This window comes from Polypterus senegalus, chromosome 3 (assembly GCF_016835505.1).
Source record: "Polypterus senegalus isolate Bchr_013 chromosome 3, ASM1683550v1, whole genome shotgun sequence".
Classification (NCBI taxonomy): domain Eukaryota; kingdom Metazoa; phylum Chordata; class Cladistia; order Polypteriformes; family Polypteridae; genus Polypterus; species Polypterus senegalus.
Genome location: NC_053156.1, coordinates 16764695 through 16836783, shown reverse-complemented (window position 1 = coordinate 16836783; position 72089 = coordinate 16764695). Strand labels below are relative to the sequence as shown.

The 72089-nt window shown below is 40.6% G+C and overlaps 1 protein-coding gene across 2 annotated transcripts; it reads left to right on the top strand.

The window, feature by feature from the left end:
- The first annotated feature begins 13949 nt into the window (after positions 1-13949).
- LOC120524882 (homeobox protein Hox-D3-like) lies at positions 13950-20684 on the top strand. Of its 2 annotated transcripts, none has more exons than XM_039746704.1 (2): positions 13950-14483; positions 19557-20684. In XM_039746704.1, exons 1-2 carry the CDS (start codon positions 14051-14053, stop codon positions 20291-20293), a joined length of 1170 nt encoding a protein of 389 aa, XP_039602638.1. In that variant the 5' UTR covers positions 13950-14050; the 3' UTR covers positions 20294-20684. The 2 variants fall into 2 exon arrangements, with proteins under 2 accessions (XP_039602638.1, XP_039602637.1); XM_039746703.1 differs by having other exon boundaries at positions 13952-14483; positions 19560-20684.
- Positions 20685-72089: the final 51405 nt, after the last annotated feature.

Sequence of the window (72089 nt, the reverse complement as noted above, 5' to 3'; positions counted from 1 at the left end):
TTGTGTTCTAACCTCAGTTGTAAAGGAATGTTTTAAGGATCCCATGGGATACCCCTCGCAAACCGCTTTACACGCTGCATATGGCGAGTCACCTCCGCGAGAAACATGCCTCTATGAACAGTCAACGTGGGTCAGAGCTGCATGTTGCCTTTACGACAGACAAATATAAATGAGGCCATTTTTTCTGTGTCGTCGCGTCTGAGTTGGTGGGCGTGGCTCTGCGAGTCGTTGTCGTATCCAATGGTCTTGGAGTTGGTGGGCGTGGCTCCTTCCTGCGTGCGCCATAGGTGTCTCACTTGTCGGCGGCTAAGTGAATCCACGCCCCTTCCGACGTGCTTTCCATGGTCGTCTTGCCTTAGTGAATTATTATTATTATTATTATTATTATTATTATTATTATTATTATTATTATTATTATGCCATTAGCCATTATGAATGTAGTTAGAAGTCAAGCAAAGTAACACCTTTTATTGGCTACATCTTGCCTGAAGAAGGGGTCCTGAGTTGCCTTGAAATTAGGGTTAGGGTTAGGTTAGGGTTTAGTGAGCCAACTGAAGGGGTAATTCCTTGACTTCTCACTACAATCATTTTTGGAACATTTTCGCATCTTCGTATGGGTTAGTAAGTGTCGATTGATGGGACAAAAAAATGGAAAGTGTGTCCATTTCAAATGAAATCTACGACACAATAAAGTGTACAGAAAGTGAAAAAGGTGCAAAGGACTTTGTTAATTCACTGCGATATAACATTCTTAACAAAGTTAGGGTCCCGAGTTTATTTAGGAAGTCAGGGACGTGGAGGGCCCTGAGTTTATTCAGGCAGAATTAGGTGTAAGGCCGCAGCAATCCTGGACTCGACCCAAGACCATCAAGCATAGTGTCGATATTTCTTTATATTATTATCTCATCGTTGTTTTATTTGATGCGCACTCCTGAGGTCTTGCGGTTCTAAGATTTTATTTTATCTTTGGTCTTCCCGCCTGAGTAAGCACATTTCCCTTAATTGAGTACAGGCAGTCCCTGGGTTACGTAAGAGATAGGGACTCGGAACAGGTACATTATTTTAATAAATGCTATTGTTGACCAACTGTAACCAAGTGCTCTGCCAATGAATGATGGAGTTTCACCTCTCTCTGACCTTTTTATTATTTCTACTTTATTTTCAATGGTGGTGGTTTTTCTCTTCTTTACTGTATCACCAGCACTTGCATCAGATTTGTGTTTCAGAGACATTCTTGAAGGGTGAAGACAAAAGGTTAAGATGAGCTCTTCTGCACAGCACTGTCCACGGTATCACAGCGGGAAGGCACCCGTCGTCAACACGTCTGGTGTATTGACAAGAGACAACTTCCTGCGATGTGTGTAACGGTACAAGCAGGCTTGCTATTGAGAATGACTGGGGCTGGCGAGGGGGTTCATCACTCATCCACCACACGGTCACCTCCACTACAGTATGCTGCCTGCAATGCCCGCCCACTGAGAACAAACACAGTGCGGCTAAAGGCAGCTAGTGAGTCTCCCACCATCGCCCTCATTCAACAGGAAGCCATCCTAGGAACACTATAATGCTAAATCCGATCCGTTCAGCCACACCCGGGTCACCGCTTGCAGCATTACCAGCCGCCCACCGAGAATGAACGGGGCAGCCGTGTGTGATGGGCACGCAGTGAAACGCCCCACTCCACCCCATTAGGGCCTCCGTCCTGCACACGAGCGATAGCTGTGGCCCCGGTGACTCTGGACCACGGGTCACCGCTTGCCACCGGAAGCCACCTGAGGGACACTACGCCGCACGAGGAGTGAAATCGCCCCCCCTCCAGCCTCCGCTTGCAGCGTCCCCAGGCCGAGCGTCAGTTATTGAGGCGCATGCGGCGCAGCTGCGGCCCCGGTCGTAACTCGTTGGTCGGATGTCCGTAACCTGGGTACAACCTGTACGTCTATTCTAACATACTATCTACGTATCTGTGAAAGTCACTCAAATGTCTCTTAGTCCTCATTCTTTAAGGGATGGAATTCCTTAGGTTTCATGGAGTGTTGCAGATTTTGGAAGGAAGGACTGATCAGCCACATCCGTATGGGCCTGAAGAGTCAGTCTGGAACCTTCATCCATCCACAGCACGTGCAGGGTGGGGGAATGATGAGTGGCATAGTCTGAAACAAGAAAGTGAGTTTCCATTTCATGCCAAATTATTTTGCATTATGTTACATTTTTTTTTTTATTGGACATTTTTCACTCAGAGCCACTTGGAAATACACGAGGGAACCATAAGCACTAAATCATGGACACCGTGTTAAAATCTGTGCCGGTAATGCTGAGCTCAAATTGCAGTCAGCTCTGGGTTGGTTGTTCTCCCGTCTACCACAACGAGGCACAGACCCACACACGCAGCCCCGATTTCGATCTGGAAATCCGTGTAATTCGATGTCTAAAGCGAGGATCAGAAACCCGCTTTCGACACACAAGTCGTTCAAGGCTGGAGAACATGCGGTCGGTCGGGTTGTTCTGCGCCACAGTGCCAACCGAGTGTTTGCCGTGCTTTTGTAAGTGTGAGGAAGATACATCGATGCCCGTCTGCCTATAATTTTACTACATGCTTTAAAACTAAAATGGTGTTTCAATGGCACTTTACTGTCCTCGTTGAATCTTTGCTTAACAATGAGCCGTTTTGTTCTGGCTATTTTTTAATTACATTTTTTTTTTTTTTTTGCATATGAAGTGACTTTAGATGAAGACTGGACTCCTTCAGTTCTGTACCGCTGGTTTGACTTTGTTTTGCTCATGGAGTCCCGAATGAGGCACATGACCTACATTGTGAGGAAGCGTCAGTTACGGCACTACGGCCATGTGCCGCCATTACCCGAGGGTGGTCTGGCTTGTAAGATCCTCATTGTTGGGGACCTAAGTGGCTGGACCAGGCCAAGGGGTCGCCCACGTAACACCTGGCTGTGGCAGATAGAGGATCATTTCTGGAGGGTGGGACTGGACCCTGTGTCTGCCTAGGGGGTTGCCAACTGGGATCCCAAGTTGTTTCGTCTTGTAGTGGGTGTGACAATACGCTGTACCAGTGCATGCTCCACAACTTGACTTGACTTGATTTGATATGAAGTTGGTACTTTAACATTTGTGGTCCACCAGGGGCCATACCGCTCCCTAGACCCTGACACAAACAGACTGAGACACAAGTTCAACACAACAAATTTTCATTCTTCACCATCCTGTCTTCTTCTTTCGCTCTTTTCTTTGCCTCCACTCCTCCTCACAACCTTTTGTCCTCCACCACCCGACTCTGGCTCCCTGAATGGTGGTGAGACGGCTCCTTTAAAAGCACACCCGGAAGTGCTCCAGGTTTTTCTTCTGGCTGCACTTCCAGGTGTGGCAGAAGAGGTTCTTCCAAGAACCCAGCAGCACCTGCCGCTCCACCTGGCGCAGTGGTTCCCAACCTTTTTTTCGCCATGTCCCACCTAGGCCTCACTAAAATCATGATGCCCCCCACTGTAATATATACCTTATTCTTCACCCATCCATCCATTATCCAACCCGATATATCCTAACTGCAGGGTCACGGGGATCTGCTGCACCCAATCCCAGCCAACACAGGGCGCAAGGCAGGAAACAAACCACGGGCAGGGTGACAGCCCACCACAGGGCACACACACACACCAAGGACAATTTAGAATCGCCAATGCACCTAACCTGCATGTCTTTGGACTGTGGGAGGAAACCCACGCAGACACGGGGAGAACATGCAAACTCCACGCAGGGAGGACCCGGGAAGCAAACCCGAGTCTCCTAACTGCAAGGCAACAGCGCTACCCACAGAGCCAAACCAAACCACGGGCATGGTACCACCCCACCGCAGGGCACACACACACACACACCAAGCACACACTAGGGACAATTTAGAATCACCAATGCACCTAAACCTCACTCTAAAACCGATTGTTTTGGGGCAACAAAAAAAAATTAACGCAACACTCTGCATCAAGTTTTTTGAGTTACTACAACTTCTGGTTAGAATTACGTAGAACCAAACCACAACATTGAGTAACTGGAAAAGGTTTTTCCTTCAGATCGGATACACACAACTTTTTAAATTCACTGCACATAAAAATGAAGTTGTCCCAATTAATTTATGGTACATTTTCAAAGACACTTTTAAGTTCTAAATACTTAATTATTAATATATTTTAAAGTTGCGATGATGTAAAAAATTAAGTTGGTGTAATTTGTGTGTTTTGCCTATAGTTGTAAGCTTTATCAAGTTTAATCACTTATTAAATTATTAAAACTACAGCCACTTAAAGAATGAAAATGTTGCAAAAATTTAACATTTTTCAACATCTTTCAAAAACTTTGTCTAACACATAGCCGGCAAAACTATAGGCCTCAATGTAATATTCAATTGCCAAATATGTCAAACCTGACTTCTATTGCAAGATGCAAAAACATTTGACATTACAGCTTCAGAGTATACTGTACAACTGGAAAATAAGTAAAGTCAAAGAAAGATTATTACAATTAATGAATTATCTTCTCAATATGCCATCAGGCATACATTCAGTAAAGCAATATTGCATCTAAAATCCTTAACAAACTTACGTGAGAAATCATTAGCGGCTGGAACAAAAAAGTAATCTGGAGAAAATATGGTAAGATGGACGGCACTAAATTTCACTAGAGTTATTCAACCTGTTATGCAAAATAAGTAAATGATATTTACTATATTAGAGCAATGTAAATAATTGTTAGCTTGATATTGCTCCTCTGTCACTAAAATATCCGTCCAATCACTCACCGTAGTTGCTTTTTTCACTTGCAGTATTGCGTTCTGATGTCGTCACAGCACGTTAAATGGGAGGAGTTTCACACTCATGAAGCAGTATAGCGGTAGATTAGGTTAGACGAACTTAAATTGTCTTTCAATAAATGAAAAAAAAAGGAATTTGAGTTTAGATTACTTGCAAGTCTAAGCTAAAGTATGTAGTAATATAATTCTTTCACGTCAACACATTAAATAATGTTTTCAAATTAAAATATTTAATAAAATCATCGAACTTGAATTTTTAACCTAATAGCCTGCATTTGATTAAGTGATGGTTAGAGGTCCCTTGAATTGCCTTTTACAGTGCTGCATGTCTTTGGACTGTGGGAGGAAACCCACGCAGACACGGGGAGGACATGCAAACTCCATGATAAAGTTATGGCCAGTTAAATCGAAGTAGCAGGAAAGGGACAAGAATGAGGAGTTTAAAGGGTTAACGTGTACAGTGAGTTACTTAGCATAACACAAACAGATGAGGAAAACGTGCACTTATAGCCTGAGATCTTAGAGTAGCAAGAGTCCTCCTAAAATCATTTATCATCAGTTTTGGGGTATTTATGGAACTTGTTATCAGTCTAAATAAATACGGGGTCTTTCTGTATGCATGCAGACAGTTCTTTTGGGAACCCAAATGGTCTCCCTATATGACATCACCCTGAATGACCACTTTAGCACCTTTATTTTCCAAGAGCAGACATTGCGTGACATTACTGCACTGTGTTCTCACAAGGTATAACTCTCGTGAGGCAGATCGCGGGAGTGTTTTAAGGATTATTCTAGGAAGTCATTCCGATAACATGCACGTTTTCTTGCGCTTAAGATTCACGTTTACAAGCGGTTTTAAGATCGGTTAATTTCATTAACAGTTGTGCATTTTTGAAAACAGTCAATCAAACTTTCAACCGAACGATTTTCGCTCGGGGTTATACGTCATGACATTTAACGTTACAATGTGTACCATTTGCCGGACAGTAGTTGGTTTCTGTGACAAAACCGATAGCTTCGAGTTAAACTACCCGATCACTAACCTGACGTCGTGACCACGTGAACACACGATTAAAGTGCCATGCCATTTTGTTTGGCCATCTGGAAGAGAAGCAACACGTCACAATGGACCACTTATTCTTTAACTTATTTTATTTTGTTGCCCTGTCGCCGCTTCCGACCTCATCGATCACTTGCGTCAACCTCACACCGAAACCCAACTCTCAGAGCTAAGACGCCACTTCACTTTCCAACTGCTGAACAGGCTGCTTCTGGAGAGGACACGACGGTTCTACCGGACAGAGGTAAGGTGTCCATTGGACTGTGTGCCAAAGGTCAGGAGGAGATGGGGTCTGTTGGAAAGTAGCAATCACCTCTGCTTCACCGGGACGAGAACAGTATGTGCGCCTGCATGGGCGCGTTGAGCTGCTTGAATACACCGGAATATTGTCTGATCTCTTTAATTTAAACATGGAGGTGTCCCTCCGTATAAGCATTAATAAAGTAGCAGTGAAGTCCTTAATAGCAAGAGACCACAAAATAACATCTAAGAGACGACATACTAGGGTCTGCCTTGAGTTAGCGTGTCACGTCGGTCTAACACACTAACTTGTGATGTTTCTAGTATTAGGGCAGTGCCCCGCATCAGCACAGGAAAGGCCCAAATGTGGCTGAGCTCAGAATCGAAACCCGAGCAGAACATTTGTTTTTGGTCCTGGATTCGTAGACAACGTGCGCATGATGTGTTAACTAAAAATTTAAAAACTTTCTTTTTTGATTGAATTCATTTATTCATTAAATTATTGAGGTTTATGTCCACTCATTACTTCCCCCTATTCCGAAATCAGCTGGTTGTACTTAATCTGCACTACAAGGTCCGAGTTACAGATTTCGACAAAAGCAGAGCTGCAGGCACTTCCGGTTTACAGTTCATTTTATATGAGCAAATACAACATTTGGAACAGAAACGGCGTGTGTGCCGGCGGAGGGCTGCTGAATTAGCCTGTCTGATGGGTCTTATTACGGATTATAACCGTCACGTGTGCGGAGTAGTGGGTGACTTCGGAGGGAAAGATGAAGAACGTGCGGAGTAGTGGGTGACTTCGGAGGGAAAGATGAAGAACGTGCCACTCCATCTCTTAGGGTTAAGCAGAGCCGAGAAGGTTTACTCTGTAAATATTATTCGACTTTGAGTGTGTATTTAAACAGGGGTTGCCTATTCTATACTATTTAATAATTATCTAGGCATAACCCAGAAATAAAAAGCACCACTCTGTTCTTTCTTTTTATGTTAATAGCTTCTGACATTGGAGAGTCGTCATAACATTACTGCTATACTTCTACTCAATAAGTAAAAATAATTAAAAATATAAAAATAAAAAATATTAAAAAAGTGAAATGTTGAATGGATGCTAGGCATCATTCTCTTTATTTATTTACTATTTTTCTATCCCTTATGCCTTCCCTATCTATCTATCTATCTATCTATCTATCTATCTATCTATCTATCTATCTATCTAACTATCTATCTATTTCTATTATGTAGTGCCTTTCTATCTATCTATCTATCTATCTATCTATTATATAGTGCCTTTCAAATCTATCTATCTATCTATCTATCTATCTATCTATCTATCTATCTATCTATCTATCTATCTATCATACAGTGCCTTTCAAATCTATCTATCTATCTATCTATCTATCTATCTATCTATCTATCTATCTATCTATCTATCTATCTATCTATCCAGTAACTGTAGTAATCTGTACCCATTAAATGTATAAATGCAATGATCATTTAAGGAAACGGCAATAAAATAGCTATTAGGCCAGCGGCTTAATTATGAATGTCATTTTTTTTATTGGTATAGCTTTTTATAGTACATGTACATTCTTGATGACTCCAGCAAATCATTTATTCTGGTGACAATTTAAAAATTCGCTTGTGTGTATGTGTCAACGAGCATGGATGTAAATATTGGCCTTTAAAGTAGAATTTTCTTAATTTGATTTGCGGAACGCATTTAAACACGGACGACTAAGCTTCTATCTAGAATACGGATTTTTTAACCGACGTTTCAGAATTGTGATTTTTAGGACACTTTCGATAAAAAAATCATCTGACGGAACTGTTACTATCAGTATTAATATAGTTCATGCCACACTCCAGATTTCCTTTAAGACATCAAAACGTGACAAACACATTGACAAGGCACGTTCTCGTTTTCCTATTAATTAAAAATAAGGCCCCCTTTTTTTGTGAATTAAAAGTTGCCGACGTAGTCTCCTCTCCAGCCCACGCTCTTTCAGCCCCCTCTTCCAGCTTTGCAGACGATCGTAGTTTTCTTTTACTCATCGATGTTTACAGCAACACAAGCCAATGGAGTCATAAATCTTGTTCGAGCCAAGAAGAGACAGTCCCATTTGTATGCATCGTTAGAACCCGCAAATATCTAAACCCATTAACATCCCCCTTGTAGGTTTCGAGTTTCCGGGGGCGGATGGGTCGCCCCTGTGTGTGGTACCGCTAGTAATAGGGGGCGGGATATGCGGGTGTGTTGTATGTGTGTGTGTGAGTGTGGGGGGATATATATATATATATATATATATATATATATATATATATATATATATATATATATATATATATATATATATATATATAATATTATAATATATGTATAAAAATGTATATACTTTTTCAGTTCCTCTCTACAATTTATAACGAGCATTTAAAAATGAAAAATGATATTTCTCCATCGTTATTATCACATAGGTGAAGCCTTAGCTTAATAATCTCATTATTTTCATTTCTGCATTAATTGAACAACAGTGAAGCGATTATTATCCTCCCTGATCTATTTTAAATTTGGCATTTTGATTTTTTTTCTTTTCATCAGTCAAATTATGTCTATTGAGAATTGCATACTTGAAAATGTAGAATGGATTCCCGGCATCCTGTACACATCTGTACACACATAAACGCATACATTTGTGTGTGTGTGTTTATAAATTATAATTAATTTAAATTATATATATGCATGTGAGTGTGTGTGCGTATATATATATATATATATATATATATATATATATATATATATATATATATATATATATATATATATACACACACATATATAATTAACATATATATAATACATATATATAATTAACATTATATATGTGTGTGTAAATTACACGTTTTATATGTGTAAATATATATTTTATATATGTAAATTACACGTTTTTTAACCGTGTATCATTCAAGTAGTAGATCGCACGTTTTTGCCCGGCAGTGCCAACAAAAGAATGAAAATCACATAACTTGCAAGTCAAATGCAGCCTCTCGCTGTCCCTTCACGTTTGACAAAGCTGCAGCATAAGAATCACTTCAATAAAATTTAATAATGATAACAACGCCATGCAATTTTCAGACAGAATGACTTTTCTGTCTTTATTTCTTGCTCTTCGTTCCCCTTTACCGCCTATTGATTTCAAAAGGGGGCCCCCCACCTCCCCTGGTTCCATCACAGTCTCTATTTCTTTCCTTTAATCAATGCAAATTTTCTTTCTCTCAGCTCTCTTGATTACATCGCGCTTTATGACGCTTCGTTACGTCCGCAAACCACTGCTGGCATCCCCTTAACGACCGCTAAACGGTAATAATATCCATTAGAAAATATCGCCCTCTTTGCAAAAACCCTAGACCTTTGCGTGTGGAGCCTATGTCTATTATTTTCTCTCACCCTCTCTCTCTCTCTCTCTCTTTTTCTTTTTTGTTTTCGGGGATGATGTGAACTTTTTGCGGCTGCTGCTGCTGTTGTTGTTGCTGTTCAGCGTTCTGCGCAGCGGCTGAAAGCGTTAAAGGTAAGCGACGATGGGAATGACACTCAGAGCAAACGGCGCTCTTTTGTAAGAAATGATTTATTACCCGCATCTCGGTTCAAACAGAGTTCACAGGAATTTGCCGGAGCTGCTAAAGGGCTAAAAGATGGTTTTGCTCCAGCAGTCTGGCTATTAGAAATTCCTTCTCTCATCCAGGGCAGGCGTTTGGGAAAAAAAATGATCTTAAACCGTTCAGTGCTCTCGTTCGAAGAGCATTACCTTATAGCCAAGGTAAAACGCGGAATATATTAAAAGAATCATCTCAGTTTATTACACCGGCTCAAGGGCAGATTGAATGGGATAAACATGTTTAGATTTTAACATTATTCACTTTAGAACCTCAAAGTTAACCATGATGATGTTTGAGCAGCGATATTGGCGAGGTTTTGTGCAGAAATCAACTGCCCAGAGGAAAGATCGACATTTTCTCGACTCGTTTTCAGCTCCGAAAACTGGTCGTAAATTAAGTGAGGAGGTTAATTTTGCATTATTAAAGGAAAGCTTCATAAAATTTCATGTAGGAAGCGTGACAGTGGCAGTATAATAATAATAAAAATTATTTCAGTACTTGATTTTAAGTTAATATCGATTCATCTGTATTTTAGTACAGCTCCTAATTTATGTGTTATGAAGAGCGATGGCGTGGCCAATGTTTCAGCAGATTTTAGTTCACTTAAACACGTTTGATATAGCGCCCTTAATAATATACACGCTCATATAAAAGTAATAAGTTAACGCTTACTAATATTGTGTAAAAATTACGGCGGCTGGAAGTGACAGCAACTCTAAAAAAAAGAAAGGTGAGCGATTTTTATCGAATCGAATGCTATTTACTCAGGTGTCTTTGGAACACACATGGGGGGGATTTTCATCATTTCTTAGGTCTTCACAGAGGACGTTCCAATGGAACTTAAAAAATGTTTCGTTTTTAGAGGGCTGGTAAGGTGAGTTTTAAGGCGATTCCGTACAATGTGTGCTAGTGATGGTGTGTGTGAGCGAGAGAGTGTGTATGTGTGTGTGTGTGTATTGGGGGGGTGGGCACGATCGAAGCAATATTTCATGTTAATGGCAGCGATGCAGAGCAATCTTACAGCTTGTAATATGCATACCGTATACTTCAGGGTGACAATCAGTGTGACAGCAATTCACTGAACTCTAAATAACTAATCGGTTTTAAAATAAGATTGATTTTAAAAGTACAATCAGCTCCAGTGAGCGGAGGAGTGTCTTCTTAATAAGTTGGGGGATACAAAATAAATTGCCCTTCCATCGCCTCTCAATTTGTTTATTTGTTTTCTTGTGCATTTCTACTCATTTCTGCAATTGCTCAATTCTTTAATGCCCCAAAACACGTCATTTCTCAAAAAGAGAAGCTGCAGAGCTCTTTACGTGATCAAATTAGTAGGCTCGGCATTAGAAAGAATCCCATTCGGATTTTCACTGAGACGCCTAATTCGGGGGGCAAATATTGAAATCTGGGAAACAACATAGTCTGCAATATACGAGAAATACACGAAGAGACACATATAGGCGAACAATGATCGATAGAATATAAAAGGCGCTATATTATAGATAGATATTCATTTTAGTGTACTGAGCAAGATAGATAGATAGATAGATATTAATTTTAGTGTAGTAGGCAAGATAGATAGATAGATAGATAGATAGATATTTATTAATTTTAGTGTACTAGGCAGGATAGATAGATAGATAGATAGATAGATAGATAGATAGATAGATAGATAGATAGATAGATAGATAGATATTAATTTTAGTGTACTAGGCTGGAAAGATGAAAGGCACTGTATAATAGATAGATAGATAGACATTAAAGGCACTATATGATAGATAGATAGATCACGTACTTAATATGAAGCATATTCTTTTCCGCACACTTACAGTTCAATAACTCTGTTTAGGGTATAGTAGGATGTGGATAGATTTTAAGGAGTTAAAAAAGAGAATTAAAAACAAACACAAAAAAGTCTGATACCCTGAAGCCACTCTAAAGGAAATTATTTGAAACTTATTTTTCTAAAGGATTATGTGAACTGCATTTTATTTATTTATTTTTTTTTCAATTCATTTACTTTTTAAACAATTTTATTTACCATTTTTTAAGGATTCTAATAAGCAAGTTTTCAGCCCCCTCAGCAATTCACTGCAGTAAATAATTTATCTTGCGTTACTCATTAACCCGATGCTGTTTTCCCCCATTGGATGTGTTTATTGGGCCATTTCTGCAGATATATGCATTTTACCTACCTAAACGCAAACTTTTTTTTTTTGGAATTTACATTATTCCGATTTATTTATTTATTTTTTTTTTTTTGTTAAATTATTAACCTTTTATGTCATTTGTTTATGCTCATTGCATTTCAAATTGTATTTGGTTGATTGTATTTATTTTTAACAAGACAACAAGGCTGAAGTCTCCACCTTCTTCTAAGTAAAAGTGTGCGAGGGGTCGCAAAGGGCCGTGTACCTGAGTTGTTTTTTTTTTTTTTCACTCCACATGGAGCTCGTCGAAAGGTGATTTGAAAAGGAGATTACATCTGAGAGAGAAGGGCAGGGTTGACTTGGGTTTACATTCTTTTCGCTTCCATCCATCATATCACAAAACAAACAACTCAGCTTACAAAAGAAAAAAAAATGCGTTAGAATTCGTCAGATCGTGTTTGCCGAGGCTACAAAAATACCAATTTGAATTGGGCAGGCTGATTATTTTTGCAATAAAACTTCGGTCAGATTTTTTTTTTGGTTTGTTTTAATGCATACACAGTAATTAATGAGGTGCGGAGACGAAAATATTTGTGCTTATGAATTGCTTTAAAATAAAATATAAGTTGGCTTGTCGAAATTTATTAGCCGATTCCGAAATGCGGGCGTTACAAATAATGAGCTTTGAGGAAATGTTTCCCGAAAAGTAGCCGACTCACGGTGGAGAAATTTTACTTCTTTTTTGTTGCAGAAACTGACTTTATTAAGAATCAGAACGACTCACATCGGATTTGTTTTGTTTTTTTTTATTTCTTAATAAATAAATATTTTTCTTAGCTGTTGAAAGGCGATCACACACGAGAGAGTTAACGCATTCCTCCATTTTGGAGAGTTCTTGCTTTCTTTTTGCTTGACTAATTTGGAAAAAGGACTCCCCCCTTTGTCTCCGAGTCTTTGGCGGATATGTACACACGCCCTTATGGATTTCCCAATACCGTTTCTTAACGTTTACTTTATTATTAGAATTTTTTTAACGATATATTAACCTTTTATATTCCTTGTAGGTAAAGTGTGGGGAACTGTAAAAAAAAATCTTTAAGGAAGGGGCAGGTTTTCTAGTGAATATTCGTTCATGTTTTGGACAGGAGATAATTGCCTGAGAGTCAATCTCTTTGTCTGTGCATGGTAATGATTTTCAAGGCTCCTTTGTTTGTCTCAAGCTAATGTCTCAAATAAAATCGTTTCGATTTAAATGCGAAAAATAAGAAATTTTGGAACTCCGCACCAGCACGAAAATATGTTGAAAGAAACCAATCAGAAAAGTTTTAAGTCATTTTTCCCGAAAGAAATTAGGCGACCATTCAGATCATGTATTTTATTTTTACCGTTAACAGTAATTATATTCTTTAAACAAATCATGCAATATATAGAATTGGATTTATAGGGGAATAACATAGCTGCACACTGTATCAACGAATTCGCACACTTTAAAGCACAGAGTCCTCGGCTTTGTATCATTTTTTTTTTCGTGATTAATACATAAACAGTTAATTTTATTAAGTTTTATTTTGAAGCACTAAACTTCTGGCAATAAATAGCGAACTTTAGGAAATAACTCTTTATCACACCTACCAGTTAAGCTTTACTTAACAAAACAGCAATTTTGTAAATGTCGGCTTTATTCGATCCATTGTCTTCTTCCCGGCGACATTTTACGACGTTGAAACGAAATCGCAGGTGTAACGTCTGTAAATAGAAGGTGCCTCCTCTGGATTTCTTTCTTCTAGAAATGAATCAAAGCACCTGATTTTGCATTTTTTGTTTTTTTGTTTTTTTTTGTTTTGTCGTGTGTGCTTTTTTTCAGCAGGCTTGGGACCGCGTCTCCCACCCGGGTTAGGATGGCTGCGGAGCTGTGCTGTTAAGCGGTGCACGGTGGATGTTTGGAAATGCCTCGCCATTACTTTGGTGTCTGGGACGCCTAACACTGAGCTAGGAGAGAACATCGGGCGAGGCCATTGGAAGAGAGGGGCCACGTGATCCCCAGGGTTCACACAGTGCTGTGTTAAAGGTGTCAGAGCTCCATTCCCTATACATTATCTACATATACTTTTTATATACATATTTATTTATATTTATATCATGCAAAAAGCTTTGTGCTACGAAAATGCAGGGTCATTTTTGGGGTGCTCATACCAAGAAACTTCAGCTCTGGGCTACCTCGGCCAAAACTCTTTTACAAGTTTGCCAGAGTACCACTCCAACACCTGCTACCTGCAGGTAGATAGCTCGCCATGCTCTCCACCCCAGGATCCAGAGCAGAGAGAGAGAACCCAAAGAAATGCCATTCCAGAGCCTGTTCGCCAGCAACCCATCATCCCTTCCCCTTGCTCCAGTACCACCTCGACCCAGAGTAGCCCGGACAGAACCATTCTGGAATCGCTGGACAAAACCTCCTATGCCACGGGTCGACCAAGGAACTGCAACGGGAAGGCTGGCCCACCTAAGGAGATTTTCCCCTGGATGAAGGAGAGTCGGCAAAACTGCAAACAAAAAGGCGACATCACGAGTCCAGGTAGGAGGACCGAAAATGGGTCATTGAGTTTACGATGCATGTTGGTATCATGTTGTGGGCATGTCGGGTTAATGGGAGTTCTGGTTACAAAGAGAAAGCAATCAAAAGTTTGATGATCAGTTTGCAGGTTGTACGACATATAGAAATTAAACAGTGTTACTTATTACTTTATATATATAATCTTCCGTGTGTGTGTGTATATATGTATATGTATATAAATAAATGCATATATAATAAAGTAAACAAATATTTATTTATTATATACATATATGTGTTACTTAGATAGATAGATAAAGTAATATCTATCTATCTATCTATCTATCTATCTATCTATCTATCTATCTATCTATCTATATAGTATATATATATATATATATATATATATATATATATATATATATATATATATATATATATATATATATATATATATATATATATATATATATATATATATTTATTTTTTTTTTTTTATTTATTTATTTTCAGAATCGCAATCTCATTATTAGGTAGTGTACGTAGCAGTACACGGGAAAAGTAAGATTGGCACCAGCACCGGAAGTTGTGTATAATCACCTTTTTTATTTGCGTTCACAACACCGTTCGCTAATAGAAACTTAAGCGAATTTCATTCTCCTTATTTTAATGGCACATTTGAGGAGATGAATTACCTACTCGACAACATTATTTACTTACATTTTTTTTTTAATTTGGAGATACCCAGAACTTTATCATACACTTCTAATGCGAACTTTGAACAATTTGCATATTTTCTGCGCTATGTCGGTAACGTTTTTAGCAAATACTACTTTTAGTATAGCACCTATACGGCCTAAAATGTCGATTTCATACGTTTAAGTGTGATGGGGGGAGTGGGGTGAGGGTGGACAAAGGATAGAAAACCATGAAACCAGGGTGAATATTGAACGAAACTTTTTTGAAAACTGTAAAGTTATTTGAGATTGAGATAACTCTATGAGTTACACTTTCTTTTATTTATTTATTGGTAGAATACATCGGGTAATTAATTACAGAGGCACATGCACTGGTACATTTTCTTTATTTCTATTCTAGAGGACATCTTCTTATAGTGTTTTGGTGTTTTATTTTAATTGTACTGTGTTCAGGAACTTATAATGAAGGGTACTGAATAAAAATAAATAGCTGGGCAAAATGGACTCTCCTCATTTATTAAATTTGTTATGTAGGCCGTGTTTGTATATACATATGTATGTATATATATGTATATATATGTGTATATATATATATATATATATATATATATATATATATATATATATATATATATATATATATATATATATATATATATATATATATATATATATATATATATATATATATATTCTTATTGTGTCTTTTATTTTTCTATTTTTTCTATTCTTCATTATGTACTTTCACTTTGAGGTACATTTTTTTGTATGAAAATGTGCTATATAAATAAATGTTGTTGTTTTATATATATATATATATAGATAGATAGAGAGAGAGAGAGAGAGAGAGAGAGAGAGAGAGTATACTCTTAAAAATAAAAATGGCAAAAGTTTGTTGGTTCCCAAATGCACCACCCACAAGAAGGTTCCAGAAAGAAAACTTTATTTATTTTGGTCCAAAGCAGATTCCATTAAAAACATGAACAGATGAAAACAGAACTCTCACTGCATAGAATAACACAGGCCCAGTTCAGGTGTTCTTGATCTGCTAGTATGCTGCCTACTTCACATTTCATATTTCTCTTTTGGCCACATATCAGGAACTTTTTTAAAACTTAAAGAACCAACTTCGTGTGTAAAGAAGCCTTCATATGGTGAACTGGTTCTGTGTCAAGCAATAGAAGCACACAACTCAGTAAACAGCAATTTCAGAACAGACTGTTTAAGATATGAAAGGCAGTATATAATAGATAGATAGATAGATCCATAGATAAAAAATTAAAGTTATACTCATTATTTAGAATACATTAATTATTTACACCAGTCTATAATTTACCATTTTCATTCTTTTCAAGTCACAATTTACTAGTAATTAGTTTCCTGTAGTATAAAAAACATTATTTATATAGAGATACATACATATGTATACATTATGCTTCATTTATTAATATAATACAATATAATATAATTTTAAGGCCTTCATAATAAATTTGCCAAATGAGAGGAGACCATTCAGACCATTCTAAACACTCATTTGTTTAGCTAATATCGAAGCTGTTCTGATATCACATCCAGGTACTTCTTAAAGAATGAATTATTCTATATACTCATAGTACTTACTATATGTGTAAGTAGATACAATTTTATAAAAACTGTATAGATGAAAGACTTCATGTTATGTTGGCCCTACTCATATTTGCTAAACATAAAAGTCAATGCGTACTGCATATTAGCTTTAACATAACTGCATTGACCACATCAAAGTGCTTTCATTTATCCGTCCATACCTTCATTCAGCCATCGATCCGAGAGTCTAATTCTTTACCTGTATATAACCGAGCAACAGGATGGAGTGCATTAGCAATGATTTTGTTCATTTTACATGAGATTGGCACGATGTTATTAGACATTAGGGGTGAGTTATGAGCTAATTGCTTACTGGAGAAAGAAAGACTGTAAAATTGCCTATAAATGAGAAAGAAAGAAAGAAAGAAAGAAAGAAAGAAAGAAAGAAGAGTCAGACGAGTTCAAATCCTGATGAGTCTTCTTGAAGGTCATGTGCTGTCCTTGCCTTTTGCCCACAACAGAGGAGTCTGCATGTTGTCCACCTGAAAACTTAAAGATTTAGCATTTTAAGAGAAGCAATCTGACAAAACATTAAATCTGTTGATCCGGTGGTTTTTACACTTATTTTTGTTAACCATTGTAACACTTTGTTTTATCAAACTCTTTTGCATTGATCAAAATTGATTATTTTTATCAGTGAAAGTGATGATGTTGCCTGTTATTTCAAGAAGCAATCAACGTTTATTTTCAACAGCCCCTTTCTGCGGTAGCACCATGTTTTAGGGTTCAACATTATCATAAACACACATTAATGTCTTTGAATTTTCCAAATTTCTAAACTATTAGCCATTGCAAATTTAAAGGCATAGACGCAGAAAAATGTGTGAGCTGAAAGTTACGCCCAAGGAAATTTATATAGCAAAAAGGAAGAGATGGTTTAAATCCTGGCCAGGCTCCACCATCTTAAAGTTTGCATGTTGTCTTTGTGTCCCTGCAGCATTTCAACAACCACATCTGAAACAAAAAACATACAAAACAAAACAAAGTTAAACACACACACACACAAAGTAGTAATTATTTAATTCACTTGATATATGAACTTTATTTGTTTCATTATTTCCACAAAGTTAGCAGAGCTCATTGATGAGAGGCTTTCAGGGCATCTTTAGATTTTGCAGGGCTGGATAGCAAATCAGCATTGTCATCTGAGCATTAGGCCTTCTGCTTACCCAGGGTATAAATAAACAGCAAAATCATCAGTGAAGACTCCATTCTTAACTTAAATTAACCCTTCAAACTTTATTTATGGAAGGAGTGTCTTCAACTTAATACTGTAAGTGTTAATTTAAAAATGATGGATGTGTTATGAGATAGATAGATAGATAGATAGATAGGTAGATAGATAGATATGAAAGGCACTATATAATAGATAGATAGATAGATATGAAAGGTACTATATAATAGATAGATAGATATTAATTTTAGTATAGTAGGCAAGATAGATAGATAGATAGATAGATAGATAGATAGATAGATAGATAGATAGATAGATAGGTAGATAGATAGATATGAAAGGCACTATATAATAGATAGATAGATAGATATGAAAGGCACTATATAATAGATAGATAGGTATTAATTTTAGTGTAGTAGGCAAGATAGATAGATAGATGATAGATAGATAGATAGATAGATAGATAGATATTAATTTTAGTATAGTAGGCAAGATAGATAGATAGATAGATAGATAGATAGATAGATAGATAGAAAGGCACAATATAAAGATAGATATTCATTTTAGTGTAGTAGGCAGGATAGATAGATAGATAGATAGATAGATATGAAAGGCACTATATAATAGATAGATAGATGGATAGATAGATAGATAGATAGATAGATAGATAGATAGATAGATAGATAGATAGATAGATAGATAGATAGATAGATAGATAGATAGATAGATAGATAGATAGATAGATGTGAAAGACACCACAGATATATATTTAGACTGATTTTTAATTTTTTTCCATGAAACTCAAAGATTTAACATTTTGAATTATATTACTTAACCAAATGTTAGATCTTTTAGTCTGCTGCATTTGTTTTTGTTGAGGTGGTCTGATCACTTTGTTGTCTTGGACTCGTTTACATTAATTCAAATTAGTTTTTTTTTTTATCAATGCCTGTCATTTAAATGAGCAATCAGAATTATTTTTAAGCAGGTCCTTTCAGCTATGCGCTCCATGGTTCAGGATTTATACCTGCACAATTTCATTAAACACACCTCCATGTATTTATGGCTGTCAGTGTCCATATTTCCAAACTGTTACCTTCATAACCTACATATTCAAAGTCACAGAGGCGGGGAGGTGTGAGAGCTGAAAGAGCCGCCAAGTTACTTTATAAACGCAGTAAAGGAGAGGCAGAGCTCAAACCCTGGCCAGCCGCAGTCTTCTTACAGTTTGCTTGCTGTCTTGGAGTCCTTGCAGCATTTTGCTCACCACAACTCTGTTGCTTTCCTTCTTCATGTCTAGTCGATTGGTGGCTCTATGTTGGCCGAATGTGTGTGTACAGGAGTGTGTCCTGAAATAAACTGCAGTCCCATTCGGTATTATTTGTTCTCTGCACCTGTCTTTAGCTCCCCATGACCCTGTACAGCACTCACAATGTCGTTCAGGATTTAGCACAATTTTAAGATAATCACTCAAGGTTGGTATCATTATGACTGCCTTTTCTTTCTCTTATTGGTGTTTGCACAGGTTGTAGATTGCTGGTGTTGTTTCACTTTCTCCGTCACAGAGTACTGTAACTGCACTTTGTTTCTCTCTTTCAGCAGAAAGCCATCCCGATTCCAACGTCAGCAGCTCGGCTTCCAAGCGCGCCCGCACCGCTTATACCAATTCCCAACTGGTAGAGTTGGAGAAAGAGTTTCACTTCAACAGGTATCTGTGTCGGCCACGCAGGCTAGAGATGGCCAACCTTCTGAATCTGTCAGAGCGACAGATCAAAATCTGGTTCCAAAATCGAAGAATGAAGTTTAAAAAAGACCACCGAGGAAAAAGTGGAAGCAGTTCTCCTGGAGGAGGTTCTCCTGGCCGAAGCTCACCAAGTAATTCATATTCAGGGCAGGTGCAAATGCAGGGTGATGGTGGTTTTGACTCCCCATTGTCTAACACTTACAAGTCAAATGGCAACATGTATGGTTTAGGCTACACAACACCCATCTATGAGAGCTCTCCTTCACAAAAATGCTATGGGGTGGCCTCCATCACACCCAATTATGATCAGCTACCCTTGCAAACTGAAGTCAACTTTGGGAGCCCCAATTTGCAAACTAGCCCAAGCTATGCTGGGGGCAGCTACGGTGAACCCATATTAACAGCCGGTCATGGCACACACTTCAGTCTGAACCTGTCAGCATCTTCCACCTTGGACTACAACTGCTCATCTCAAATTGCTGGCAAACCTCAGATTGGGCAGTGTGAGGTCCTGCCGGCATACACTGACTTAAACTCACTTCCAGCACCTCAGGGAATGGCTCAGGAACCGCCGACTCTCACCCATCTGTAGGACATGGGAAGGAAAAGGCCAAGAGGATTGTTGATGTTCTTCTACCCCTTTCAATTAACTCAATCAGAGGCTTGGGAATCCTTCTTTAACTGGATAAAGTTCTGGAAAGGGGAAGCCATGCATGTTGAATATGATAACTTGCATTTACTGAGCACTGACGAAGCCATGAAAAACGTATCAGGTCAAAATTTAACAGGGTCCTTAGTTTGTTTTGGTTTTTTTTTTCTAAATATCAAAGGTGATATTGAGCTTGTTCACGGGTACTTTGAATTTACCTGCCTGGTTTAATATAATAATCTTGTTAGCTTATTATGAGACATAACACTAACTGTGTGCTTTTCTTATTCTATTTGTAATTATGTTGAATAAATTATATCTTCTTATGAAATGACTAGCCATTTCTGTTGACTCTTATGTGCTGCATTTCTAATAAACAGGGTATATAAAGCTTAATGATAGATAGATAGATAGATGGATAGATAGATAGATAGATAGATAGATAGATAGATAGATAGATAGATAGACATGAAAGGCACTATATAATAGATAGATAGATAGATAGATAGATAGATAGATAGATAGATAGATAGATAGATAGATAGATAGATAGATAGATAGATAGATAGATAGATAGATAGATTTCTTATACAGTGCCTTAATTTTTATCTACACACTTATAAATAAAAGAGCCAAAGTGGTTCTTCAGAGAGACGTCATAGGGTACCATATATGGGTTCCCTAAAGATTAATCCAAATGAAATTTCCAGGAAGGACCTTTATTTATAAATAACCAGGAATAGCGGCTGGATTTCTAAAATACCAATTTGTTCCTTATTTTCAAAGACCTTAGGTAGCCTATACTAAACTGTAAAAGAAAGATTTCTGGGATTTTTTCCACATATTACAAACCTTTTAAAAGCTCAAATATTCAGCTTCATATGCTCTTTGTAAAGTGATAAAAATATGAGGAGCAACACAGCCCATTGAAGTGCTGTTTAAGAAGAATGATTTTTAAGATTAACATATGAATGACACTATATAAAAGATAGATAGATAGATAGATAGATAGATAGATAGATAGATTTGAAATCTGAGCTACTTTATGTGTTTCATAAATATATAGATAGATAGATAGATAGATAGATAGATAGATAGATAGATAGATAGATAGATAGATAGATAGATAGATAAAACGCTTAAAGAAATGCACATTAAAACGAAAAAAAAAAAACATAGCAATTTCAAGGATGTCTTTTCACATCTCCTATACTCATGTAAAATGCATCAGGCTGACTATTGCATGTTCTCTGAACAAAATTACTGTCTGAAACACTTTAATTTTTTTTTTTTTATTGTTTTAAATTCGTTCTAATTACTCCTTACAGTATATATTTTTAGAAGATGTGGCACCAAAGAAAAATGGGAGAATGACAAGAAAGAGGAGAATGCCAGTGTTGTTATTTGCAGTGTGAATAGATTGATTGGTTGTTTGCACTAATCTATTTGAATAATTAATTAAGTCAGTCACGGAATTATCTGTTTTATTTTATCTTTTTGTGACTCTGAACTTCGTCAAGCGTGTTTAAATATGTTGCAAGGAATATGTATATATATATAATGATACTAGTAAATGAATATGAGGAAATCGAGTGCAATAAACACTCCAAAAACACCACGTACGTAATATTGGAAAGCTTCTCTCTAACCTTCCGTGCGCGGTATCTAATAAGAGGTGCGTTTTCAGCACTCGGCTGACGGGCGTTCAGGCGTTCTCGTTTCATTATGAACAGGGCTCTGTTGTTCCGCTGCTTCTCCCTGGCGCTCGCAGCATAACGAGGGGCCGCGCCTCACCCGCCTCTCACCCCCATTAATCATCCGGACAGGGCGCACTTGGTGAAGCCCGAGCGCATCCTTTGAACTCACAGTTAGTATTCAGCGCTGCAGAGCCGCAGCCCATCACAGTTTAACAATTATCTCTGCTTCGACCAGTATTGAAAAAGCGAAAAACAAAATGCACTTGAAAGAGGCTTGTACCACGTGAAATTAAAAGCAAAATTTTCCGGGAAATTTGCTAATTACTTTAATTCGTGCCTAGGCAATTATACTTCCTGTATTAAGTATTAGCCACGATACGTTAGACACGAACTATAATCGCTGTTTAAACTGATTTTTGAAATTATTTCTGTTATATTCAATTGGAAATTGGCGCATTTTTAAGATTTCTAACAGTTTGGTCAAAATGACGTTAGCTTTATTGTTATCTATCTATCTATCTATCTATCTATCTATCTTTCTATCTATCTATCTATTATATAGTGCCTTTCACATCTATCTATCTATCTATCTATCTATCTATCTATCTATCTATCTATCTATCGAGAAACAACCACGCTTCCATGTAACCGATACTACATTTTACAGTACCAGTTAAGAGCAAGGGAAAGATATCTTTCTTTTTTTCCTCACTGTGTTTTTTCCGTCATTCTATCACGATGAAAATTCATCCTCTGTTAACGTTTCAGGTTCCCATGGAAAGAACAAGCCAAGCTAGCAAGGACACCAAAAATGTTTTTAAACTTGTTATTGGAGGCTTCTCCATCTAAATTTAATTACGCGTTCAGCAAATGCACATCTCTCTCGGCCGCGCGCGCGCACACGCTGAAACCCCCAGAACTCCCCCCTCTACCCTTCCCTGTGTGTGATGCATTAAAAATGTAAATAATACGAACATCAATTCATATAAATAAAAACAGCGGCATATGTATTCTTGTTTGGCTCAGAAGCAGATTAATATGCAGTCGTTCGTGATAACAATACATCAGTATAATGCTGGAAAGAGAAATATTAAAGGAGCACAACTGATAAAATATTATTCTTTCGTTTATATAACAGTAAATGGTGTGTTCGAAGCAGAAGATGAGTCTGAACGTATTTATCGCCGTTACCTGTTTGTTTTCTATGCCTTATTATTCCGCATGCGCATCACCAGCACGCTGTTATCACAGCGTATCGATTGTGCACTTCAGATTTCCATTGTTGTCCCGGTGCTTTTTCTGTAATCGATTAATATTTGACATTTACTTGCTTTCTAACACTTTGGATTGGTCTTCTCTTGAGTAAAATGGGTGTAAATTAAATTCATGCAACGAGCTATATTTCATGCCTGTGGTGCCGTCCTTTACATGTAAAACTGAACATTTTACACGATTGAAATAAAAAGAAGCTCGATGCTTTAACCCCCTTTCGCTAATGATCATCTGTATGTTTCAGGTAAACTCGCAGCGCGGCTTTAAGATGGATTGTCGGTAAATGCCGAAATTGATACTTCCGCATTAATGCGCCATTTGTGGATTTCATCTGTTTATTTATATATTTATTTAAAACATCACTTAAAACGTATCAGTTCGACCAGCTCGGAATAAACTCTTTACATTCTTGCCCATTGCAAAGCTTACACGCCAGCCCCTCTTAGTTCTCTAGAGATCGTTGCATCCATCGCTAATGGAGCTTTCGCTGGGTGGGGGCAGTTAATTTTAAATGAATTACAGTTCCATTCTCGGAATTAAATCAAAGCTTTGGGGGATAACTCGATTTCCACAGCCTCTGGTTGCAAAGGTCACACGCCGTGCCAGGGCTGCTGAGTCTGCGATGCTTGGAGATATGGACTTCTTTGAGGCGCATACTTGTCTACCCACGCAGTCCTGGGCTCACAAAGCCTAGCGCAGCGCCCCCTCAGATCCACCCGCCCCCAATCCACACACACACACACAAACTCGAATACATAGACATAACGCATATTATCATTTAGACTCTTCTTCATCGTCGCATTAATACTCGTGCGGATGCAAAATCAGTCACCGAAGTAAAAAAAAAACAAAAAACCCGCTGCACACCTACGCTGGTCAACGCATTTGGAAATGTGTAGTTAAGTTATTTATTGATTTTATTTTTATTTTCTTTCTTTCTTTCTTTCTTTCTTTCTTTCTTTCTTTCTTTCTTTCTTTCTAAGAGGATCCAGCATCCGCACGAACCTATAGTGTTAACTTTCTTCATCGGGACGTTAGATAAGTTACATTTTCGCCGAATGTTTGTATGCTGCCTTGTCTGTAAGAGTTCAGTCAATCTCCATATTCTAAGACTGGCCTTCTTGTTCTTCTTGTTCTTCTTCTTTAAGCTGTGTCAATTTGAATGCAACGAGGAATGTTCGGCCTTGTCAGCTCCTCCGGTGTCAAGTCAACTTTACTTAAAAAGCCGGGTCCCTTCCGACTAACTACGTGGCTTGTCTCAGTGGAAATTCAGCTGAGGATTTACGGCTCTAATGGAGACCAGGAAAACTGCTTGGTAGGGAGATGAGTTACATACAAGTTAGTAATGAAGTTAGTGAATGTTCTGTTGTTTCAAGGTGGTCATGATGACGAGGAAAAGGACAGAAGTGAGTAAATGGCCACTGTGGATAACATCAAAAATAAAGTCACACAAGGCCTGTAATGGTTAATAAGAACGCTAGTAATATTTGATCATGATTGAGAATTATTGAACTTTGAAACTTGAGCTTATTAATGTCATAAAGGGATAATAAACACGATTAATCTGGCCAGTTGTGAGAAAGGTGTCAGTGAATATTATAAGCCATTCAAAATGAGAAGAAAGCTGTCAAAAGTTTAAAGCGATGTCATATATACAAATTCAAGAATAAAATCCAATTTATACGTGAAGCAGAAAAAGAGATGAGAGAGAGATGTTGTATTATAAACAGACGTTATCTACAATTATAAGGTAATTGCAGTCCTATTGGGAGATATCAGATGTCTAGAATAGACAGAAATATATATCTGATATATATAATATTAATATTTTTATAATTATTTTTTATTAAATCAAATAAATTAAAAAAGCTTCTATATATTTAATTATCATTTTCTGGATATGTTTTCTAAAAGAAAATCACATCAGTGCTAGTTTTTAAAATTTCTTTCAAGTGAATTCCAGAAATCACTTCATCCCACCTATTACCCAAGCCCAAACATACTGTCATATACATATATAAAACAAGGCACTATATAACAGACAGACAGATAGACAGATGTGAAAGGCACTATATAATAGATAGATAGATAGATAGATAGATAGATAGATAGATAGATAGATAGATAGATAGATAGATATAATAAGTAGATAGATATGAAAGGTGCTATATAATAGATATACATGAAAGGCACTAAATAGATAGATAGATAGATAGATAGATAGATAGATAGATAGATGTGAAAGACATTATATAAAAGATAAAATGATAGATAGACAGATGTGAAAGGCACTAAATAATAGATAGATAGATGTGAAAGGTGCTATATAATAGATAGACAGATATATAGATAGATATTAAAGGTGCTATATAATAGATAAACATAAAAGGCACTAGATAGATAGATATATGTGACAGGCACTATAAAATAGATAGATAGATAGATAGATAGATAGATAGAAAGGCACTATATAATAGATAGATAGATAGATAGATAGATAGATAGATAGATAGATAGATAGATAGATAGATAGATAGATAGATGGATGTGAAAGGCACTATATAAAAGATAGATAGATAGAAAGGCACTTTATAATAGATAGATAGATAGATAGATAGATAGATAGATAGATAGATAGATAGATAGAAAGGCACTTTATAATAGATAGATAGATAAATATACTGGTTAAAACTCAAAGCTTCAGACCTCAAGCTTGAGGGTTCAAGTCCTTCTAATGGCACTGTGTGACCATGAGCTCATCTCTTCACCTTCCTGTGCTACAACTGGAAAAGCACACACAGAATTATGTAACCACTTGTGTCTCAAATGTTGTAAGTCACCTTGATTAAAGGCCTTACCCTAATTGGTAAAATTTAAATTTACATTTGTAGAGATGAAAGGCACCATTTGATATCCAGATAGATTGACAGATGTGAATGGCACTGTACAATCACCACAGAATACAGGCAGAGCGGTGGTCTTAGGTAAACAGCACACCTTCTTCTCGCTACCTTTGTTCAGTAGTAGATTGTGTTTTGATCGATGAACACACATTTGCTCAAATACACTGTTTGCAATAAACTGTTCCTTTTGCTCCAACAGAGAAAAATTAATATATTAATTTTTTGATACGGTCTAGCAGTTTTACATTCATGTCACTAGAGTGTTACTTTTACATCCAAGAAGGACCGGGCTTTTTTGACACTGAGTCCTCAACAGCGGAAACGCCTGTCGGGATTTGATGGAGTGTTTTCCAGAGCTGGGAGTAGAGGGCGAGCGGAAGGGCCTGAAGCCCTAACTCGGGAAAACTAACCTCAGCAAAACAAATTGCGCATCGTTTTGGAGGCGGTGTAAAATTTAATGTGCCTCATCTGTGACCGCAGGGACGAGAAGAACAAAATTAACCTTCTAACATTTTTTAACATGAGGATATGTGCCTGTCTGTATTTCTGTGTGTAAAGAGGTGGACTTGAACGTTTGTGACTATAGTTAACACTAAAATACAATATATCCAGTACTATAATACAAATGTCTTCACTGAATAAAAAAGTATTTAAAGAGTAAAGCTTGCGATTCACAGTAATGGCGCAATTCATATTCAGTTTGTTATCCATTGTAACATTTACGTTTTCAGTTCCGAAATGTTTACACATTTAGTCATATTTTCTTGTTTCGCTATTAAACATTACAACTAACAGGACACTTCTGACGTCAGAGCATTTCACTATAACATGCACGTGCAAAAAAAAAAAGTCAAGAACGTCCAGTCAATTATCTCATGTTGATGAAGAATTGCGAATGATCGCACATCTTTACACAGCGTTTTATCACATTGCGGAGAGACATTAATATCTGGTGATAGATTTCCATCCAATAAGCTCGGAATTCAGGAACAACCTTATGAGACATAGAAAGAAATTATATTTTTAGGAGCTTAACTGAACCGACTATACAAGCTGTCAGAAAACCATTTCATAACAAAGAAGTAACGAAAAACGTTCAGAATAAAGAACAATTTAATATTCTTTAGAACGTGTAAGTTAAACACATACATAGTTAATAGATTTAATATAGATAGATATGAAATGCACTATACAATAGATAGAGAGATGTGAAAGGCACTATATAACAGATAGATAGATAGATAGATAGATAGATAGATAGATAGATGTGAAAGGCACTATATGATAGATAGATAGATAGATAGATAGATAGATAGATAGATAGATAGATAGATAGATAGATGTGAAAGGTACTATATGATAGATAGATAGATAGATAGATAGATAGATAGATAGATAGATAGATAGATAGATAGATAGATAGATAGATAGATAGATAGATAGATAGATGTGAAAGGCACTATATGATAGGTAGATAGATAGATGTGAAAGGCACTATATGATAGATAGATAGATAGATAGATAGATAGAAATGTGAAAGGCACTATATGATAGGTAGATAGATAGATAGATGTGAAAGGCACTATATGATAGATAGATAGATAGATAGATAGATAGATAGATAGATAGATAGATAGATAGATCTGGTCACAGGATGCCAGCCTATCACAGGCCAATCACAACCATCACTGGCCAATTTACATTCACCAGCCTACCAAACTTCCATATCTTTGGACTCTGGCAGGAAATTTACACGTACACAGAGAGAGCATGCAAAGTCCACACAGGGAGCAGGCAGGACTTGAGTGCTGGCCTCACCACAACTACCACTGAGTCACCATGTGGCCCAAAAAAAAAAAAAAGCTGTTGTTTTTGTTTGTTAAGATTAAATTAGATCTAAGCCAGCAGATATCCATTAAGAGATATATTGTATATATATTTTGATATATCAGTATTCAGGGGTAAAAATCCAACTACAATAAAAAAAAAAATAATACCCCAAAATCTCACAAAAGCTTTGATTGATTTGATTTAAATTTAGTGACCTTATAGAAAAATGAAAATGAATGACTTGTGTTGTGTTTATCTATCAACAAATTAGTTGTCAATATTTCTTAATACAGTATTATGCTAATGTAACTGCTCTGAGCTGTGCTTAGAGATTGTTTTATGCAATTAAAGCAATTGACAGTCACTCAGACTTCAGCACTAACCAATAGGGTGGACAGACAAGTGAAGAAGGGGCGTGTCCTTGACAGAAAAAAAGAGGCGTGATCATGCCTGACATCTACACTCAGGTGTGAAATGGAAGGAGATACATTTTTATATATGCACACATACATGGTATATATTTTGTATATTTAAATTTAATTTGAAACATTTAAGAGCTAAATCAGTGTACATCTGCAAAGGAAAGAGGTAAACATTACATCCAAGTGGAAAAAATAAATAATTTAACAGCATCTATTTATCTGTAATCTAGTGCCTTTCACATCTATCTATCTATCTATCTATCTATCTATCTATCTATCTATCTATCTATCTATCTATCTATCTATCTATCTATCTATCTATCTATCTGTCACATCCAGCCCTGAGAAATGTTTTATCTTGAAGTTTTTGTAAGTGTATTCAACTCAAATTCTAATTGCAATTATTTCAATAAATGAAGGTAACCTAACATGGATTGTACTTCCTCATTACTCCATCAATATAAATGCATGCAGTTCCCGAACTTAAAAATTTCAAGAAACCCATAAATTCATCATCGGTTGAATGGTTTCCAGCTTACATCAGTTCCACTACCCCGGGTGCAAATAATGATCAGTTGATTCAAGAGACGCTTGAAGGGGAGAAATTAAGATTCTTGTTCTAGTTTGGTGCTAACCACACAGCCAAGTGATGGGTAGCATGTCATGATCATGGATGAATCAAACTTTCTAGTAAATTTTTCATTTACGGAGTAAATTCACTGGTTAAAATCAATTCACACTTCTTCCTCACTATGAGACCCCAAGCAAGTTGCTTAACCTGCGTGTGTTAGAACACTGAAATGTCTGCCAATTGTTGTAATGTATCTTAATTCTTTAAGTCACCTTGGATAATGGTATCTGTCAAATATTCCATAATATAATACATAATACAGTCTGAATTGTAGCCAAAACATACTCAGGGAATTTCAGAAGAACACAAGGTGAACATCAAAGGGTCTGCAGGTCAATTTTTGAAACATCAATCTCAAAGTACAGAAGTCACCTGTCACTTAGCAATGGCACAAACTCATTCTGCATAAGAGGTCAGGAGGCCTGAATATGCTGGAGATCCTCCAACATTGTGAAGCACGATGAAGTCTTCACTAAGTGTTCTGCACAGAAATGTCCGACATGGAGTTGTTTTCTTGCAGTGCTGAATATCATCTTCGTATTCTTTCGGCTGCTCCCGTTAGGGGTTGCCACAGCGGATCATCTTTTTCCATATCTTTCTCTCCTCTGCATCTTGCTCTGTCTCTCACCATATCCATAAACCTTCGCTTACGAATTCCTCTTCTCCTCTTCCCTGTCAGCTCTATCCCTAGCACCCTTCTCCCAATATACCCAGCATCTCTCCTCTGCACATGTCCAAACCAACGCAATCTCCCTTCTCTGACTTTGTCTCCCAACTGTCCAACTTGAGCTGACCTCCTAATGTCCTTATTTCTAATCCTGTCCATCCTCGTCACACCCAATGCAAATCTTAACATCTTTAACTCTGCCACCTCCAGCTCTGTCTCCTGTGCCACCGTCTCCAGCCCATATAACACAGCTGGTCTCACTACCGTCCTGTAGACCTTTCCTTTCACTCTTGCTGATACCTGTCTGTCACAAATCACTCCTGACACTCTTCTCCACTCACTCCACCCTGCCTGCACTCTCTTCTTCACTTCTCTTCCATAATCCCCGTTACTCTGTACAGTTGATCCCAAGTATTTAAACTCATCCACCTTCACCAACTCTACTCCCCTCATCCTCACCATTCCACTGACCTCCCTCTCATTCACACATGTATTCTGTCTTGGTGGTCCTACTGACCTTCATTCCTCTCCTCTCATATCTCCACCTCTCCAGGGTCTCCGCAACCTGCTCCCTACTCTCTATGATGTCATCAGCAAACATCACAGTCCACGGGGACTCATGTCTAATCTCGTCTGTCAGCCTGTCCATCACCATTGCAAATAAGAAAGGACTCAGAGCCGATCCCTGATGTAATCCCACCTCCATTACTCCTACCGCAGACCTCACCACGGTCACACTTCCCTCGTACAGATCCTGTGCCACTCAAATACTTCTCTGCCACTCCCGACTTCCTCATACAATACCACAGCTCCTCTCAGTCACCCTGTCATTTGCTTTCTCCAGGTCCACAGATGCAATGCAACTCCTTCTGGCCTTCTCTAAACTTCTCCATCAACACCATCAGAGCAAACATCACATCTGTGGTGCTCTTTCTTGGCATGAAACCATCCTGCTGTTCACTAATCATCGCCTCACTTCTTAACTGAGCTTCCACTACTCTGTCCCATAACTTCATGCTGTAGCTCATTAATTTTATCATCCTGTAGTTACTAGAGTCCTACACATCCCCCTTATTCTTAAATATCGGCACCAGTACACATCTTCTCCACTCCTCAGGCATCCTCTCACTTTCCAAGATTACATTAATCAATCAGGTTAAAACCTCCATTGCCATCTCGCCTAAACACCTCCATGCTTCCACAGGTATGTCATCTGGACCAACAAAAATTGCTTTTGAGATCAAGATATGTACAGCATGGTGTTTGCGCCCTTATGGGCACACACTACCTTAGTGCTTTACATCCCAGATGAGTAGCTATCATTGCTAATTCTTAAAAGAAATGTTTACATTGAGTTATTTGTGCCTGAGTTGGTGACACCAGACATTTATATGATGGGAAGAGGTGGGAGGGGCGGATCACATTTTCCACCAAAAGAAATTAAATTAAGAACTTCCTGAATAAATATTTGCCAAATCAAATCCTTCAGAGACATTTCCTTGATTTGATCACCTTCACCTCTCGATGGTACTGAACTAGGATCAGGTCACCATCTGTATACATCCATGCTGACCACCAACACTTTTCTTAGGGGGCTCAGTGAGTTCTTCATGGAACCAGATTGTGGGACTTCCCCCATGTCCTGCACTCAGACTGCATGGAAGAAGAGAGGCACTGACGTGGTCATGATACTGCCCAAAAAAATGAAAGGACCCCTTTGTAATCAGAGTATAGCATTAAGTCAATGACACTTGTGGGCTGTTGATCTGGTCAGTTAAGTAGCAGAGGGCTTGTTAATCAGTTTTAGCTGCTATGGTGCACTAGAGGGGCCACAATGAGACAACCCCCAAAACAGGAATGAATGGTTTAACTGGTGGAGGAAGGCCACTGACATTTTTCTTTCCTCATCCTTATTGTCACTCACTTTGCATTTGTCTATGGCCAGTGTCACTACTGGTAGCATGAGACCATACCTGGACCCTACAGGGCTGGCACAGGTAGTCCAAATTCTCCAGGATGGCAGGCACATCAATATGTGCCTCCCATTTCCAGAAGATTTGCTGTGTCTCCCAGCACAGTCTCAAGGCCATGGAGGAGATTCCAGGAGACAGGCAGTTATTCTAGGAGAGCTGGACAGGACCCCTCGTAGAAGGTCTTTAACCCATCAGCAGGACCCACCGGGATCTGCTCCTTTGGCCGAGGAGGAACAGGATGGACACTGGCATACCCTACAAAATGACCTCCAGCAGGCAGACAGACCACTGGTGTGAATGTCTCTGAGCAAACCATCAGAAACAGACTTCATGAGGGTGGCCTGAGGGCCTGACGTCCTCTAGTGGGCACTGTGGAGCTCGATTGGCATTTTCCATAGAATACCAGAATTGGCAGGTCCACCACTGGCAAGACGCCCTGTGCTTTTCACAGATGAGAGCACTGAGCACATGTGACAGACGGGAAGGGATCTGGAGAAGCCGTGGAGAACGTTATGCTGCCTGTAACATCATTCAGCATGACCGGTTTGGTGGGCTGGGGGCATAGCCATGGAGGGACACACAGACCTCTTTAGGCTAGACAAAGGCACCTTGACTGCCATTAGGTATTGGGATAAAATCCTTGGACCCACTGTCAAATGCTATGCTGGTGCAGAGGCTCCTGGGTTTCTCCTGGTGCACGACAATGCGACAATGCGGTGAGATGATGAAGGAATTGATACCATTGACTGGCCCCTCACGCTCACTTGCCTGACCTCAATCCAATACAACACCTCTGGGTGGGACATTATGTTTGGGTCCATCCGACACCTCAGACTGTCCAGAAGCTCAGTGATGCCCTGGTCCATATCTGGGAGGAGAACCCCCAGGAAACCATCCGTTGTTTCTTAAGGAACATGCACTCCCTGACATTGTCAGGCATGCATACAAGCATGGTGGGGGATTTCATACAAACTACTGAGTATGATTTGGAGTTAATTCAATGAATTTTCTGTAGGTTGATCATGGATAGATTTATTTACTCCCCCGGGTGGAAATGAAGAGTCGCATAGTGTGGGGGAGGAATGATCTCCTCAGTCTGTCACTGAAGCTATTCCTCTGCCTGGAGATGACACTGTTCAGTGGATCCAGTGGATTCTTCATGATTGACAGGAGTTTGCTTAATGCCCGTCGCTCTGCCACAGATGTTAAACTGTCCAACTTTACTCCTACAATAGATCCTGCCTTCTTAACAAGTTTGTCCAGGCGTGAGGCGTCCTTCATCTTTATGTTGCCTCCTCAGCACACCACCGCGTAGAAGAGGGCGCTCGCCACAACCGTCTGATAGAACATCTGCAGCATCTTATTGCAGATGTTGAAGGACGCCAACCTTCTAATGAAGTATAGTTCGACTCTATCCTTTCTTACACAGAGCATCAGTATTGGCAGTCCAGTCCAGTTTATCATCTAGCTGCACTCCCAGATATTTATAGGTTTGCACCCTCTGCACAGTCACCTCTGATGATCACGGGGTCCGTGAGGGGCCTGGGCCTCCTAAAATCCACCACCAGCTCCTTGGTCTTGCTGGTGTTAAGGTGCATGTGGTTTGAGTCGCACCATTTAACAAAGTCTTTGATTATCTTCCTGTACTCCTTCTCCTGCCCACTCCTGATGCAGCCCACAATAGCAGTGTCATCAGCAAACTTTTGCACATGGCAGGACTCTAAGTCGTATTGGAAGTCTGATGTATATAGATTGAACAGGACCGGAGAAAGTACAGTCCCCTGCGGCGCTCCTGTGTTGCTGACCACAATGTCAGACCTGCTGTTCCCGAGGTCCACATATTGAGGTCTGTCTGTAAGATAGTCCACGATCCATGCCACCAGGTGTGAGTCTACTCCCATCTCTGTCAGCTTGTCTCTAAGGAGCCGAGGTTGGATGGTGTTGAAGGCACTAGAGAAGTCCAAAAACATAATTCTTACAGCACCACTGCCTCTGTCCAAGTGGGAGAGGGATCGGTGTAGCATATAGATGATGGCATCCTCCGCTCCCACCTTCTCCTGGTATGCAAACTGCAGAGGGTCAAGGGCATGGCGGACCTGTGACCTCAGGTGGTGAAGCAGCAGCCGCTCCATGGTCTTCATCATATGTGACGTCAGAGCAACAGGCCGGAAGTCATTCAGCTCACCAGGATGTGATACCTTTGGGACTGGGGTGATACAAGATGTTTTCCAAAGCCTCGGGACTCTCCCCTGTTCCAGGCTCAGGTTGAAGATTCGCTGTAGAGGACTCCCCAGCTCCAACACACAGGCCTTCAGCAGTCGTGGCAATACACCATCTGGACCCGCTGCTTTGCTGGCACGAAGTCTCCTCAGCTCTCTGCTCACATGGGCTGCTGTAATTGTGGGTGGGGATGTCTCTCCTATGCTGGTATCAACAGAAGGATGGTTGGAGGATGCAGTACTCCGAGGTGAGAGTGGGTTAGGGTGATCAAACCTATTAAAGAAGTTGTTCATTTGGTTTGCTCTCTCCACGTCTGTCTCTATGGTGGCACCCCGCTTCGAGCTCCAGCCAGTGATAATCTTCATCCCATCCCACACTTCCTTCATACTGTTATTCTGCAACTTCTGCTCCAGCTTTCTCCTGTACTGCTCTTTCGCCGCCCTGAGCTGGACTCGGAGTTCCTTCTGTTCCTAACACATTATCAAGTCCATATCAGTAGAGGTAGCCAGCAGGATTGTGATATGATGTGTTTTCAAAGTGTTCCTTTCATTTTTTTTTGACCAATTTATAATAATCTGTTGTTCAACCCACCCACCAGACTGGAATCTCAGGTTTAGTTCACTGTTATCTGGAATACTGGCGCAAGATGTACTGCAGTTCAAATTCTCTTTGTAATGTGACATGGAGAGAACTGGCAGGTTCGCCCTGTGCTCCTGTACATTTGCCTTTTACACACAAACTCATTTTAAAGATGGTAACACAAAATGGATGAAGATACCCGAAACGTAATCAACACTATAAAAGATTTTCTGCCAGAACTCCACTGTTTCTGGCATATTATTTTGGCAGAATGTGAATCCAAAGAATGGTTTAAACACATAGTCCACAGTACAAAACTCACGGCTAGCTGTTGATTAGAATCCTTCTTTAGTTTGAATGTGATCTCAGTGCCTGCATCTCGATGTGTGCACTCTCGGGTCAATTCAAGTTTTGGACAGGACTACCAGAATCAGCACTGGGTATCAATGGCCCTAAATCGAGGTTTCATAATATCTGTGTGGGGTCTGCATGTTCTTCTGGATTCTCTGGATTACCTCTTACATCTGAAAAGACATGCCAGTTAGGTTAAGTTGGCCCGACGGGTGGGTGTTCTGTGTGGGTGTGTGGTTCTGTGTATGTGAGGGCTAATGGCTTGTCCAGTACTGCTTTCTGCTTTGCATCCAGTGGTGCTGGGATAAGCCGATCTGGAAAGGTGATGTTGTATTATATGAATGCCAATGTACTCGTCGTGTACAACTTCTATATCCTACAAAAGGCAAGTTTACAGGGAGATATTATAGTCATGGGGGGACTTTAATTATCCAGATATTAACTGGGATAGCCTTGCAGATGGAGGAGCACCAGAGCTGGAGTTTTTAGACGAAATCAGTGACTGGTTTTTAACACAGCATATTAAAGCACCAACACGGGCCGGATTTAGTGTTCTGTAATAATCAGGATAGAATTGAGGGTGTAGAGGTGATTGGACCACTAGGGTCATGTGACCAGAATGTAATACAATTCTCAGTATTTTGTAAGAGTGCAGATGCAAAGACTAAAATTGTTAAGTTGAACTTTGGTGGGGCTAATTTTGTGCAGATGCGACAAAGTCTAAGTAGGATAGACTGGGATAAGCTTTTAAATGTGGAGACAGTCGAGGAGCAGTGGAACAGGTTTGAAAATGTCATATATGTAATGCAGGACAGATACAGACCTAAACTTGGAACTAATAGGAAACTAAAAAAACTCCACGATGGATTAATAAAGAGTTAAAAGGAAAAAACGGCTTTATGAGGCATATAAGACTAATGACTGCAAAGAGAATCGTAGGGCATATGAGAACAATGAGGGCAACCATTAAGAAGGATATCAGAGAGGCTAAAAGACAGTCGGAGAGGAATGGAGCAGATAAGGCGAAAGAAGACCCCAAGAGATTCTTTCAGTATTTTAGTAGTAAAAGAACAGTTAAGGAGGAGGTCAAGTTCATCAGGAATAGTAAAGGGGAATTAAAAGATAGAGACGATGAAATAACAAATGCCCTAAACTTACATTTTTCTGAGGTGTTCACAAGTGAGCAAGTGGATAACCTCAGAGCAGTAACAGGGACTACTAAGGAGGTACTGAGGGATTTGGAAATTGTAGAGGGAGAAGTGCTGCTCAGATTAAATAAGATGAAATCAAACAAATCACCAGGCCCAGATCATATTTATCCGCGTGTTCTTAAGGAGGCTAGTGAGTGCAGATAGAAACCCTTGACATGTATTTTTAAGAAGTCACTGCGCACTGGAGAGATTCTGAAGGACTGGAAAATGGCAAATATCATCCAATTATATAAAAAGGGTGACAGGGCAGATCAGAGCAACTAGAGGACAGTAAGTAATCAGAGAAAAAATAATGGAAGGAATTAATAAGGATAAGATTGAGCAACACATGACAAGGACAGGAGTTATTAGGAACAGTCAGCGTGGGGTCAGAAGAGGGAGGTCGTGTTTACTAACATGCTGGAATTCTATGAAGAGGCAACAAAAGGATACGACCAGAGTGGAGAAGATGAGATTATTGATCTGGACTTTCAGAAAGTATTTGATGAGGTGCCACATGAGAGATTGGGCATCAAGTTAAAAGAAGTGGCAGTTCAGGGTGTGGTGGGTGCAGAATTGGCTCAGACACAGGAAGCAGAGGGTGATGGTGCGAGGAACCAAATCAGAATTGGCCGATGTTAAGAGTGGTGACCAGCAGGGGTCAGTGCTCGGGCTGCTGCTATTTTAAAATAAATATAAATGATTTAGATCAGAATATAAGTAACAAGCTGGTTAAGTTTGCAGATGATACCAAGATGGGTGGATTAGCAGATAATTTGGAATCTGTTATATCATCACAGAAGGACTTGGATAGCAGACAGGCTTGGGCAGATTTGTCCAGGCGTGAGGCGTCCCACTTCTTTATTGCACATCACTTGCTGCCTTTAAATTTTATTTTAAAAAACACACTTTTACTGCCTGGCCTTTGAGCCAGTGTGCGATGTTGACTATCTGTGTACTTTATTGTTATTGTGTGTCTTATATGTTGGGTTTTATTGTACAGCACTTTGGTCAGCCCTGATGTTATTTTTAAGGCGCTTTATAAACAAATATGATGGATGCCAGGAAAACTCTACCTTCTGTATTACATAGTGACTGCAGTAAGAGATAATGGTGGAGTTTGGGCTAGGACCCGTGGTCCCAGTGAAGGGTACTGTTAATGCTACTCAGATAAAGACATGTGGCAACAGTTCCAGCATGACTGTGCCTATGTGGTGCATAAAGGAATGAAAGAAATCGAGTGGTCTGCACAGAGCCCACCCTGACCACAGTGCACATACCAATTATTAGCCAGGTCCGCATCAGCTCCTAATCTCACAAATGAGGCCTACTCCAAAATCTTCTATCAAGAAGAGTGGAGGCTGTTATAAGGCGGTCAATGAACTCATATAGATGTGATGGTCAGGTGTTCATCAACTTTAGGTCATATAGTGTATGGGTGGCACAAAGGTTAGCGTGTTCATAACTCCTGAGGCCTGGGCTCAGCTTCACCCCCTTCCTCTGTTTACTCGGCCTAGTGTGAATGTTCTTTCTGTGTCTGCACAAGTGCCCGATGGCAAACTGAGGCTAACACTTCCAGGGCTGCTTCCTGTCTGGCGCCCATTGCTGCTGGGAAAGGTGTCTCCTGTGATCCAGAATTGGATTAAAGCCTCTCTGTGAATTTTGTGTTAAGTTATACAGTACATACTTGTTAATGTCAAAACATAGTAGATGGTACAGTATATATTTTATTCGCTGTTTCAAGAAATTTATATAATTGTTACATTCTGTTTCCAGTGGTAGGGCGGCACGGTGGCGCAGTGGTAGTGCTGCTGCCTTGCAGTTAGGAGACCAGGGTTCGCTTCCCGGGTCCTCCCTGCGTGGAGTTTGCATGTTCTCCCCGTGTCTGCGTGGGTTTCCTCCAGGCGCTCCGGTTTCCTCCCACAGTCCAAAGACATGCCGGTTAGGTGGATTGGTGATTCTAAATTGGCCCTAGTGTGTGCTTGGTGTGTTTGTGTGTGTCCTGCGGTGGGTTGGCACCCTGCTCAGGATTGGTTCCTGCCTTGTGCCCTGTGTTGGCTGGGATTGGCTCCAGTAGACCCCCGTGACCCTGTATTCGGATTCAGTGGGTTAGAAAATGGATGGATGGATGTTTCCAGTGGTATAATAAATATGTTCTGCAACTATCCTTGTAAGGAAGATATTATTTTGTTATACTCACCAAATATGGAGAGCGCCAACATTGAACATCTCTATATATATGAAATCCAACGTTTGTCTGTTCGCTTTTCACGACTTAACGGGTTTTTTTCTATACTTTGCTTGAACATCCTGGTTGATTTTACAACTTCTCTCATTGCGCTAAGTATCATAGTAATTTGCACTAATCCAAGATAGAGGCTGCGGGCCAAGGGGAGGGGGAGGCGTGACGTCAGGAGTGGGGAGCCGGGCAGGGCGGGGCGGGGCCCTCCTCACCAACGCACCAGCCTCTGTTCAAGTCGCTCTACCTGTCGCAATGTGTTGGAGTGTTTATTGCCTCCGCTGAGTCAGCAATACCTGTTTGTTTATTGATTTTTAAACTTTGTCGGGTTTCACTACTGGGGAAAGTTAGTGTATATATATATAGTGTGTATATATATATATATATATATATATATATATATATATATATATATATATATATATATATATATATATATATATATATAGTCATATGAAAGAGAGTTTGGGAACCCCTCTCAGCCTGCATAATAATTGACTCTCCTTTCAACATAAAAGATAACAGTGGCATGTCTTTCATTTCCTAGGAGTACTGCTGTGTTTTCTGAACAGTAGTGACGCAGTATTTAGTTGTATGAAATTAAATCAAATGTGAAAAACTGGCTGTGCACAAATGTGGTCCCCTTGTCATTGTGCTGATTTGAATGCCTGTCACTGCTCAATGCTGATTACTTGGTTGGATGAGCTTGTTAAGCCTTGAACTTCATAGACAGGAGTGTCCAATCATGAGTGGTAAAAGGTATTTAAGTTGGTCAATCGCAAGTTGTGCTTCCTTCCCTTTGACTCTCCTCTGAAGAGTGACAGACAGCATGGGATCCTCAAAGCAACTCTCAAAAGATCTGAAAACAAAGATTGTTGTGTCTCCTGGTTTAGGGAAAGGCTAGAAATAGCCATCTCAGAGGTTTAAACTGTCAGTTTCAACCTGGTCCCCATGGATGACCTCACTTCTGATGCTGGGCTCATGGATGACATCACTTCCAGCTCAGGCTCCCACGGATGATGTCACTTCCGGTTCCAATCCCCGCAGATGACCTCACTTCCATTGCCGGGCCCATGGATGATGTCACTTTCAGTTCCAGCTCACCACAGAAAACATCACTTCCGGTCCAGGTCCCCACGGATGACATCACTTTCATTACCGTCTGCACAGATGACGTCACTTCCGCTTCAGGCTCCCACAGATGATGTCACTTCCAGTTCCAGTCCCCATGGATGACCCCACTTCCATTGCCGGGCCCACGGATGACGTCACTTCGGTTCGGTCCCCACAAATGATCTTATTTTCTAACCTTAACCCCATGGATGATGTCACTTCGGTTCCGGTCCCCACGGATGACCTCATTTCTTTGCGGGCCCACGGATGATGTCACTTCCAGTTCCAGTCCCCATGGATGACCTCACTTCCATTGCCGGGCCCACGGATGATGTCACTTACGGCTCCAGTCCCCACAAATGATCTTACTTTCTAACCTTAACCCCATGGATGATGTCACTTCCAGTTCCGGTCCCCACGGATGACCTCACTTTCATTGCAGACCCCACAGATGACATCACTTCCAGTTCTGGCCCCATCGATGACCTCACTTTCACTTCTAGCCTCACTTCTGATTCTGACTCCAATGATTTAATTCCCTCTGGTCTGCCTTAAAACTGCCATCTTTTCATCAGTGGTGCACTTGACCCCATACACATCAGTGTGCTTACAAATCCATTTGCAGCCAGGAAAAATATACGGATGGCTGCCCCAAAACCTTTTTTTGACTCCTTGCCTTGTCTTTGACAAGTATATACTGTGAAGAAATGATGCCCCATCCTGGATTGGCTCCTGTCCTGCATTTCCCCAGGCCTGCTGGGAAGATCTTCTTTCTAATAGACAATAAGAATTGGAGGTGCACTGTATGTATTTGGATCCGATGAACGGGTTAATTTATATTAGGGAATTCAGCTGTGTTTATATGCTGAGTGTGGTCTAAGTGGCCAACGCCATCAAGCCGCACAGGCAGCTCGTATAATCCCACAGCACACTGACAAATGAAATGAACAATCCCCTCCAAGAGCCCCTCTGGTATGCTGGCACATGTGTGGAGTCATGTCAGAGCACATATTATGGGCGTGTGGATGCCAGCTGGCTCCAGTACAGGCTGCCAAAGTTACACACTGCCGCTATTAAGTTTCCAAAGCTGATCTAAGATCCGGGAGGGGAGCTCAAGCATGCTGGGCGGCTGTCTGGAAAATCCGAACATTGTACACGTTGCTGTGAACGTATCGTTGACTTTGGAATATCAGTGAGCACATTGTACGCTCCATGTCATGCATGACGAGATGGGAAAAAAAAAGAGAGAGAGCAAGTGAAGGGGGAGAAAAAAGTTAATTTCCTCATGTGCCTGGTGGGGGAGAGAGGTGGGATTGAATGGATGACATATTGTACAGTGGAGCAGCGCTTTGCCCGCATGGTAGATCGCACCCGAAAGTTCCTCAAAGCCTGGCGCTTCTAACTGACCCGTTAAGCATTTCTGTTTTATGGCATCCCGTGTGACACATTAAGCAGCAGGTGACAGTTAGGTCAAGACGGTTTAGGAAGGTCATCCGTGAAAAGTTCCATTCATCGGCTGCGCCCAGCTGATGTTTTTATAAAATTCTCACGTTCTCGACGGAGGGCACCTGCAATCGACAAACAAAGTTTATTCCATTGAGGTTTGTGATGTGTTCGGGCGAGTTCAAAATCTCGGAATTTTAAAGGGACGGAGGACTGGACCAAATATTTAAAAAAAAAACCTTCTCACTGCACGTCCTTTCTCATTAAAGATAAACTCTTTCACCGTTAAGTAGTGGCGCGAACTGCAGGAATTCAAAGATTAGTAAGTGTTCACCTACGCTTGCCACTCCACCAACAGTCATTCAGTCATTGTCCAACCCGCTATATCTAAATACAGGATCATGGGGGTCAGCTGGAGCCAATCCCAGCTAACACAGGGCAGAAGGCAGGAACAAACCCCGGGCAGGGCATCAGCACTCCATAGGGCACCCACCAAAAGTCTTTAAAACAATATTTGATGGCACAATCATTTTGTTTTTTTAATGTCACTTTATACAATTGCTTGTATTAGTTTTCACATACCCCTTGGGGCCAGCCATTGTACAACACCCCTGGAGCAATTTCAGGTTAAGAGCCTATCAGAGTAGGACCTCTTTTGGCAGTGAAGGGGATTCGACCCGGCAACCTTCTGGATAGATAGATAGATAGATAGATAGATAGATAGATAGATAGATAGATAGATAGATAGATAGATAGATAGATAGATGTGAAAGGCACTATATAATAGATAGATAGATAGATAGATAGATAGATAGATAGATAGATAGATAGATAGATAGATAGATAGATAGATAGATACTTTATTAATCCCAAGGGGAAATTCACATACTCCAGCAACAGCATACATAAAGAACAATATTAAATTAAAGAGTGATAACAATACAGGTATAACAGACAATAACTTTATATATTGTTAACGTTTAATATCCAACCCCGAGGCTGAAACTGAAGAGTCGCATAGTGTGGGATCTCCTCAGTCTGTCTCTGAAGCTTCTCCTCTGTCTGTAGATGATCCTGTTCAGTGGATGCAGTGGATTCTCCATGATTGACAGGAGTCTGCTCAGCGCCCGTCGCTCTGCCACGGATGTCAGACTGTCCAGCTCCGTGCCTACAATAGAGCCTGCCTTCCTCACCAGCACAGATCCTTAGCCTCAGAGCCACCACTCCACCTCCAGCAGGTTGCTCCTTTAATGTGATTTCATCCTTTGTTCTCACTGGTTGGGTGGGGTTTCACTCTTTCCAAATAGACACAGGGTCTTTATCGTCTATGCCAGAAATCCTAAAGGTGGAGAGATGAAAAAGTGGATGAGGATGAGGATGAAGAGGAAGAATCCTCAGATGAACTTCTTTCCTGATTGCTTTCACTCAATCCTACTTCAGCTTTTACAATACCAAGTATCTGAAGAACATCTAGGTTAATTGCTGACAACGGGTCCTGCTGGTTCAACTCATCAATATCCTTATGGCCTTTGAAAGTGGTGGCTCTGAGGTAGGGATCTGCAGTGGTAATCGGAAGGTTGCCGGTTCAAATCCCATAAACGCCTGAAGTGACTATATACTCCATTGGGCCCTTGTGCGAGGCCCATAACTTACAATTGCTCCGTCCTGGGTAGGATGTTAATCTGCATCCAGCCCTGCAGGTTGGCCCTTCAAGGAAAAACCTGGGGGTTGGTAGCAGAATAACCTCTCGCTGTTTCATTTCATCTGAACTAGTGTGGTGCTGAGGTATCACCCATTGCATGGCTGCACTTGGGTTCTAATTTGGGTATCCTGAGTTAATCTGTCATGTGGTGGGTATGGCAATGCACGGTATCAGTGCCCTGCTCCTAACCTCTCTCTCTCTCTCTCTTTGGAAAAGGTAACAGTCTTCAAAATGAACAACCACACAAATATCCATAGCTTCATCTTTGGATCTTCCATCTACCAGACCTTACCTTTCAGTTTTTATGGCACACTGGTGGAGCTTAGTACAACAAGGTGTACCATTGGACTCTTTAAACCCAATTTTAGTTCTTGGTTGGGCTGTTAGTTATGGAAACAAACTCTTCATTTCCATTTCCATTCTTGTTAAAGGATGGTGCCACCTCACTACCAGATCTTATTTCACAGGTCCTTGTGCTTTCTTCATCCAAACAAGCTTTGATTTCTATAGGTTCCTATACAGGCCTTTAATGACCTCTTGGGCACATCTATCAGCAGTGTGTCTGTATGCAGAGAGAGTGTCGACCTCATTGAGAGATTTACTTACCTTGGCAGTGACATTCATGTCTCTGGTGACTCTTCCTGTGAAGTTGAAGAGGTGCCTGCCTTCTTTGGAACAGGAACAACACCGGATGTTTTCCACAGCAGTGCCACTTTCTTGAGCCTTAAGGACAGACTGAACAGATGACAGAGGACACCATAAACTTGGTCAACACAGGCCTTAAGAACTTGAGGACGGACTCCATTTTGTCCCACAGCTTTTCCTCTGTGTAGCTTCCTCAGTTGATCTTCATTTATGGACAGTCCTCACTGATGGTCGGAGGTGGACTTGTCACTGGTCATTCCAGTTGACGTGTCAGGAGTGGTTGATGTAGTAGAGATGGTGTGGAGGGACTGGTCATTGGCAGAAGGCTGCAGTGGAAGAGAAAGTCCATTACAAAATTGGTTCAGTATATTAGCTTTGGGTGGCGCAGTGGTAGCGCTGCTGCCTCGCAGTTAGGAGACCAGGGTTCACTTCCCAGGTCCTCCCTGCGTGGAGTTTGCATGTTCTCCCCGTGTCTGCATAGGTTTCCTCCCACAGTCTGAAGACATGCAGGTTTGGTGGATTGGCGATTCTAAATTGTCCCGTGTGGGCTAGCTCCCTGTGTTGGCTGGGACTGGCTCCAGTAGACCCCCATGACCCTGTAGTTAGGATATAGCAGGTTGGATAATGGATGGATGTATTATTTCACAATAATTATTCTATTGTTTTGCTAAAATATTGTACAATTTTGCAAAAATGTGAAAGATGCATGGTTGGTCATCTAATGACAATTGCTGGGTGAGCATGCAATCAAGTGACAAGATCTGAATAGATGTTACAGGCGTACATGTAGCTCAAGCCATGAGCTGTGTTTAAATTCTAGAAGTTTCTTTGGACCAGTGAGATGTTGCGGAGGTTTGTTCCCCTTCGAAGTTTAGGTTGGCTCGAATCACTCAAGATCATTGGAAGGTCCAGGGAGAGTTCCCTTTTTAGGTGAGCGGCTCAAATGACTGACAACTGACGATTAATAGAAATCAAACAGACGTGTTTATGAGGGCTGGGCTTCTAAACGGGGAACCCCTTGGGCCCCCACATAGCTTGAGGGGGTCTCTCAATTAGGAATCCAGAAAAGGAATCCATTTAGGTGATTCACACTCCAGTTCACAATTCACCAAACACCCCATAATTTGACTAGGAATTGCTCATTTATCACATAATGTGTGTCTCATGGTTCAAAGCTTCCCAGAGTAGGACCCAACCTGTGAGTAATGTCTTCAAGCACCCACCTCGTTAGGTGATATGTGTCAGGAATGCCTACACTGAAACCATATTGGACAGAAATATTTATAAATGTTGTCACAAACTTGATCAAGAGCCACAGCAAGGTTTGGGGCAGCCACCCATATATTGTTTCATGGCTGCAAAACTGAAAAAAATAATAGCACTGAGGTGCACAAGTCCAAAATAGAACTGAGGGGATAGGGGAACGTGGTGGCTTTTAATAAAGGCCAATATAGGAAATGACATCGGGGGGTCCGAACCGGAAGGGTCTTCATCCATAGGCTCAGGCCCGGAAATGACATCAGATGGGGCCAGACCGTCCATCCATCCATCCGTTATCCAACCCACTATATCCTAACAACAGGGTCACGGGGATTCTGCTGGAGCCAACACAGGGGGCAAGGCAGTAAACAAACCCCAGGCAGGGCGCCAGCCCACCACAGGATACACACACACACCTACCAAGCACACACTAAGGACAATTTAGAATCACCAATGCACCTAACCTGCATGTCTTTGGACTGAGGGAAGAAACCCACGCAGACACGGGGAGAACATGCAGACTCACACAGGGAAGACCCGGGAAGTGTACCTGGGTCTCCTAACTGCAAGGCAGCAGCGTTACCCACTGCGCCACCATGCCGCCCCAATACAATACAATTTATTTTTTGTAAATCCCAAAATCACATAACAAGTGCTGCAATGGGCTTTAACTGGCCCCGCCTCTTGACAGCCCCCCAGCATTGACTCTCTAAGAAGACAAGGAAAAACTCCCAAAAAATTCTTGTAGGGAAGAAAATGGAAGAAACCTTGGGAAGGGCAGTGGGTGTCAAAAAGAAGGGGTTCAATACAATACAATACACAGAACAGAACAAATACTCAATACAGTATAAAATTAAAAAAAAATTACAAGTATAGAGCAGAATTCAACAGTAGATGATATCCCATAATACAATTTGGATTTGTTTAGAGAGTCCTGGAGAGCTCAGTCATCAAGCTGCCTTCCACTTTTGGCCATTCCAAATGCCAGTCCGATGAAAGGACCCCTCTACCCAACGATTCCTGCGATCCTCCATCAGGGTTACTTTACCTTAGGCAGGCAAAACAACCTGGCAGGTGGGCACCAAGTGCCACATTTGAGTACCGATTAGAGAAACAGAACAGGTGAGGAGGGTTAGTAACAAATTCTAACTCTCATACTCCTTATGTTTTAGTGCTAATGGCTGACAACAGAGATGCAGTCTGCACAGTTAATCAGCAGCTCTAGTCAGGGTGTGCTAAACTGAAGTAGTGAGTCTACAGCCGGGATTTAAAAGCTGAGACCGGAGGGGCATCTCTTATAGTAACAGGCAGACCACTCCACAGTTTAGGGGGTCCTGTAGCTAAAAGCTTGACCTCCCCCTGTTATTTTATTAGTTCTTGGAATCATAAGCAGACCGGCATTGTGAGATCTTAATGTGCGCTCAGGTTTGTAAGTCGTGATAAGTTCAGACAAGTAAGCCAGACCTCGGCCATTAATGGCTTTATATGATAAAAGAAGGATTTTGAAATCTGCCCTAAACTTAACCGGGAGCGAGTGTAAGGACTTGAGGACTGGGGTTATGTGTTCGTATTTTCTTGTTTTTGTAATAATTCTTGCAGCAGCATTTAGGATTAACTGGCCGCTGTATAAAGAACAGTTTGAACATCCAGTGAACACCACACTACAGTAGTCAATCCTACTAGAAATAAATGCATGGATCAATTTCTCAGAATCCTGTTTATTTAGAAAGCGCCAAAGTGACTTTGAATTGACGTCACAGGGGTCGGAAGCAAGCTTTGATGTCATCAGGACAAGGCGGAAATGTCCCATGAACGGCCAGAAAAAGAGTCGGTGCACTCTGCCCCAGTCAAGCCCTTTAGCTGCCTCCCATGTGCACGTGTGTGACAATGTCTTTATGACCAGAGAGAGTCAGGACTTCAGTTGTACATCTCATTCAGAAGATGGTGCCATTTGTAGAGCACAGTGTCTCTGTCACTGCACTTGGGAATTGGGATCCACAATTCAGACTAACAGGGCAAGCGCCCCCTGCTGGCCTGATCATCACCTCTTCCAAGCTTTTCCTAGGTGGTCACCAATCCAAGAACTGGATGGGCATGAACACTCTTAGCTTCAGGATGATGGCCTGTTCTGAAGCGCAGGTGGTATGGCTGCTGACATTCACAGTAATGTTTGTCCTAGCAGGTGGTATTGTTCTTTAGCAGATAATATTTGCTTTTGTATTCTTAGTGATGGGTTCAGCCGCTCCCCTGCCGTATTTGCTGTTCCCCCCACGGTTCCCCCACCTCACTCACAATCCCATCCATGGTTGCTGTTAGTACCACGGCTGAGAGAGACGAAGTGCCAGGTCACTTCAGAGATGCCAGACCTGAAAGACCAATAAAACAATGGGAATTATGAAAACTGCCTGCGCTTGCATGATCACACGAGACGACGCCATTTCAAACCCTCACAGATTTGCTGATTTGCATGCCGGTTTGTCGTGTCATTTGTATCCAATGATTTGTGAAGATCGCACAGTACAGACAGAGAAAAATTTGCCTGCCAAAGGTCAGACGTGGCGGCCATAAGGATCCTCCATGTTGGTAGCTGACAGACCGCTTCCTAGAAGTTGTGTGTTGTGTGTTCGATTTTGTGTTCTTTTCTCTGTTCTGTTGGGCTTTTTATTTCATAGTAAATTTTGATTTTAATTGACCCGTGTGTTTACAACAACAGTAATTAAATTTAATAGCAGCCCGTGGTGAGTAACAAGCCATAATTTCCCCGCGTCGTTGTGTTCCGCCTGGCATGGTTTCATCATCACACCCGTACTTTTTATTGTCACCAATCACCCTTAACTGGAATACATTTAAAATGTCATTGATCTTGATAACGCAGTGCCTCAATATGACAGTAGCAGTTGTACGCGATACAGAAAGTCAAATTTTGCAGATTGATGACATGAAGCTCCTGAGTTATAATCCATCCGGCTGACTGATGTTCATGAGGCTTCGCATTATCACCAAGCAGACAAATAAATAAAATCCATAAAAGTGACAGAATAAATTGATTTTTAACAATCTGCAAGCTTGCATGGTGGGGACACGGTCACTTTTTTTTTGACGTAACATTTCTTACGTGATGACCATGAAGAGCCACCCAGCAGCCTTTCATTGTATACGACTGGAACTTCTTGGTGGAATTAACTAAGCATGCCAAAGCATAAAGTACAACAAGACCTGTGGGTGGTCTGGCACAAAGAAAAAAAAAAAAAATATCCCTACCACCATTACTTTGGATACAAAGTGACAGCATCTGCTCGCTTTCTGCAGGCATTTATATAAACTGCATACAAATTAATAGAAAAGAGGCATTAGCTATACAAATATTTATTTACAAATTGTTAGTTTAAGATTGTTGCATATACACCACATTGACGTTTTGTTAATGAACATGTGATTGTAATGAATAACTGATGATAATGCTATTCACGTTTTATGTCGCTCACATTTTACATCTGAAAGTAAAAAATTGCATCTGATCAATTTACACTATCGCGTGCCATAAGTGTGGGGAGTCACACATGCCTGTCCAAGGATGTCCATGCTGGCTCATTCGAGGTAGATGGTAACCCTCGGGGGGCAAGAGGGGGCGCTGTCACTAACCGTGTCTCCTTGGCACCCCCCAGAAACCTCCCTATGAGGGGAATTAGCTCCGCCTCTTCTGGTGTTCTCCCGTGTCACACAAGGGGATAATTCCATGCCAGACCAGGGGGTGGCAGGGTGCACTTAATCCTCCCTCTTTTTACATCGGGAAAATTTCATCTGGACTCGAGGAATGCCACTTCACTTCACCTGCCTGCCATCTTTGCCAGTTAGGATTGTTCTATTGTTGGACTGAAGTCAGTTGAGACTTGGACAATGGAACCAGCTTTTCAGTATACAATGGGTATAGAAAATAATCCCCCCCCAAACATTCCCATTTCTTTTTTGCTTTACATCCTTCAATGAAAACGCACAAACTCATATTTTTTCCAGCTTTACTCAGTCAATGTAATCAGTAACATCCTAGTGAAAGATATCACAGCTACAGTTCAGAAGAATTTTAAAAAATCAAAAGCAAGACCTACTGAGATTAATAAAGGACCCCCCCCCATAAACTCACTCAGGTGTCAGTGCCCACCATTCCCATTGCGGTTACTGGCTTCCTCCCACCTGTGCTCAGTTGTAATGAGTGTGATTAGTGAAGCTGTTCCTGGAGCCTTCATTCTCTTGCTTGGCAGTGCAACTGGCAGCACTCAACTGATTATTGGGTGGACAGCCACTGTCAAAAGATCTCAGGGATAGAGTTGTGGACAGACATAAGGCAGGAGATGGAGACAAAAAAATCTCAAAGGCGTTATCAATCCCAAGTAGCCCAGTATACCCACTTTAAACTCGCTTATTGGCAAAGAGATCAAAAGTACATTCTCACACCTGATAGCAAAACCAAAAATACTGTATATCAAGAGGAATTTGGATATGAAAGCTATCAATATAAATATTTCTCAATACAAATTATTACATTTTAATTTTTTTTTTATTGATTTTTAAAGTTTGTCCAGTTTCTCTACTATGCCATCTTTCCAAAACATCAAACGTTACTCCATAACAATCTCTAGATGATAATATCTGCTGAACAAGCAGGTGGCGCTAGCTAAGCAGAGGCGAGTTGCACTCCAACACATGGTGACTCGAATGGAGGCTGGCGCGTGAGTGAGGACGGACCCCCCTCCACCAGCCCCTTGGTCCGCTGTGTCTTTCTTGGATTCGTGCAAATAAATCGGTTCTGCAGGCGAACTATGATACTTAGCACGATGAGAGAAGTCGCAAAATCAACCGGAATGTTCAAGCAAATTATAGATAAAAAAGATCTAAATCTGTTAAATAGGTCTGTCATGAAAAGTAGACAGACAGACAGACAGACAGACAGACAGACATACAGGCAGACAGACAGACATTGGAATTAATATAATTATATATATATATATATATATATATATATATATATATATATATATATATATATATATATATATATATATATATATAGGCTATAATTTCCATTAATTTGCCTGGCTTAGAAGAACAATATATTAGTTTGTAGTCACCAGAATCCATTTTTTTCTTTGAAATTAGTAGAGAAGGTACCAGAGGTCAGTGATGCCTCAGATACAGTATTGACTATGCCTGAGAAACAGCTACATACAAATACTGTATAAATAATTATGACAGACAGATAGATAGATAGATAGATAGATAGATAGATAGATAGATAGATAGATAGATAGATAGATAGATAGATAGATAGATAGAATGAAAAAAGGCACTATATTAATGATAGATAGATAGATAGATAGATAGATAGATAGATAGATAGATAGATAGATAGATAGATAGATAGTGTGGTCTATGGCCGACTTGTCATCACAGCCAATAGCCCCAGGCTGCCAGAGGGAGCTCTCCCTGCAGCATTGAGGTGCCCCGGATGCCAGCAGGGAATCGTGGACTATGGAGTTTTCCCTTACAAACCTGCTGGATACCCCAGGGGCCAACAGCGGACGCTGCAGGGATGCATAGAGAATCATTTGTGCCCTATAACCTGGAAGTGCGACATAGACAGAGCGACAGCAAAAGTGACGTACTTCTGGGGTGAAGAAAAGGACTTGTACCTGACCCGGAAGTGATAAAGAATCACGTGGACTGGGGATTGGGAACACTTCCAGGTCAGGGAATATAAAAGGGCTGTGGCAGCTCCCAGACGGCGAGCTGAGCTGGGTGGTAGGAGGGCAACGCGCCTGCGAGTGGTGGAGAGTATTATTGTTATTATTATTGCTTTGTTTATGAGTATTGTGAAGGAGAGGGTGCTTTGTGCACTGCGCAGAATTAATAAAGTCAACATTTGGACTTTTATTTGGTGTCCGACGTTTGATTGAAGGGTTCAAGGAAATGATAGCGCCCCCTATCTGTCACAATAGATAGATAGATAGATAGATAGATAGATAGATAGATAGATAGATAGATAGATAGATAGATAGATAGATAGATAGATAGATAAATAGGACAGTCTTGATGAACCTTCCAAACAGGGATGAGGGAAACTTTTTGAGCGAAACTGAACTCACCGTGAAACTAAAAAAAAATGTACAAAATAAATCTCTTCCAGTGAAGTCTGTGCCATTCATACAAGAAGAAAGGCATTTTTTGTTACTACCAAATTCCTTTTATTGTTATTCTCATGATAAGCAGCTTCTGCATGTCCACTAATCCTACTTCCCCTTCCCTCCCCTTCACCCTGTGCCTTTACAGCATGTCTCGATGACATTAATGCATGGATGACAAATAACGTTCTCAAACTTAATATCAGTAAAACTGAGTTACTCTTTATTGGTTCTAAATCGACACTGGCAAAGACTCACTGTTTCCATCTTCTATTGCTGGTGCACTACGCACAGGTCAAAAGCCCTTTTGTTATTCCTAATAGTGCTCTTTCTTTTAGTGCTTTTATAGATAATGTTTCCTGGATTGGCTTTTTTCATTTACGAATCATCTTTAGATTACACCCTGCTTAACACAGCACAGTTCAGAAGTTCTAGTCAATGCCTTTGTGACTTCTCACTTTGACTATTGCAGTGCTGTTTTTGTCAATGTTAATGTCAAATAGGAATGCTGTGGCCAAAGTGTTTTACAATAAAAAAGAAAGAAAAACATACAATTAACATAAATAGCATAAATAAAATAAATAATAAACAGAAGTAATGTTACATAATCACAATGAGGAAACCATCAATATTACTGGAGGTCACAGAATGCAAGTGACTAGAAGTGAGTCTTTAATCTCGTTCTGAATTGCAGACGACTCCTTTATGTGACGAGGTAAAGAGTTCCACAGGCGAGGAGCAGCAGCTGTCCCCTTTAGTTTGACGCTCAGTACGAGGGACAACAAGAGACAACTGGCCAGAAGATCTAAGCACTCTAGATGGCTGGAGTAAAGCACACAGTTCAGATAAATAGGCAGGAGCGAGTCCATGTAAAGATTTAAAAACTAGCAACACGATTTTAAAATCAATTTGAAAACTGCCAGGCAGCAGCCAGTGTAAAGAAGCTCATATTGGAGAAACAGAATCAGACTTTCTTGCCCCAACCAGAAAGCGAGTGGCAGCATTCTGGACCAACTGTAACCTGCGTATCAGAGATTTGGTAATCCCAGAATTCAGCGAGTTGCAGTAATCAAAGTGAGAGAAGATAAAAGCACGAGTAGCTTTCTCAAGATCCCTAGAAGATAATAAAGGCTTGATCTTACCTAATAGACGAAGCTGGAAAAAGCAACTCTTGACTACAGAATTAACTTGTTTCTCAAAAGAGAGGTTTCTGTCAAAGATAACACCAAGATTACGGACTTGAGGTTTGCAAAAGACAGAGGAAGAGCCGAGAAGTCCAAGACCAATTTGGGTTTTAGCTGATGGTCCCGCTATAAGGACCTCCATTTTATTTTGATTCAATTATTAGCCATCATGGATCTTAGTTCAGAAAGACAGTTGTGCAGTTGATTTATTGCAGAGTTGCAGACAAGAATATAAACCTGAGTATCATCAGCATAGCAGTGAAAAGAAATGTTAAATTTCCTAAAAATCACTCCAATAGGTATATAGAGAATAAAACGGGACCCAAAATGGATCCCTGAGGAACACCACATTTAAGAGGAGCAGCAGACGAAAAAGAGGAATTTAAAAGTCACTGAAAAGTGTCTACCAGTTAGATATGACCTGAACCAGTTAAGACCAGCCCCTTTAAGCCTAACAAGATGTTCAAGCTGCAACAGCAACGTCTCATGGTCAATAGTGTCAAAGGCAGCGGATGGGTCAAGGAGGACAAGGACTGCAGCGCCGCCTGAATCAGTAATAATAGAGATGTCACTGAATACTTTAAGGAGGGCCGTTTCAACACCATGATGACGCCTGAGGCCAGATTGGTAGATCTCAAATAAATTATTGGAGTTAAGGTGACCAACCAATTGACTATAAATAATTCTTTCTAATATTTTGGCCAGAAATGGAAATTGGGTGAAAATTGGCTAAAACTCCAGGATCTAATTCTGCCTTTTTTAGAGAGGGACGCACCTCAGCATGTTTAAAAAATGAGGGCACAACTCCCTCGCTAATAGAACCATTGATAATGGACAGTGAAGATGGGCCCAAAACATCAGAGGCTTCCACTACGATGCATGGTGGTACAATATCAAGAGGACTGGGAGGTGGTTAAGGGTGTCAATAGTACTTTATAACTGTAAAAGTGAGACAAGATCAAAAGACTCCAAGACAATGCCATGATCAACAGTAGGAAGTTCATAGCCAGTTGGAACAATACCACAGCGGATTGTATCAATTTTACTGACAAAGAATGATAGAAAATGCTCACATGAATGAACAGTGCTATTTAATCCCATCACAGAATGAGGGTGAATGGCCGCATTAATTGAATTAAATAAGACTGTAGGATTCTTAGAATGATGGGATACTAAAGCAGTAAAGAAATCATGTTTAGCTTTCTTAACTGTAACCTGGAAGCTGAATAGAGAACTCCTAAAAATCTGTTTAGAAACAATCAGTCCATCTTTTTTCCACCGCCATTCCACAGTTCGACAGGCGCGGCACAGCGATCGCGTAGTTTCATTTAGCCAGGGAGCAGGTCTTCCCTTATTACAGCTTATCTTGACTGCAGCAATTGAGTCTAAAACTGTTATTCTAAATTCTAAAACAGAATCATTGATACCATCATATTGATCGTACATCAAGACTAGAGAATATGGTTTTGAAATCGGATATAATAGAAGAATTTAAAAAGCGAGAACAGCGTGGAGCACAACTAGTAGTAGGAACATCAACAGTAATATTCAAATCCATCACTATAGAAAAGTGATCAGTAAAAGAAACATCACATAAACTCAATATTATTAACTGAAATATCACGCGTAAGAACGAGATCAAGGGTGTGACCGAGAGAGTGAGTTGGCATATTTTTGTTGCCATTTCTAATAAAGTTCTTCATTGACTCATCCAAAACTCTGCAGCGCAGCTTATTACATTCTCTAGGTGTAGTGAACATGTCACACCACTATTCATTCAGCTTCAGTGGTTTCTTGTGTTGTATCTGCTACACTTTAACATTTTGTCGTTAACATGTGAAGCACTTCAAGATCTTGCCCTAACCTATCTTGCAGACTTTCTTCATACTTAAATTCTCCCCTTAGCTTAGCTTGACTCGATTCGACTCAGCTGCCACTCAGCTCAGCTTAGCTTAGCTCAACTCACTCCGACTCACTTAGCTCACCTTATCTTAAGTCAACTAAACTCAGCTCACTCGTCTCAGCTTATCAACTCGAATTATTTTAGCTCAGCTCAACTTAAGTCACCTTAGCTCAGCTTATCTCAAGTCAACACGATTCAGCTCAACTCAACTCCTCCACTCAGCTCAACTTATCAAAAGTCAACTCAAGTCAGCTCATCTCAACTCAATTCACCTTGATTTGACTCAGCTTAGCTAAGCTCAGCTCATCTAAACTCAACTCAGCTTATCTCAAGTCAACTCAACTCAACTGTGCTCGGCTCAACTCATCTTAGCTCAACTTGACTTGACTCAATTTGACTCAACTCAACTCAGCTTGACCCAACTCGGCTCAGCTCACCTCAGCTTATTTCAAGTCAACTCAACTCAGCTAGCTCAGCTTATATCAAGTTAAATCAGCTTAGATCAAGTTGACTTGACTCAGTGGGCGGCACAGTGGCGCAGTGGTAGCTCTGCTGCCATGCAGTTAGGAAGTTAGCTTCCTGGGTCCTCACTGCGTGGAGTTTGCATGTTCTCCCCGTGTCTGCATGGGTTTCCTCTGGGAACTCCGGTTTCCTCCCACAGTCCAAAGATATGCAGGTTAGGTGGATTGTCGATTCTAAATTGTCCCTAGTGTGGGCTTGGTGTGTGGGTGTGTGCGTCCTGCGGTGGGTTGGCACCCTGCTCGGGATTAGTTCCTGCCTTGCACCCTTTGTTGCCTGGGATTGGCTCCAGCAGACCCCCGTGACCCTGTGTTCGGATTCAACGGGTTGGAAAATGGATGGATGGACTTGACTCAGTTCGACTCGACTCAGCTCAGCTCAGTTCAACTCAGCTTATCTCAAGTCAACTCAACACAGCTCAGCTCAACTCAGCTAGCCCAGCTTATATAAAGCTAACTCAACTTAACTCAACTTGACCTGACTCAACCATCTTGGCTCAACTCAACTCAGCTTATCTGAAGTCATCTCAACTCAGCTAACTCAGTTTATATCAAATCAATTCAGCTCAGCTCATCTGGAACCGAGCTCAGCTTATATCAAGTCAACCCAGCTAAGCTCAATTTGACATGACTCAATTTTATTGATTCGGTAGGCCTCACTTTTTGTCATGCTAGCAGCCCAGCACAACACACTGGCCGTCAAAGAGTTGTAGAAGATGAGAAGGATGTCATTACCCTCAGTAATGGAATGCAGACACCTCTGGTTAAAAAAGTCTGTTCTGCCTTTTCTTAAATACTTCCTTAGTTTTATTAGACCAGTCATACCTGTCATTGATGTGGACCCCCAAGCACTTGTAGGAGTGCACCACCTCTAGACTCACTCCCAGAATAGTGACTTGACATGGAGGCTCTTTCGTGAAAGTCAACAAGCAGTTCCTTGGTTTTGCTGATGTTAAGATGCAGACAGTTCTCTTTGCACCAAGAAACAAAGTTCTCATTCTGACTTCTCTCCTTCATCTCATCCCGCTTATCAATATGCCTCATAAGTGCAGAATCATCTGAGAATTTCTGTAAGTGACCTGACCTGGTATTATATTTATAGTCTGAGGCGTACAGAGTGATGAAAAAGCAGACAGGCCTGTTCCTTGTGGTGTTCCAGTGTTTCTCACGCAGTCATTGAGTCTCACAGATGGTGGTCTGCACTACAGATAGTCCATCATCAGGACACCACAGGCTCATCCTCCTGAAAATCTCTGAGTTAACAGGGATGGCTGGATAATATTGAAGATACTGGAGAAATAAAAAAAACAGAACCCTCAAAGTGCTGCCAGCTTTGTACAAGTGAGAATAAGCCTTTGGAGAACAGAGATATGCAACCTGAGTACTATTAGTACCAGAGCATCCAAACTCGGGAATTCACGTACTCCTCAAAGTATATCACAGGACTCGATTACCACATTTTAAAACTGCTCTTACTGTTTCATGTTCCTCTTGATTTTATGCTTTATAATGCAGCCTTGAGTGTCATGAAAGACACTATTATTATTATTATTATTATTATTATTATTATTATTATTATTATTATATTATATTATTATTACTATTATCATTAAAATGTATCACTTCCTGTCTGTAATTCTTTTAATACATTATTGACACATGTGTCTGTCTGTCATTTATTATTTCAATAATGATTTTGAGTGGAAAAAAAGTAAAAAAAAAAAGATCAATGGAAATGTGTAGATCCTCATTTAGGATGCAGGGGTTGCTAGGTGGTTTTACTGGTAGTGAGTGGGGAAAACCCAGTAATGGATCTATAGATAGATAGATAGATAGATAGATAGATAGATAGATAGATAGATACTTTATTAACCCCAAGGGGAAATTAACCCTAACCCTAATGTGCAAAAGGGTGTGTTTTAGAGTGTTTTGTGTAGAAAATATGCATCTATCTATCTATCTATCTATCTATCTATTATATAGTGCCTTTCATGATCTATCTATCTAGCTATCTGTCTATCTATCTATCTATTATATAGTGCCTTTCATGATCTATCTATCTATCTATTATATAGTGCCTTTCACATCTATCTATCTATCTATCTATCTATCTATCTATCTATTATATAGTGCCTTTCATGATCTATCTATCTATCTATCTATCTATCTATCTATTTATCTAATGGCCTATACTTCTATCTATCTATCTATCTATCTATCTATTATATAGTGCCTTTCATGTATCTATTATATAGTGCCTTTAACATCTATCTATCTATTATATAGTGCCTTTCACATCTATCCATCTATTGATTATTTAGTGCCATCCATCCATCCATTTTCTAACCAGCTGAATCCGAATACAGGGTCATGGGGGTCCTTTCACATCTATCTATCTATTGATTATATAGTCCCTTTCAGTCTATCTATCTATCTGTCTTTTATATAATTCCTTTCATGTCTATTTATATATCTATTGATTACATAGTGCCTTTCACATCTATCTATCTATCTATCTATCTATCTATCGTTTAAATGAACAGGTCAGTTTATTCATGTAAAAAAATAAATTCTTTACCATACTATTTTTCAATAAATTGCATTTTATAAAATGCGGAATATTATGCAGCTATGTTTGGGAAAGAATATTAAATTTGCATAATAGTAGGGAATGTTTAAAATTCGCATGACGGGCTAATCATTGTGAGTTATTAGTGAAATCAATAAATATAGTAAATAAAGTGTATGTTTTACGCTGTACAAGAATATGACAATGTTATTATTTCTTAGATTTATTGAAATATTCACACTTTAATCAATGAAAATATTTTTAAATTGGGTTTGAGAGATTCGTTTTTAACTTTTCAAGATTATTTTGCTTTTTGTAGTTCTAGTTACTCTCACATAAGCGTAAAGTGAATGTGAAGAATATTTAAATAAAATCATCGCCGCTCTTTTCCGTGCTCACCTCTGGATGACTTCTGACTGATTTTATTTTCATTTATTTCTCTGTTTGCCTCTGATTTTGATGTCTAAACTGTGGATCAGAACTTTATTTTCAGGTCCAACGTTTCGCACAGACGCTGATCGTTTAGATTTAGAGCGCAATTCAATGTAGTCGCGAACCCTGCCTGCCGTGTTTAAATTAAAGAGTGGCGGCCCTCAAGTGTGAGTGTTTGTGTGTGTGTGTGTGTGTTTGTTGTGGTGCCCGAGGTCGTGGAAGCGGCTGTTTCTTTGCTGGTCGTCGCATGTCCTTTCTGCTGCTGGCCACTTTAGCTTTGTGAGCGCTCGCTCGCCCGATTGGCTGGCTCGCTGAGTGTTACTTAAGATGGCGAGTCTCTTCATTTGGAATTTCTGTGCACTGGGATGTCTGGCAGTTCACCCGGTAGACGTGTAGAGCAGCTGGCGAGTTCACCTCCGACAACATCGGTGGGGTGAATGAATTGTGAACGCATCCTTGAGGTGAGTCTGAGCAGCCATTGAAACAAACAGTCGTCCTCAGGCAAGACACTGGTACCTGTCCAGGAGAAGACAAATGAACTGAACAATGGAAAGCGCGTGGCCTCGGACGTGCAACTTTGAAGCATACAAGTTAGCTCGTGGCATTAGTGTTATTCCTGTTCATGATTTGAAATATAAGGTAGAATATAAAATAATTTTTACTTCACACAGTATATCACCGCTCAAAAAGATTACCCAGAAAGGACGCTACAAAAACAAGGCAACTTAATGAATTACAGCACTTGATTATTAATTATTAATAGTACTAAAAAACTACTTAATTAAGTACTAAAAAACTATTAATTATTAATAGTACTCTTCCCAGTAAAATTCTCTATGTTAAAGAATACAACAAAAAGAGTAACACAATATTTTTGTATAAACCAGAAATCTATCAATTAATTGTGTTAATTTCTCTATTTTTTATCAGGAAAAAAAACTGGATACTCCAGATAAAGTTTATTCTGCTCAGCTCACAATTAAACCAACGGGCTAATTGTCTGCAATTCACAATTACAAAAATGAAAACAGCTGGAGATGAATTGCAAATTTTTTCCAGTTTCATCTATTTATAATGTGCTCGCCCCAGTGACAGAAGCCCTCCTGTCATCCACTTGATTTATTCATTTACTTTATTGGCCCTTTGATTTGGAAACTAAACACTGAGGAAATAAATGACAATAAAAAATCAAAATCTCACCGACAAAGAGGCTCATAAAAATATAAAATTAATTCTATGCATTCATCCATTGATTTTCGCAGGGGAGCCAAAGCTTATCCCGGGAGAAATTAGTGCTATGGTGGGAGTTGGCCCTAAAGGGGGAGCCGGCCCACTCCTGCTGTATCCGACACGGTGTGTCTTTGGGCTGTGAGGGGGGGAGACCTGAGTAGCTATGGGACCCTCTCATGAACATTGGAAGACAGGGGGAGAACTGCCATTGGCATGTTCTGGGTGCACACGCCCAGGGACCCATGATGGCACCAATCAACTCCCATAATGCATGGTTTGAGTTTCCACACACTGAAATAACCAAGGGGGAGTGGGGCGATGAATCGATCGAGTCTCCTCACACTGAACACCAAAGAGGGAGACCGGATTGCTTTTCTGAGATACAATTACAATACAATACAATTTATTTTTCAGCAAAATGAAACCACCGAAGAAACAGACACTCGCTTAGCCGCTTAATACACAAGTGAGGCAAGCACGTCGGTAAAACGAAATGACCGAAGAAACAGACACTCGCTTAGCCACTTAATACACAAGTGAGTCGAGCACATCGGCAAAAAGAAATGACCGAAGAAACAGATACTCGCTTACCAGCTTAATACACAAATGAGACAAGCACGTCGGCAAAACGAAACGATCGAAGAAACAGACACTTGATAGGCCGCATAATACACAAACGAGACGAGCACATCAGCAAAACAAAACCATCAATTTCAATACTTTCTAGGACCCTAGGTTTTTTACAGCACAGGCTTACACATCTAGTCATATATGTTGCTTGTTTGTCTTCAGTATTTTCTCCATTTTTAACGGTTTCCGCAGACAGCACCTGACCTGAAGCTGTTGTATCGCTATACTTCCAGATTTGGTAGTTGCAACCATTTCACTCACTGCACTGTCTGCATAACCTGCTTGTGGCCATTGAGATGAATCGCCAGCATCAGCATTCTCAGCTCCTACCGCTGGCCCTTGCTCAGTTTTGAGACAGGTAGAAATCTTGGTAATATTAGTGTTTTTCAATTCCTGTTGCAGGCGTGCCTTATGTTTAGCACTCTTATAATGTTTGCCGTATCCGCTGCTACAAACCGACATAGAGTCGTATGGCGAGAGTATAAAAAGCGTGCAATTGTTCAAATATTCGGCATTTGCCGACTAACGTGGACCACAACTTAATTAACAGAATTGATATGATTTGCCGTTTACGAAGTTCGAACTTCAAAAATAAATGACATCAAATCAAAGTACAAATTTAACAAATATTTACAATAATAATATATATTTACACCATTCATGTCACGTTCTTCTGTCTGCTATGGCACACCAAAGGTCTCCATATTTGGGAATGTGCACCTCTCTGTAAGTACCTCTGTTGTACCTCTGATTAGGCTCAGAGCCTCCGACCTCCCAAAGTCTAAATTTGTGTAAACTGTGGACCCGCCGAATATGTAATACCATCATGGATTGGATTGGACTTGCCTGGTGATGGTGCAAACATGTCACTGAAACCGTGAATTATTAACGCAATGAATTGTGCAAATGATTTAAGTTATTCGATTTTTTTTTTTAAATCTATACGGTCCTCAAGTGGGCCCCCCAAGCTTGTAGGTCCTTGTGCTTTGCACAATCTGCACAATCCATTGCTACGCCACAGCTTTGGAGGTTTTAATGTGATTTGATTTTGATTTGATGTACTTTCCGGTAGAACATGCACATACCAAATACACAGAGATCACTGGTGGAGTGCGATTTTGGTTTAGTTTCCCTCACCCCTGAAATATACTTTATGACAGTTTAAACTCATTGATGAAATTGATGAAATTATGAGTCATGCACCTTTTTCATTCTCTGCTGAAATTAATTTCAGGCTCTACCCCTGACCACATAGAAGGCCATCCAGACTTTATGACATTCCCAGCAAAAGTCACATAGAAAAAATCCAAGAATCAGTGTGCAGATCAGAAAAAAATGTGGAGATTTATTAAAACAGGATTGTCCACACTCAAAACAGTCCAAATATCTTCATCTACAAATAAGATATTTTAAGGCTATAGAGTAAGAGAAATTCTGTTCAGTATGATTTGTTGATCGGGTTGGATTCTGCTTCCTTACCTGGCCTGGAAACCAGAATAAGGGATGGTAAGGATGGAATGCTTCAATCTTTTCATCTGAGCCTAGAGGCAGACATGAAGGGACGCTGTGACAACAGGTGCACCAGAGCTGGTGTCCTACCAGGTATGGATGGATGGGTTGGCAAGGGAGCCAACCCAATTATGGTGGTTGGCAGTCCCTTCACTGTGGAACAGTGGGAAACTGCCTACTATGGGCAGAATGTTCCCCCATAAATTGGGTTGCAGTGTCCCTTTTGGTAGCACTCAGGTCGGTATAAAGGGCATGCCTTGCACATCTTAGATCATCTGTAATTACGGACTACAAGACAAAGAGTTATTGAGTGTTTATTTAGAGGGAAAACTAAAAGTGCTTACATAATTAGACTATGGGTTTGAGATTTGATTTGTATTTTGTTTTCAGAAGACGGATTGGGAGAGCATGAGGGATCATGAGGTCGCTGGAAAGGGGTGTGTGGTGCTCCCGATCCATCCATCCATTATCCATCCCGCTATATCCTAACTAGAGGGTCACAGGGGTCTGCTGCAGCCAATCCCAGCCAACACAGGGCGCAAGGCAGGAAACAAACCCTGGGCAGGGTGCAGCGTACATTTACTGACAATAAATTTCATCTGCCACAAATCTGCCCAAGCCTGTCTGCTGTCCAAGTCCTTCTGTAATGATATAACGGATTCCAAATTATCTGTTAATCCACCTATCTTGGTATCATCTGCAAACTTAACCAGCTTGTTACTTATATTCCTATCTAAATCATTTATATTTATTAAAAATAGCAGCAGCCCCTGCACTGCCGCCTGCTGGTCACCAAATTTAACATCAGCCAGTTCTGATGAAGTTCCTCACACCATCACCCTCTGCTTCGTATGTCTGGGCCAATTCTGCACCCATCTAAAAACATCACCCTGAACTGCCACTTCTTTTAACTTGATGTCTGACCTCTCATGTGGCACCTTATCAAATGCTTTCTGACAGTCCAGATAAATAATATCATAAGCTCCACTTTGATCGTATCCTCTTGTTGCCTCCTCATAGAATTCCAGCATGTTAGTAAAACACGACCTCCCTCTTCTGACCCCACGCTGACTGTTCCTAATAACTCCTGTCTTTGCCAGGTGTTGCTTAATCTTATCCTTAATAATTCCTTCCATTCATTTTCCTGTGATGCCTGTTAAGCTTACTGGCCTATAGTTGTTTGGATCTGCCCTGTCTCCCATTTTATAGAATGGGATGATATTTGCCATTTTCCAGTCCTTCGGATTCTCTCCGGTACGCAGTGACTTCCTAAAAATATGTGTCAAGGGTTTATATATGTACTCACTAGCCTCCTTAAGAACACGAGGATAAATATGATCTGGACCTGGTGATTTGTTTGATTTCAACTTATTTAATCTCAGCAGCTCTTCTCCCTCTACAATTTCCAAATCCCTCAGTACCTCCTTAGTAGTCCCTGTTACTGCTCTGAGGTTATCCACTTCCTCACTTGTGAACACCTCAGAAAAATGTAAGTTTAGGGCATCTGCTATTTCATTGTCTGTATCTTTTAATTCCCCTTTACTATTCCTGATGAACTTGACCTCCTCCTTAACTGTTCTTCTACAGTGCATCCAGAAAGTATTCACAGCGCATCACTTTTTCCACATTTTGTTGAGTTACAGCCTTATTCCAAAATGGATTAAATTCATTTTTTTTCTCAGAATTCTACACACAACACCCCATAATGACAATGTGAAAAATGTTTACTTGAGGTGTTTGCAAATTTATTAAAAATAAAAAATAAGAAATCACATGTACATAAGTATTCACAGCCTTTGCTCAATACTTTGTCGATGACCCTTTGGCAGCAATTCCAGCCTCAAGTCTTTTTGAATGTGATGTCACAAGCTTGGAACTCCTATCCTTGGCCAGTGTCGCCCATTCCTTTTTGCAGCACCTCTCAAGCTCCATCAGGTTGGATGGGAAGCGTTGGTGCACAGCCATTTTAAGATCTCTCCAGAGATGTTCAATCAGATTCAAGTCTGGGATCTGGCTGGGCCACTCAAGGACATTCACAGAGTTGTCCTGAAGCCACTCCTTTGATATCTTGGCTGTGTGCTTAGGGTCGTTGTCCTGCTGAAAGATGAACCATCACCCAGTCTGAGGTCAAGAGCGCTCTGGAGCAGGTTTTGATCCAGGATGTCTCTGTACTTTGCTGCAGTCATCTTTCCCTTTATCCTGACTAGTCTCCCAGTTCCTGCCCCCCACAGCATGATGCTGCCACCACCACGCTTCACTGTAGGGATGGTATTGGCCTGGTGATGAGCGGTGCCTGGTTTCCTCCAAGCGTGGCGCCTGGCATTCACACCAAAGAGTTCAATCTTTGTCTCATCAGACCAGAGAATTTTGTTTCTCATGGTCTGAGAGTCCTTCAGGTGCCTTTGGCAAACTCCAGGCGGGCTGCCATGTGCCTTTTACTAAGGAGTGGCTTCCGTTTGGCCACTCTACCATACAGGCCTGATTGGTGGATTGCTGCAGAGAAGGTTGTCCTTCTGGAAGGTTCTCCTCTCTCCACAGAGAACCTCTGGAGCTCTGACAGAGTGACCATCGGATTCTTGGTCACCTCCCTGGCTAAGGCCCTTCTCCCCCGATCGCTCAGTTTAGATGGCCGGCCAGCTCTAGGAAGAGTCCTGGTGGTTTGAACTTCTTCCACTTACGGATGATGGAGGCCACTGTGCTCATTGGGACCTTCAAAGCAGCAGACATTTTTCTGTAACCTTCCCCAGATTTGTGCCTTGAGACAATCCTGTCTCGGAGGTCTGCAGACAATTCCTTTGACTTCATGCTTGGTTTGTGCTCTGACATGAACTGTCAACTGTGGGACCTTCTATAGACAGGTGTGTGCCTTTCAAATCATGTCACATCAACCACAGGTGGACTCCAATGAAGCTGCAGAAACATCTCAAGGATGATCAGGGGAAACAGGATGCACCGGAGCTCAATTTGGAGCTTCATGGCAAAGGCTGTGAATACTTATGGACATGTGCTTTCTCAGTTTTTATATTTTTAATAAATTTGCAAAAACCTCAAGTAAACTTTTTTCACGTTGTCTTTATGGGGTGTTGTGTGTAGAATTCTGAGGAAAAAAATGAATTTAATCCATTTTGGAATAAGGCTGTAACATAACAAAATGTGGAAAACGTGATGCGCTGGGAATACTTTCCAGATGCTCTGTACTACTAAAATACTGAAAGAATGTCTTACCATGGAGCACTTCCGGGAGGGCTATAAAAGGAGCCTACAGCCGCTACTCGAGGCGCCAGAGTCAGGAGGAGGAGGAGGACAAAGCTGCCTGGGAGGAGTGGAGGAGAAAGAAGAGTGTGGTTTTTGGGTGTGTTTCTTTTGGTGTTTTTGTGACTGTGTAGGGCCTGTGGGACACGGGGAAGACGTCCTCCACAGCTGAAAACAAAATAAAATCTTTTCATTTATTTTTACCTGTGCCTCTATTGTCTGTCGACGCCTATATAGCACCTTTGCCACAAGCTCCATATCCAAATGTTTGACACAAATGCTGACTGTGGTGAACTAACCGATTACACTGCCGGTCAAAATTCGAGTCACATATTGTATGTCCAATGGGGGAAAAAATATAAAGTGGCCTCGCGAAGTCCAACGTTTTCCTAAAAGCAAAAGCGGAGCTTCGCCGCGTGCCCGTGTCAGCGGGGGTGCAGCTTAAGCACAAATAGGCAGACACAGACAGCGCAGGTTTGATTTGAAATACAAATAAATGGCAAAAAAAAAAAATCGTACAAAATAAATATTTGTAAAAATCCACTCTTTGTGCTCATCCGAATATCGTGTTCAGATTTGGCTCCACCCCGGCATTACAGGCGAAACGTTTTATCCGGACCTGAACCATTTCGAGAATGTCACATAACACTGAACTCGTTGACGTTCAAGTTCTTCACTTGCAAATACGTTACGTGAAGTTCACCGTTCTTAGAAAAATGAGCTTGTTCAGTAAAGGCGCTTCTTTTGAACGAGTTCATGCACGACATCGCTGGTCACTTACAAAATAATTTCCTGCCTAATAATATCAGGCAGGAAAAATGACAGAAATGATCATTTTTTTTGTCCTCCAGTCCAGTGTTTCTCCAGTAGGGTTATGGGCTGACACCAGCAGGTTGTGAATTGTCGTTGTTGGTGACAATTGTAGTGGGTCACGGTGGGCTGTGAGTGTATTGTGGTGGGTCGCCCATCCGACGATTGATCCCAAATACATTACTCTGATTCACGAAAGGGAATTGCAAAAACACACGAGAAACACGTCACACCCAAAAAGTCGGGAAGCTCTACTGTAGTCTGTCATCACCTACAGTTGGGATCGGAAATGACTAAATCCTTTAGAATTTTCTCCATTTCTGCAAAAATATGACCTAAGACGGGATCAGATTTTTCTGTAAGTCTAATTTTTAATTAATTTTTTTTTTTTACCACAATGTATAGATTTTCTTTATTTAGTTTTAAGACTAGTTAATCAGCACACAGAAAAAGGTTTGGGGATGGCCACCTTGTATATGGAAAAATGAGCAAAAGTAAAAGAAACACACTTGACATCAGCAGAGTTCACAAGAGAACTGACCAACAGGTTGTATTGTGGTCTTAAATATGGTGGATTGAAGGAAGAGTGGGGGCCAGGGCCATAGACATATATATAGGTAGACATCACATTCACTGTGTTGCCCAGTCGGCATGATACGTCAGCGCGTCCGCCATATTGCGAGTGGCAAAAGTGCCATTTAAACTAATACAGGTAGACATGGAACCCGGGTTTTCTGATGAAAAAACAATAATGTTTTAAACAGTATCGTTTACATACAACATATTTTGGTAAACCGTTTAAATGCAATTATTTATATCCATTTATACACTAATAATGGCAATTATTAAATAATAATAATTATTGTTATTATTAAATAATTCCTCCAATATAAGTAACATTTCTCAGACTGCCTTCTTCCATCTCTGACACATTTCTAGACCTCGTCCTGTTCTTACCAACACAGTACTGAAGTATCAGTTAATGCCCGAGTCACCTCACGTAATGCTATTCTATCTGGCATCCCACAAAAACGTATCCATCACTTACAACTTCTTCAAAATTCTGCTGCCAGGATAATAACCTGCTGCTCTAAATCCACTGACCATATCACACGTATTCTCTCTCACCTTCACTGGCTCCCTGTTCACTACTGAATACTAAATCCCACTCTGAACGTTTAAAGCTCTCCACACCTCGCTGATCTCCTCCAGACTGGCACTCCTCTCGCTCACTCAGATCCTCATCTGCAGCTCGACTTTCTGTACCACACCTCAGACTCAGTGCTATTGGAGCTCGAGCGTCTCTCCTGGTGCTCCTCAACTCGGGAATTCTCTTCCCTCTCATATCCATCAGCTCGATTCAATAACACATTTTAAACCTGCCCTCAAAACTTCTCTGTTCAAACTGGCCTACCAATTGTGAATTTTGCACTCTTACTGCCAGTTATCTTTGTTTGTTTGCTAATTATTGCTTTTTGATTTATCATTCTCTTGTTTTAATTTTACTAATGTTGTTTAATTTTATTGTAAAGTGACCTTGGGTGCTAAGATTATAAAATGGGATTTTCTAATGGCCAAATATAACGAGAACAATTGTTCATCCTTACCTATGAAATGTAATTCCTGTGATCTGGTTTGGAGCGGTTTTGTAGAATCCCAAGCTGCACATTATTCATTACTTCACTCCACAGCAGTGCCACTCGCAATATGGCGGCGACGTTGACGTAAGATGCTGCTGGTCATGCAGCGTCTAGTAATTCTATGTCTATGGCCAGGATGGCCAGAGCAGGAACTGATGGATTCTGGGTAGCGGAAATGACATCATCAGAGTTGGGTCAGCAGTGGGTGGACCAGTGGTGATGTCATCGGGAGGCAGGGTTAAGAGGAACAAGAGGAGAGAGGATCAGATGAGAGCGCCAGCCCCCTGTCTGGCTGACGAATAACACGCTTTGAACCGGTAAAGTGCCCCCCCTGCACACGTGTGTGACACCATCCATTTTCTAAACTTGCTTTATCCTGAATAGGGTTGCAGGGAAGCTGGAGACTATCCTAGTGAGCACAGGGTACAAGGCAGGAATAATTCCTTGTCAGGATGCCAGGCCCATCACAGGCTGAACACACTCACCACACACACACACACCACATGCGTCCCCAATTCAATGAACGACACAAAAATATTATATTTGTTCATTTATTTATTTATTGAGGAAAATGATCCAATGTTGGAGATTTGTGTGGGTGAATCTTTGATTTTAGTATCTGGTCCTTGTGCAGCAATGACTTCAATTAAATGCTTCGATCAGACTGCACCTCAACTTGGAGGACGTTTCAACCCATTGCTCCTTGTAGAACTGCTTGAGCTCAAGGATGTCGGTGGACTTCCTTCTATAATCTGCTTGCGTCCGGTCCTTCCACAGATATTCTGGGAGTTTACATCTGGGCCACTTGACAACACTCATAGACTTGTCCTGAAGCCATTCCAGCCTTGTCTTGGCTGTGTGCTTCTGGTCACTGACGTGCTGGAAAGTGAATTGTCTTACAAGTCAAAGGCTGCAAGCTCTCTGGATCACATTCTCTTTAAGGACCCCACTCTATTTGGCTGTGTTTCCTCATTCCTGACCAGTCCCACTGACCCTGTCACTAAGAAGCACCCCCATAGCATGATGCTGCCACCACTGTGCTCTACTGTAGTGATGATATCAAGCGGGTGATGAGCAGGGCCTGATCTTCTAAAGACTTACAGTTCATGGAGTTCTAAAGCTTTCCTGAAAAGAAAGGATCTTTTTCCTTTTCTTTTTGGTGCAGTGAGCCCTGGGTTCCTCCTGGTGCAGGACAATGCCCGGCTTCATGTGAACAAAATGTGTTGGCAGTTCCTGGATGACTAAAGCATTGATAACGCTGACTGGGCCACATGTTCCCCAAACCTGAATCCAATTGAGAACCTCTGGGATGTTACATATCAGTGCATTTGACGTTGCTCCTCAGACTGTCCAGGAGCTCACTGATGCCCCAGGACACCATCTGCTGTCTCATCCTGAGTGTGCCCAGAGGTTGATGGGAGAGCATACAGCCACGTGGGGGGCCGCACACACTACTGAGTCACATTAGGAGTTGCTGTTATGAAATTCACACAACGTTTCGCTGTCATGTTGAATCAGCCGTCAATGGGTTGGTGATTTTGGTTTCTATTGGCTGTTGTTATATCCTTTTGTTTCCAACAAATTACACATAGGTATCCAGTCAAGATATTCCACTTGAATCTTTTGTTCATCAAGATGTGTGATTTAAGTATTCCCATAATTTCTTTGAGCATTTAATGATCCGCCAAGACAAGAGGAGGCGCCATCGCTAACACTGTCATCACCTTCTTTCTGCACAGTGCCAAGAAACCAACCGGTGAGGGCAACTGACCCTGGCCTTCCAGCTCAGCTGCCATTTAAACCCAAATATCCCAGAAGAAAGCATTATTGGCACCAGTAACCTGCTAGAAAGAGCACCATTGTTGTATCAACCTTGGCTAATCAACCCAAAGTCTGTTTTCTTTATTTTTTTAACCTGGATAATGGAAAAAATTACACGGAAAAGGGCGTTATCTTTTGTTTTGGACAAAAAACGGATGATCCTATTAGCACCTCAAATTTCTTACTATGTGGAGCTGTCATTGCTACATCATAGATAGATAGATAGATAGATAGATAGATAGATAGATAGATAGATAGATAGATAGATAGATAGATAGATAGATATGAAAGGCACTATATAATAGATCGATTGTGAAAGGCACTATATAGTAGATATATAGATAGATGTGAAAGGCACTATATAATAGATAGATAGATATGAAAAGCCCTATTTGATAGATAGATAGATAGATAGATAGATAGATAGATAGATAGATAGATAGATAGATAGATATGATTTTGAATGAAGGTTTCATTGTGAGCCGTGTTATGTCAAACAGAACCTCTTTACTCGTTCTCGCACGACAGTGACGTCACACTTCTCCTATTTAAATCACAGGTCGACGGACGCGCTTCCTGTAAACGTGTGCTGGATATCAAAGGACGAAAGCTGCGAGGGTTTTTCTAACGGGGTAATGGTGACAATGACCAAGCGGCTTACGCACAGATCATTGTCATATATCGTGTGCTACATAATTAAAATGGGTTCTGCACCGACTGCTCCCCGGTGTTTGATGGCTCCATCCCCTCATACTTCAATAGCCACACGTCGCTATGATCAGCCTGACTGCTTCTAAGAGTAATTCAGTCAACAATTGGCTTCACGCCGCTAAACTTGAGAACGGGGGTTGCGTTTCTTTCCTTGTTCGGTCAGACCGACGGTAAGGATTTCTAAATAAATAAATAAAAATCCTAGCGCAATAAATATATTTTAATAACATGGGCCAGCTCATGAGTGACAGAGTGGGCTGAGCTGAAGTGTGAAGTCTCTAACCCTACAACTAATCACGTCAGACAGCCCCGCGCCGCCTTATACCGCTGACCTTTCGCGCCTCGGTGACAGTCATCAGTCACCAGCGTCTCATTCTCTGACTCGCGGGTCGACAATGAAAAAATAATGAGCTGTGACAGTTTCGGGGTTAAGCAAGGGCTGCACGTTAGCACACGGAGGCGAACCTGTCAGAAAGGTGAGAAGTTAATATGACCTCCTCAATTCCATACGTCCATCTTCTCGGGAAAGAACGAAAGTGGACGTAAATACTGCGGTCAATCACTAAGTCGCGTTTTTTGAAATATCGCAATATACGGGACTTTATTGTCTTTAAGAGAAAGCGCCGTTCATTTCAAAACGGCGACAGCCCTGCCGAGTGGCAAAACTGAGACCGATACGAGTAAGAAAACGATGGTCAAGAATAATGACTGCGATAAAAAAAGAGGTAATAATGCTGTCCCCTTTGCTGACATTAATAGTAATAACTGTTAGGCAGCAATAAAAGTTATTTCTTCTTGTCATGCTTCTCCTCCTTCTCTTTCTCCTCTTCTATTTTTTCTTTCCTCCTCCTTCTTCTTCTTCTTTAATGTGTAGCAAGTGTGTCCGTTTGCCAAGGTTTCTCACCATAAAGCTCAATTTTGTAGCCCACTCTCTTTCATTGACTGAGCAAATCACTTAACCTGACCCAGTATAATAAATAAACAAAAACCTGTATTGTAATAGTTATTAAATTCTTGTCTGAAAGATGCCATATTCAATAAAGCTTGGCAGAGTTAGTCAGTCATCATCCAACCCACTATATCCTAGCACAGGGTCACGGGGGTCTGCTGGAGCCAATCCCAGCCAGCACAGGGTGCAAGACAGGAACAAATCCCCGGGCAGGTTGCCAGCCCACTGCAGGCCAAGGGGAACACCCCTGGCTATATGTGTACCAGAACGGATGTCAGCTAGAATTAAATGTACAGTTAGTAGTTACACTTTATTGGCAAAAGTATCGGGACTCCAGCCTTTACCCACACATGGACTTTAATGCCAACCCATAGGCTTTAATATGAGTCGGCCCACCAGCTCCAACAGCTTAATCTCTTCTCTGAAGGCTTTCCACAAGGTGTAGGGCTGAGTGTGTTTATGGGAATTTGTGAGCACTGGTGAGGTCAGGCACTGATGTTGGACAAGAAGGCCTGGCTCGCTCACAGTCTCCAAAAGGTGGTCTGTCAGGTTGAGGTCTGGACTCTGTGCAGCCCACCAAACTCGCTCCTCCATGTCTTTACAGACCTTGCTTTGTGCACTGGTGTGTGTGCGCCCAGTCATGCTGCCATCTCCAAACTGTGCCCACAAAGTTGTCCAAAATGGCTTTGTAAGCTGAAGCATTAAGAGTTCCTATCACTGGAACTAAGGGGCCAAGCCCAACCCTGCACCATAATCCCCCCTCCACCAAACTTCACAGTTGGCACAGTGCAGTCAGGCGAGTCCTGTTCTCCTGGCCAGACTCGTCCATCGGGTTGCGTGATTCATCACTCCAGAGGACACGTCTGCATTGCTCCAGAGTCCAGTAGTGGGCGGTGGGCTTTACACCACGGCATCCGATGCTTTGCATTGTACTTGGTGATGCCAAGCATGGCTGCAGCTGCTCGGCCATGGAGACCCATTCATTCCATGAAGCTCTCTCTCTACGCTGCACTGTTCTTGAGCTTTTGGGGGATCTGTAGCTATAAAGTTGGTGACTTCTGCACACCTCAGCATGCGCTGTACCCGCTCTGTGATTTGACGTGGCCTACCACTTCATGGTGGAGCTGCTGTTGTTCCCAATGGCTTCCACTTTGTTATAATACCACATGGAATATTTAGTAGCAAGGACATTCAGGAATGGATTTATTGCACAGCTGCCATCCTATCAGGGTACCAGGCTTGAAGTTACTGAGCTCCTGAGAGCGACCCATTCTGTCACAAATGTTTGTAGAAGCCGTCAGCATGCCGAGGGGCTCGATGTTATACACCTGTGGCCATGGAAGGGATTGGACCACCTGGATTCAATGATTTTTGAATACTTTTGGCAATATAGTGTATTATTCATGTTACTTTTATTTATTCATTTATTTTTAACCTTTTTTAAATCATTTTATTGAATTTATTAAAAGCAAGTGCAAACAAATCAAACTTGGCAAAACTATTTTTTTTTTTAATTCCAATGCTCTCTGTAATTGTCCTGCTAGGAATATTAATAAAATATCTATCTATCTATCTATCTATCATATAGTGCCTTTCATATCTATCTATCTATTATATAGTGCCTTTCATATCTATCTATCTATCTATCTATTATACAGTGTCTTTCATATCTATCTATCAATCTATCTATCTATTATATAGTGCCTTTCATATCTATCTATCTATCTATTATATAGTGCCTTTCATATCTATCTATCTATCTATCTATCTATCTATCTATCTATTATATACTGCCTTTCATATCTATCTATCTATCTATTATACAGTGTCTTTCATATCTATCTATCTATCTATCTATCTATCTATCTATCTATCTATTATATAGTGCCTTTTCTTTCTATCTATCTATCTATCTATTATATACTGCCTTTCATATCTATCTATCTATCTATTATATAGTGCCTTTCACATCTATCTATCTATCTATCTACTAGTAAAAATAAGTATTTGAGTGTGGTCAAAAATAGCAAAACAAAAAATGTTGGAATCAGGAAGACTAAAGTTCAGCGAGCAAGTCAAAGACAGAAACTACATTCGTAATAAAAATAACGGGCAAGGAAAACAAAAACAAAAATGGAAAATCTCTGCAAACGGATTGTTTGAGTCCAGCTGCAGACATCCGCAACTCTGCAAGTCAGTACCTGTGCTGGACAGCCAATTGGATTGCAGATTTTTGTCACATGGTTTACTGTACTTGAGTCAGATAAC

Excerpts from the sequence above, each read along its gene's own strand:
- LOC120524882 (XM_039746704.1), top strand. The coding sequence starts at position 14,051 with ATGCAAAAAGCTTTGTGCTACGAAAATGCAGGGTCATTTTTGGGGTGC. Across the intron at positions 14,484-19,556 it reads AGGCGACATCACGAGTCCAG|CAGAAAGCCATCCCGATTCC; the intron begins GTAGGAGGACCG and ends TCTCTCTTTCAG.